The sequence below is a fragment of the Megalops cyprinoides genome, chromosome 10 (genome assembly GCF_013368585.1).
Source record: "Megalops cyprinoides isolate fMegCyp1 chromosome 10, fMegCyp1.pri, whole genome shotgun sequence".
Classification (NCBI taxonomy): domain Eukaryota; kingdom Metazoa; phylum Chordata; class Actinopteri; order Elopiformes; family Megalopidae; genus Megalops; species Megalops cyprinoides.
In genome coordinates, this window is record NC_050592.1 from 7,022,073 (window position 1) to 7,083,020 (window position 60,948).

At 41.1% G+C, this 60,948-nt stretch overlaps 5 protein-coding genes across 5 annotated transcripts; all 5 read left to right on the plus strand.

The window, feature by feature from the left end:
* Nucleotides 1-2,956: 2,956 nt before the first annotated feature.
* Nucleotides 2,957-6,365, plus strand: fpr1 (formyl peptide receptor 1). Its single transcript, XM_036538051.1, has 2 exons — nucleotides 2,957-3,025; nucleotides 4,917-6,365. Exon 2 carries the CDS (start codon nucleotides 4,928-4,930, stop codon nucleotides 6,083-6,085), a length of 1,158 nt encoding a protein of 385 aa, XP_036393944.1. The 5' UTR covers nucleotides 2,957-3,025; nucleotides 4,917-4,927; the 3' UTR covers nucleotides 6,086-6,365.
* A 3,536-nt stretch (nucleotides 6,366-9,901) lies between these two features.
* On the plus strand, nucleotides 9,902-18,414 carry si:dkeyp-84f3.5 (uncharacterized protein LOC334144 homolog). Its single transcript, XM_036538030.1, has 2 exons — nucleotides 9,902-10,182; nucleotides 15,138-18,414. The coding sequence occupies exon 2, from the start codon at nucleotides 16,075-16,077 to the stop codon at nucleotides 18,322-18,324; it is 2,250 nt and encodes a 749-aa protein (XP_036393923.1). The 5' UTR covers nucleotides 9,902-10,182; nucleotides 15,138-16,074; the 3' UTR covers nucleotides 18,325-18,414.
* A 6,037-nt stretch (nucleotides 18,415-24,451) lies between these two features.
* On the plus strand, nucleotides 24,452-41,813 carry LOC118784384. Its single transcript, XM_036538615.1, has 6 exons — nucleotides 24,452-24,633; nucleotides 26,218-26,278; nucleotides 37,224-37,301; nucleotides 39,991-40,050; nucleotides 40,273-41,693; nucleotides 41,806-41,813. The coding sequence occupies exons 3-6, from the start codon at nucleotides 37,249-37,251 to the stop codon at nucleotides 41,811-41,813; spliced, it is 1,542 nt and encodes a 513-aa protein (XP_036394508.1). The 5' UTR covers nucleotides 24,452-24,633; nucleotides 26,218-26,278; nucleotides 37,224-37,248.
* znf1035 (zinc finger protein 1035) lies at nucleotides 41,792-49,297 on the plus strand. The gene has a single exon (XM_036538026.1). It carries the CDS (start codon nucleotides 41,861-41,863, stop codon nucleotides 48,560-48,562), a length of 6,702 nt encoding a protein of 2,233 aa, XP_036393919.1. The 5' UTR covers nucleotides 41,792-41,860; the 3' UTR covers nucleotides 48,563-49,297.
* Nucleotides 49,298-54,894: 5,597 nt separating this feature from the next.
* On the plus strand, nucleotides 54,895-60,041 carry im:7147486 (zinc finger protein 814). The gene is made up of 2 exons (XM_036538028.1): nucleotides 54,895-55,145; nucleotides 56,603-60,041. The coding sequence occupies exon 2, from the start codon at nucleotides 56,702-56,704 to the stop codon at nucleotides 59,753-59,755; it is 3,054 nt and encodes a 1,017-aa protein (XP_036393921.1). The 5' UTR covers nucleotides 54,895-55,145; nucleotides 56,603-56,701; the 3' UTR covers nucleotides 59,756-60,041.
* The last annotated feature ends 907 nt before the right edge of the window (nucleotides 60,042-60,948 follow it).

Genomic DNA, 60,948 nt, shown 5'->3' on the forward strand with positions numbered 1-60,948 from the left:
CCACCGTTCACTTTGAAGAGCGAGTGGGAAAATTTGCTATGATGCATAAGGGGATTCACACCCAGCGACCGAAACCGAGTTTCCCCAACCCTCACCCCCAAACCCCTCCTCTGTGCAAAGGAATTTAAGCCTCATGTTCTTATGATAAAATCAAACCAGAAAGTGATCTCTGTGTTTGTTTTTACTGCACAGCGTGACAAAATTATGAGGGTTCCATTTGGCTCTTTTGCATTTTACCATTGAGATAAAGTAAAATCAACTTCAGTGAGTATAGAACAACATACTGAGCAGCACAGTACATTGTCTGTAGTATTCAATAGATAATTGATGGATGGTCAAGCATTGTTCATCCATGGCTCCTCCAGCCACTGCTCTCTTTCTGTATACCCTCTGGATGGTGTACGGACTTCATGGAAGCTATGTGCTGCACAAAACAGATAACACATAAATAGGACAAGTCACCGACACCAGTCGTGACAAAATCTAACTTGTATTTTATGCACAGAAGCCATTTGAAGGTAAAAAAAAAAATCAGATCTTGGTGCCACCGCTGAGTTGTAAGGTTATGGCAAACACAGCTTTGAAGGGTGAAACAAGTCAGAACAGTATGTATGAACACCTACTTAGCTCCTTATCGTGGAGCTACAAAGCATGACAGAGAAAATTCGGGAGTATTTCACTAGGAAAAGGTGACATCGCTTTCTTAATTAATACTTCATGTCTGCTTTGATACCATCAACTATGGACAGGTTAGTTTTTCAATGCATCAATCCAGTACAAAACACATTAGCATGATTACACTTGTGGTGATGATTAACATGAAGATATGCGCAGGACTCAGAAAAATGACATATTTTACCTGATAGAAGACCATTACTGTTATTTAGCACCTTGGAATGTTTACTGTGGTTTCATTTTTTAAATCCTGCTTGGCTGGGCTGTGCCTGAACAAGTCCAACGAAAATGTTGATTTAGAAGAAGAAAACACAGAGGGAATTCAGACAAAAACATTAATGTCTTGTATTCTCTCTGCTGCTAAACCCTGCAGCCTGACAATCATTTTATCAGAGAGACATCTTGGTTTTGCTAAAATTTTGCTAAAATTTTACAGCAGGGTGGATTAATACTGTGCATTGCCTCTATTACAGAGTAAATACAGGTTCCCATGCTGAAAACTAAGAACATGACGTGCCTTCATCTGTAACACTTCCACATAGATAACCACTGAGGTATGATGCAAAGACTTGTGTGTGACAGAGGGATACACATGCATGCAAACAGACTTACACAAACACACACACACACACACACACACACACAGATGTAGGGTGAAATCAACACAAAGTTATTGCACTAACTACAAGACTTCACCCCGCAAAAAAGCAAAAAAATCATCAACTGTATTGGTATTGCACAGCTACTACAGGAAGGCTGGAGGGTTTCTGCATTTCTTTCTGATAAAGCTCCTGACCACCTTGCCATTTGATTTGAAGTGCTTCATAAGCTTTTTCTTTTGTTAAACTAGGAAATATACAGTACATCACACACTTTCAAGATGTTTTACTGGGCAGTAGTCGCACAGAATTGCTTCCTTCGAAGCTGTGCTCCAAAAATCTGTTCTCTCTTGAATCCACAATAATTTTGCCATTTATTTTTGGACAGGATGGTACCAGAACCAGGCTGAAAGTGTTTCATGGAAATATACAGACTAAGACAAGTTATGTGTGCCGCAGAATGTTTCCCACTCTTTTGGAGGGAAATCACAGTGATGAATTCACACACTTCTGAATATTAGCTTCCAGTGAAAGTAAACTGACAGCTGTCTGTCTGTAACTGACAAAATATTTTGCAAAATGATATTCTTATTTAAATCTCAATATGGTTCAGCTTAATGATGTAATGGTAAAACATCGCCTCTAACTATTTTCAGACATATTTATTTCCTTCAGAGGAAATGGACAAACTTTCTTTGGCCGCAGCCTCGACCACATTCCTTGCCTCGCCTCCTCTCTTCTTAAAGGAAAAAGCTGACATTCCTCGGTTTAAAACACTGACAGTAAATAATGGCCATATGTCGCGCAGGTGCCGAATGTTTAATATAAGCTAACTTGTGTATGTGGGAGTCTGATTTACTGCTATCACACAAGGAGCAATTTATTCTTTTGATGCAATGTATTCTATTTTCCAAAGATTTTCCCACTTGCAACAACCCCTTTCAAAAAGCTGAAAATATTTGCAGAGCTAAGTTTGTCATTCCTCACATGTACAGTTTTTATAGGATGCTCTTGAGGCACCCTATCCAGCAGAGCAGATTAAATGAATCTAGTTGCAAGATTAGCTGGTAAACAGGTTTGTCAAATGCCTACCTGTATATTGTGTAACTGCAGGTTTACTTTTGAATTAAAACCGAGAAAGCCAACATTTTGATGAACATTTTGATGCCATGCTATTTTTCACCACACAGATTTGAGGAACTTGTGATTTCAGGAACTATTTGTATCCAAACAGTTAGACTAATATTCTTCTGTTTAGTTCGGGGATTTTCTCTGTTGCAAAATAAAAGATTCTGAGGGCAAAACTATTAAGACAAGCCTGTGTCTGCGCCTCGAGTCATGCAAAATAAACACAGGTTTGCTGTATGAGAATGCAAGATATGTAATTAAATGTCGAAGTCACCCATAATAACAGTCTGTGTTTTGTGGGATTCCAGCTATGGAGCTGTGCGACTTTTAACAGTGTTGTTGCCATTTCATACCACAAAATCGAAATTGATTAGCAAAAATTTTCTTATAGGCTACAGATTAACAGAACAGTTTGGAAAAAAACACATTGAAATTTCACTCACTTTTCGGCTGTAGAGTTACTGTCTCAGTAATCTAAAACCGAAAACGTGACGTCAACACTCTGAGAACCTAAAACTCCCTGCCGTTGCTTTGAACTGACAGTAGACGACGGGTCCAGGATCTGTGCAGAGCTACTGACTCATCTGCAGTTTGGATTATAAACGTTTTCTTCGTAACTGAACGTAAGTTGAAGTTTTGCCTGATTATCAAAAAGGATTGTTGTCTAGTGTGTGAAATGTCGTTGTAAATGAGTTTGTATTGCAAAAAGCGATAGTGGTAACCATTGTGTGCCGGTTAAAACGTAGTTCACAGAAATCAATTTCAATACTTACGCGTTTGCCCATGAGAAACGATGATATATATATAAAAAAAAAAAATATATATATATATATATATATATATATATATTATTATGTATGTATGTTATGTATGTATATTATGTATATGTATATTATATATATATATATATATATATATATATATATATATATATATATATATATATTTAATGTATATGTATATTATATATATTATTTATATATATATATATATATATATATATATATATATATATATATATATATATATATGATATATATACACACAGACACACACACACACACACACTGATGAGCCAAAACATTATGACCACTCACAGGTGAACCGAATAACGTTGATCATCTCCAAACAAGGGCACATGTCAAGGTCTGGGTAGATTAGATGGTAAGCGAACAACCAGTTCTCATAGTCAGCGTGTTGGATGCAGGAGAAATGGGCAGGCGTAAAGACCTAAGCGACAAGGGCCAAATTGTTATGGTCAGACGACTGGGTCAGAGCACCTCTGAAACGGCAAGGCTTGTGGGGTGCTCCCGGTCAGCAGTGGTGAGTACCTACCTACAGTGGTCCGGGGAGGGACAAACCACAACCCGGCTACAGGGTGTTGGGTGCCTAAGGCTCATTGATGCGCGAGGACAACGAAGGCTATCCCGTCTGGTCTGAACCAACAGAAGGTCTACTGTGGCACAAGTCACAGAAAATTTTAATGATGGTTACGGGAGGAATGTATCACAGCACACAGTGCATCACACTCTGCTGTGTATGGGGCTGCGTAGGCACAGACCGGTCAAAGTGCCCATGATGACCCCTGTCCACTGCCGAAAGCGGCTACAATAGGCATGTGAGCATCGGAACTGGACCTTGGAGCAGTGGAAGAAGGTCGCCTGGTCCGATGAGCCTCGTTTTCTTTTAGATCATGTGGATGGCCGTGTACGTGTGCGCCACTTACCTGGGGAACTGATGGCACCAGGATGCACTGTGGGAAGACGACAAGCCAGTGGAGGGAATGTGATGCTATGGGCAGTGTTCTGCTGGGAAACCCTGGGTCTGGCCATTCATGTGGACGTCAATTTGACACATGCCACCTAACTAAACATTGTTGCAGACCAGGTACACCCCTTCATGGCAATGGTATTCCCTGATGGCAGTGGCCTCTTTCAGCAGGATAATGCACCCTGCCACACTGCACACATTGTTCAGGAATGGTTTGAGAAACATGATGAAGTGTTCAAGGTGTTGCCCTCCAAATTTTCCAGATCTCAATCTGATTGAGCATCTGTGGGATGTGCTGGACCGACAAATCCGATCCAAAGGCGGCTCCACCTCGCAACTTACAGGACTTGAAGGATATGCTGCTAAAGTTTTGGTGTATGAATGCAAAAAAATGTGGATGCAGACAGAATTTACAGCACTCTTGAGTAATTTTAGAACTGGATCTATTGCAGAGCCGTATGTAGGACATTGGCTCCCTCTAGTGTAAAATAAAGGTCACTACAGATACAATAATGGAGTTGTAAGAAATCCTTTGTAATGCTTTTAAGTAGGGCTAAATTACTGCTCATATATTTGCATATAGGGAAGGTACTATTTGGCAGGAATACAGAAATTTTAAAAAGTAGGTCACATTTGACATTTGCAGCTGAATTGCAGAATGTTTAATAGCCTTGAGTCTAAATAACCTGCAGTTAAATAACATGCCTTCAACAAACCCTCAGATGTCTCCTGCTCTGCTTTTAGGTTTAACAGCAATGATGGCCTTTCTCCAGACCACCACTGCACCATATCTGGGCAGTAGTGTGGAGACAGCTCCCAGCAACCACACATTCCCTTACAACAGTACAGAGGAGGAGTACTACGAGGACTACTACGAGGACGAGCACGCGGAGCTGAGAAAGTCGCTCAACATCATGTCCCTCATAGTCTACTGCCTGGCCTTTGTGCTGGGGGTGCTGGGGAATGGTGTGGTGATCTGGGTGACGGGATTCAAGATGAAGAAAACAGTGAACACGGTGTGGTTCCTCAACCTGGCTGTCGCCGACTTCCTCTTCACCGCCTTCCTGCCCTTGAGTGTGGCCTACACAGCCATGGGCTTCCACTGGCCCTTTGGCAAGTTCATGTGCAAGCTCAACAGCACCCTGAGCTTCCTGAACATGTTTGCCAGCGTCTACATCCTGGTGGTGATCAGCATGGACCGCTGTGTGTCCGTGGTGCATCCGGTCTGGGCCCAGAATCACCGTAGCCCCCGCAAAGCATCTGCGGTAAGCCTGGTTGTCTGGCTGCTCGCCCTGATCCTCAGCGCCCCCTATTTTGCCTTCCGGGATACCGCACCCGCCTATCACGATGAGAACGTGATCAACTGCTTCAACAACTTCGCGTTCTCGGAGGACTATGAGACGCCTGCCGTGGTGGAGCTGAGGGCATTCCGCCACCGGGCCATGATCATCACCCGCTTTCTCTTGGGCTTTGTGGTCCCCTTCGCCATCATCGTCTGCTGTTACGCTGTTATCATCCACAGGCTTAAGAGGAACCGCTCTTTCTCTGGCCGCTCCGGGCGTCCCTTCAAGATCATCGCGGCCGTCATCACCGCCTTCTTCCTGTGCTGGGCCCCCTACCACATCCTGGTTCTGATCGAGATGGTCAGCCACATGGCTGAGTACAACAGCACTCTCAATCACATCACCACCATCGGCATCCCCATCGCCACCAGCCTGGCCTTTCTCAACAGCTGCCTCAACCCGCTGCTGTACGTTTTCATGGGCCAGGACTTCAAGGACAAGGTGCGCAAGTCCATCCTCACAGTGCTGGAGACGGCTTTCACCGAAGAGGTGTCCCGGTCCAACTCCCATTCAAACTCCGTCATCAACAGTCGCAGTAAGGAAAAGTCCTTTTCTGATGCAGAAGTATGAATACCAGTGTTGGAGCCTGGAATCCAGTAAAGGCAGTGGGATCATCACTCGACATGCGAGAAACCCATTACGTGGCTATATTTTATGCACTGGAATGGGGATCAGGATACGTTGGGCTATAAACCCAGGGACTACAGTACTTCCATACTCTCCAAGCAACAGGGTTGCAAAGGACTTCATTTTAAGTTCATCTCCAGAAAAGTGGAGTTTACTCGCTCTGAGAAAAGAGCAAAGTGAGTATCATCTCATAATTGTCAGGTGATAGAGAATTCTAACTGTGCAGCTCTGACAAACCAAAAAAGCTGGTAAAATTAGAAGCTTACCAATACAAATGTATAATACTATGCATTCAGACTTACAACAGAAATCTATGTACCTTACTAACATTTGTTTTGAAATATATTAATTGTTTTATATGCTATGACAAACATTTGTGCTGTAAATCCTTGTAAAAGCTTCTTAGTGAATGTTATTGAGCTGGTCAGTTTAATTGCTATATGTTATCTTTACTGCAAAAGTGTTGTTTGATATTGTGTTGTTGTTCTGACATTGAAGGAAGCTCGTTGTATTTGTTTTCAATTTTAGTATAATCTGTAATAAATGTATAAAAGATTAAAAAATGTATGTCTTATGAGTGAAAGACATCAAAGCAGCAAATTGACAGATACGTATGTTGAAGGATTTATAAGCTAGATCTGGAACATAAAACTACATCTGTTGCTAGCCTCAAAACAACAGGAAATTTATAAGCCTTTGTTACTATAGAAACATGTGAATTAATGGTTTTAATATGCATGACTTGAACTCTGTGAGTGAATATCAAGTTTTAAAGTTCATTTTCTACTCACAGCCCTAGCTAAAATTAGAGCTGAAATCATGGTTGGACGTGTTTGTTTTTTTTTTTTGTCAAAAATATAGTTTTAGAAATATTTTTTTATTTATTTTTTTTTCCCACATATAAGGTTTGGGGAGTAGTCATTGAAAGACTCATTGGAGAAACAGGAGTGAAATCACTTTAGTCTTCACTCAAGTGGAACATTACATGACGTCTGGAAGAGGATGAAGCTCATAATGCTTAATTGGAGGCCCTTTTGAACAAATGAAACATGGAAACAACACATTGTTTTGTGGCAGTAAAAGGCCTATTACTGTAAGGTTTCCATAATATGTTAGCTATTCCAGTGTGTAACGGAATTACTGTACTGTATGCCCTCCACACAAGCAAAAATGTCATTTTAAGTGGGCAATTTAAGCTTTAAAATATTTCATGCAAAATATTGTATTGTTCTTGTATAGCATGTAAGCATAGGAAGTTGACAGGAAATCTTTGCAAATGTATGTACACTTCACACCACACATAAACTATGTCCTCGTGATAGAACAATGGAACTGTCGGGAAGAAAATTAGAGAATGTTAGTCTCTTTAAGCAAGCATTTAAAAAAATTGGACCAACATAAATTAACATCTTAAACATATTGCAAATGCATTTGTAACTACAAAATCATCATCTGTTCCCATTTCGATTGTTAAAATCATTTCAGGCCACACGCAAAGTGACTTCTCTTCGCAGATAATGTAGGTGGGAGTTTATTAATACTTTACACACACTAAAAATTTCTGTGTCACTACAAAATTGCTGTTTGTGCCAAGCTAGCTTCTCTTTTAAATCATTTCAGGCCAGGCAAAAACAGCTTTCTCCTAATGTTTATTCTAGTATCTTCAAGTTAATTTAAAAAACGGCCTGACATAAATTAACCTCTTAAACATATTCAAAATGCTGGAATGGTAACAAAAGACCACAAAATTTGTGCCATTTCTGCATAGATCCTACCTGCATGTACAAACCTACAACTGCATATACTTGTATATCAACTTACATTTTATTATCAAATAATTTTTATGTTGCTAATTAAACCTTAGTTTAAGTCCAACTCTAAATGCAACAGCTAGTTTTTATTTGCACTTCACAGAGTAAAAAAAATCTGAAAAACAGCATGGCATTGCAGTAAGAAACCAACTTCCTTTCCAATGAGCCGAATGAGAAGCTGTGAATAAGAAGCCAACTTCAGCCTCATTCATATCATTCTTGACTCAGTGTGTGAAGTTGATATGTAACTGTAATGTAGATGTTTGTCAGTTAATAGGGAGCAAGGGAATGTACATATGCACATAACAATAGTACGCCAGCATTAAAGCAGTGGTGGAGAGGTAAGGGTAACTCTTTTTCAAAACAAGGTGTAGGAAGGGTTGAACATCATGCACCTCATGTATTAAGTACAATGTTTTCAAGTAAACTATTAGCCTTATTCTTTGTATATTATTATCTAACAAAGAAAATCCAAGGGTACAGGAGGGGTAAGAGAAGTTATAGGAGGTAAAAGAAAATTGCACAAACTGGAAAATAAGCTAGATGAAAACACCAACCTATACAACAAATACAGGACAAGCAGGATGTGTTTGCAGGGTAAACCCTGTGAACCCCATCTTAACCCTGAATGCCCAAGGTGAAAAGTCACAATCCTTTTGGAAGACTGCCCTGCATCCTCACCTATTAAGCAGATGCTGACATTCCATATTAGCCCTTTTCCGGGATTTAAAGTTTGGAGAAACCGAAAAGGACAGAGTCCACCAAGTATACACCTAACTTTTCAGAGGCAAATACAAGTACAAGTTACATAAGCACTGTCAGTGTAGCCGGGGCTTATCTTACAAATGCTGGGACAAAAATGACAAGGCCCCTTGGAATAAAAACAAACCAATCCTCCACTACAACCAATAGGAAAAAAACTTAACGTCTTTCTTTAGAGATGACATTAGCAGGAACTAGTAAAAAAGAAAAGAAAAAAAAATTATATATATATATGTGTGTGTGTGTGTGTGTATCAGTATATATATACTGACAGAAAAGTGATGTAGAAGTAAAGACATCTCTGTGACTCAATGCTAAACCTGTACAGGAAATTCCAAGCAGAGAGTGAAGAACAGATTTCATATGCTTTTAATGTCATCCATCTTGGGTCGTGGCTCCTACTAACTAGCTCCCACTAGCACATCCTCTAAATCCGCTGGCAGTATGAGGTGTACATTACATTAAATTACATTCATTTACCAGCTGATCTTAGCCAGAGAGACCTCCAGCACAAAAGAACTGAAGTATATCCATTTAGGTTGGGGATGGAGCTCTCTGTAACTGAAGCTTTACACCAAAATATCATGTCATCTGAGAAAGTGGGATGATTGTGAGTTGGAGGGATTGCTGAAAGAAAAAAAGTTACCGATAAATAAAATTGAAATATTCATGCAACCTGTACAGTTTTTTTTTTTTATTTAATGGGTGCACACTGGGTAAGGGAATACTGGTAAAGCCCAACCACAACATAAATGGCCAACATGCTATTTGCTCCAGACAAATGGAGTTTGTGTGCTTATTCAACAACACTTGTTAATAACCAGGTGCCAGTCTCACCATCTCATCCATAGTTAACAAAAGAAAACAGAGAATAGTTTAAAAAGAATTCTACCTCCAGCACTGTCAAATTCACATTATCTGAGGAATGACTGGGTTCATTCCCCCCGATTATTTGTCATTTTTAGAGCGGTTCCCTCAGATCAAATAAAATGCAAATACATAAAATATAAAATGCATCAAAGGCATGTTAGTTCAGGATATCAATAGCACCTTATTTTATGCATTTCGTATGCAAAATAAAACAGAAATATGCTGCCAACATTATGGAGCGATTCAGTGTCAACCTCCCGTGTGACAATTGCCCTGCGTGCCGTTTCTGCGCTAGCTAGCTATTGTATTTCTAACCACTGCGCTAACGTCACTATCACAACGACTTTTCGTTTTTCCTCCACCCCCCTAAAAACTGTCACCGCCCTCTTTCCCCTGGGTTGCTTTTTGTTAGATTGCTAGCTACCTACTAGGCGTAAACGAGTGTGTGGTTTGTTACGCTGTTTGCGTTAGCCGCGTAGCTAACATAAGATAACCATTTGTAAGTTAAAGCTTACTTTGAAAAGCACTGGGAAAAAGACTAAGTGTTTGTGGCCCTAACGTAGCGTAGCTCTATAGAAACCACTCCTCTTCGTCCTGGTAAGTGTAAACTGGTTGTCGCAGAAAAATTATTTTAAAATCGTAGCAAGCCAGCAGGCGTTAGCGACATTAAACGTAGCTATACGTGCTAGCTTCAGGCCTTTTCTTCGCAATAGCTAGCTAGACTAGTTACGCAGCGGTATCAAACAAAAGCAGCAACCACTAGCTAATCTGCTATGATGGCTCGCTAGACGGCTAGCTGGAAAGTCTACTTTGTTTTTGTGTGCATGTAATTTTTGTGGATAAAGTTACACGTTGTTTGTTTAGTTGATTTGGAAACCAAACTACCTAACAGCTAGAGCATTTCGCTGTTCTAAACATGGTATACTGCTTACAAAAAATAATGGTTACGTTAACGTTAGCTACTTCGTAAACCAGTTCTCGTTGATAGCAGAACATGGCCACTTCACTTGCGTTTTAAAAACTAACACCAGACCGCTAATTCGTTGATGTCTCGGGTTATAACCACTAACTTAAGCTAACTGCTGCAACGTTAGATAACGTTAGTTAGCTAGCGACCTGTCCCGGAAGCTCACAAGATGGTTTCGTTGTTAAATATGCACATGTCAGGTTTTGAAAAGTGACTACTAGTGCAATATAACGTTACATAGCAAGCGAACCGCCTATCAGTGTTACTAATAGGAGTATTCAGCAAACGCCCAGTTATTAAGCTGGCTGGAGTGGCCGCCAGCAGTGGTTTGCCAGGAAAGGCTATTTTAAGCATTGAGCTATGTATAATATACAACGTTAAAACGAATAATTAGCTGGCTAGCTCGTTATCAACTTGACTAGAAAACATGGCTGCGGGTAAATGTACAACCCCTCCCAAATGTTGACAGCTAGATGGATGCAACATGATAATTGAAGAAATTCAAAATGGCCGCCTTTTTCTTTATCTAGTTACCAAGATAGCGTTTGATAGTTACTTATACTATTTATAGGGAGGTAGCTAGCTAGATGGCTGTTAGCCAAAAACATTGGTTGCACATGTAGCCAGCCAGCTTCTTGTAATAACCTGAAGGTTGATGGATTGTGGTAGACATAACGTTGACAGCACTGAGTAACAGAAAAATTGTTAGTGTTCGCTGTAGTATTGTAACGTACTTGCCAAATAAAGACAATGTTGCATTTGTGCAGAGTGCAGTCTTTTGATTCTTTCAAAGTGTGAAAAACGTTTTGGAGAAGAAAGCTATTGTGTCCTAAATTGTACATTAATGCTATTTAATATGTTCTATTGTAGCATTCTGCTTTGTTTTGTAGACCTTTTAATGCTATTCATAATGAGTGTTATTACTGTTTTAAGAACCACTGTATGCCATTCTTAATTTTTTGTTTGTAGAGCATCTTCATGAATGCTGACAATGTCTGACAAACAGAACATTTTGGGTGTTTCATAGCAAGATCAGATATGCTCCAAGTTGATGTTTCAGTGGTGTTATTATTCAGTTGATGTGCTTTACAGAAATTCTGAGTGACTTCACATTTTTTTTCTATCTCCATGCATATAGTTAAACACAACTGGTTCCCCAGGTCAAAACAAAACTGAAAATGAAAAATTCATTTTCAATTGGTCTTAATGTATAAGTGTTAGGGATGCAACGATGTATCGGCCGTACATCGGTATCGGCCGATATTCGCCTTGTTGACTGCCATCGGCCTATCGGCAAATAAATGAGACATTCACTGATGGCAGTGATATTTATCTATTGTGTTGCATCAGTTTTGCCTGGCTAAATGTTGTGTTGGTTATTTGTAGTCTGACTTGGACAACAGTAGCCTACTCAGCTGCAGATTCAGAGAAGATCCAATAGGTGGTACTATAATTAGCCTTATTCACGTGGCGGCCATTTTGCTCTCACGTTACGCTTTGGGTGGGAGCAGGGTAACTTCAGTCAGCATCTATGGCAAAAGTTTGACCTGTGTCTCTACCTTCTGAAGAGATAAAACAAAAATGGCCAGATGGGTCAGCAAAGATCCCTAAAAGAATTCAAAAGAGATACAGTTGCTGGATTCAAAGTTGTATCCACTAATGAATGAATGAATGACCTGGTGCATTTCACACTAGCTAGTTAGCTAACTAACGTTAAGTTGCTAGCTAGCTAGCAAACGGTACTTAAGATTAGAAGTCAATACCTTGGCTTGCAGTACGAATATTAAAATGAACTATTTGTTCATAAGAGACATGATGAAGCTGTATTGGTTTGATAGCTAGCAAAGTGCGTGAAAGTCAAATTAGCTATCTAGTTAGCTACTTGCACATTCAGCTGAAAAGTACAAATACCACCTTACAAAGACAAATCTAGCTAGCTAGCTACAATACAAACAAAGCAATAAATGTAACTAGCTAGTTACTATCACATTCTGCTGACAAATACAAATTACACCTTGCAAACAAACACATAGCTTGCTAGCTACAATAATAAGTATAATGATAATAAGTGCATCCCAATATTTGGTTCTTGTCTTTTGGCTCCTGCCACCTTGTGACCTTGAGGTTTCTCTCTCTTAGTTCAGACTACTTCTTCACAATACAAATCAAGGTCACAAGGTGGCACTTGCCTTAAACATTAACAGTGGCATGCTGTGATTGAAGGTGAGTCAAGAGTAATACATAGCACAAAGGTGGTAGGATCACAGATGTTAACAGTTCTGATCACAGTGTTCATGTATTGATTGGTGGCAGTACTGTCAACTTCTAACTTGCTAGATTAAGCAGTTGCAACAAGAATTTCTCACATGGGACTCAAGTCGGAATAGCTTATATAGGTCTGTTGAATTTTAAGGATGGATAGATATTTTATTGGCAAGTAGAGAGGAAGTGGTTTTATTTTAAGAGGAAAGTTTGATCTTTTTAAAAGAATATTTTAATGTATTGTTTATTTTATATTTTAACTGGATTTTAATTGCGTTTTTAAAGAATATTTAGTCTAACATTTGGAGTGGATGCAGGGAGCAAGAGTAGCGCCAATTTTGTTTCATCCATAAATGAAAAGATTCTGAGTTGGACTGTGATGGAATTTTCAGTCCGTAAAAGGTGTCCTTCAGGATGACATATTTCAAGAAACCATGCAGTTAAAAATTCTGCAGTGTTGAGCTGCAGTCAGTACCTAGCTATTGACTTTGTGGTTGTGGTAGCTGTTTAAGTTGGTGTATATTCTCTGGTTTGGAAAGTATTCGTATGAAACTGACCTTATGCTGTGAGTACAGGAATTGTCAGAAATTTTATTTTAAATAGCAAAGATATTTTTAGGACATAGGATGTATCAATAACCAGTTGCACTTTTGTATTGGTATATTGTTGATGAACCTGTGGTTCACGCTATGGGCATGATATCAATCATTCAGGAAACAAAAGTCAAAAGCAATTTTTCATGCATGACGTTTCAGGAAACAACATAGTAATTGCTCACTGAGTTAAGGGGTTAAATTCACCAAGCAGTCTACACCGGTTATGCAAGTTAAGTTCATTTTTGCTTCTCATTCTTCCGTGGTACTGTAGATAAGGTTGCTAAATGGCTAAATTCATTAATGTCTAGATATATATTAGCCAACCTAAGAAAGATAGTAGATGTTTCTAAAACTAAGTAGGCCTATGGAAAGTTTTGCTATTTTTAGAGAATGTTGAAATCATATTTTTACATAAGAGTGTCAGTATCTGTTTATTTTTCAATGATGTCATTTGAACACTTTCTGAGCACTTTCTGCAACTTCGAATACTGTATGACCCGTTTTTTGATTGTTATTATTTCAACATTTCTAAGGTAGGTCATGATATGTATATGCAATGGAAAATTTACATTCTGGATGGATTTTTATACATTATTGAAATGTCAAAGATTAAACATTTGAGAATATGTATTGTATTTTTATCAGCACTTCATCTCGGGTGGGTGGGGGTTTACTGAATGAATCAGTAATTCACTCAATGAATGTTCATACTGAGCTGAATGAAATTATTCAGTTCGGTATAAAGAGTCAAAATGCCCAAAACTACTTTTTTTTCTCTACTGTTCATAAGGAAAGGGTGTGCTTCTAAAGTACATAAATATCTGGTACAAAACCACCTTCTGATCTTTGTGAAAACAGTACACTCTTCCATTTAGAAAGGAGAGAGAGATGGCAATGGAAAGGATCATAAGCAGAAGGCAGGCCAGACCATGGTATGGAAAGGGTTCAGACGATACTGAACTCCTATATGAAAAAGTTCATCCATTGTAATTCCATTCAGTACCATATTTTCAAACCATACTGTACCACCAGTGCACCACAGTGCTAGTGCCTTGACCCTCAGCCTGGGAATTGAAAATAAAGATTTATAATTTCACGTCAGACTAGAAGGACTTGTGACTTGCTTGGGACTTGGCCAAGTGTGACGTATATCCCTGTTAGCTTGACCCACTATCTCATGTTTCCCTCCTCACAAGAGAAGAAATAAGTTTATAAAACACTACAGTACATAGCGTATGTATAAAACCTTTTTTCCCATAATGTAGAGATTTTTACCACTTTAGCTGTTTGTCCAGTTTAGTGAGCTTCCAGGCTTTTGTCACATGAACATGTTTGCCAGTGCACCATGTTCATTTTAGTTACTGCAAAACCAAATATATTGCCTTGAGTGCCAACCACGAATTTCAAAACCTTCATTTGATTTTGCGCATTGCTGTATTACAGATAATAACTTTGTTAAATGCTTTGAATGAGCTTTTTTGTGATACAAATTCATTGTTACTAGCTAGCATTAGATAACTATATCAGTCAGAACCATGCTTTTGTCAAAACCTTTCTCACGTGCTCTAATTAAGAATCAAAGCATTAATACTTTGACCAGAATTACCTTCTCCATAGTCTCTGTTGCACTCTGCCAGCTCCCTATCTCAACACTGAGACCCATTTGTAATTTGTTCATGGGAACACTGACTTCTCATCTCTTTCTCCTTTGTGTCTCATTTCCTTAGACGCTGATCTAAAGACATGAAGTGGAGAGACAAATAAGGTTTTGGTATTTTGTGAACAGAACAACTGTTTCTTCAGTGAATCCTGCATCTGTATCCTCAAGACATATGGAGAGCTTTGTTTTTTGGAAACTGGAAGGCAAGGATAGCCTAGGAGCAACAGATGTTCCATTGTTGATTTGTGTACGTTTATTTACCTTGGTTTCTTTGGGTTAGTGAAGATGCCACAAATTGTGTGAAGTGATCAACAACCTTACAAGAACTAAAGGAATTCCAGCTTAACAGCAAGTCTGAAGAGGAAGTGGCTTGGAAACAACCTTGGCGTCATAAGGATGACTTCTGTACAATCTTGCACTTTAAATATCTGAGCAAAAGAGAGGACTTCTACAAACCCAAGGTGTCACAAACCAAGGCTAGGTACCTAATCTAACTGTGGAATGTGTTGGAACATTTTCAAGGAGTTCATACTGGAGCAACAGCTCTGGGTGTTCAGAATAAATTGCACAAAATGGTTAATCTTTACAGAAATAGACTGTTGGAACTCTTTAACGACCATGAAGTGATAAAATCAAGTTCTTTATCATGCATTTTTCCAAGAGTTAAATGTTGCACTAACTCTGTATAAGGGACTCTGCACTTTTAATGATTGTCACAGTGGCAAAAGGTTATTCAGTCCATCACTCATTACATTGTACCATTTCCCAAAGCCTTTCCGGTCAGTCTAATTAGTTCTGCACATTGCTGTCTTACATGTTTTATGTCAAAAAGGTGACTTGCAGAGGCTTAATGATACAGAAAGATGTTTCCCTTTCCAACAGTATCTTCAGAATGACCACAATTAAAAAAAACATATTTTTAATTGACTGAGTTCCCCACACCCATAAAAAGCTATTTTGGTATTACTGTCGCCGCTGCAATCAAAACCCTTTCTCCTCTTATCATGGAATACTCCCTGGTGGACTATACCAGTTGTGGTGAGCAGGTAGGTGGGGCAGCTGCCTTCATCTGTACTGAATGTGGGGAGGGTTTCAGCCACTACCCTGATCTTCTGACTCACATGGCTGTACATGGGCCTGTGGAACCCTTCCCGTATGACTGCCACACCAATGGCTTTGGGGCACCTCTTGAGTTTGCGCTCCATGAAAATGGAATGCTTACAGTGGTTAACCGGTCAGCGGCAGAGTTTAACTACACTTCACCTCCCATTGGTAAACCTTCCTCCCCAATTTTAGCATGGAGTCAAGCCTCCCCTCTTGCATCTCAGCCAACCCCAATGATACTAGCATCTACTCAATCCCCTCGTTTGGAGTCCCAGCCTACTCCTGTGATTCTCTCTACCCCTCATGCGCCCCTGATGGAGTCCCAACCAACCTCTGTCATTCAGGCCCCACCTCATGCACCCCCTCTTGAATCCCAACCTACACCTGTAATTCTGGCAGCTCCTCATGCCCCCCCAATGGAGTCCCAGCCTACCTCTGTCATTCAAGCCACTCCTCATGCCCCCTCTATGGATCCCCAGGCCTCCCCCGTGATCCTTGCAACACCTAAGGCAGCAGAGAGCGGTAATGGTGTTAACACCCTTGTTCCTCCACGACCTGCACGCTTCCGATGTGAGACATGTAGCCAGGTATTCAGCACGCGGCTAGCCTTACAAAGACATCAGCGCTACCGCACGTTGGAACGGAGCTATAAGTGCACCTTGTGCTGCAGAGTCTTTGGTGAACGAGAGGAGTTGCGGCAGCACCTTCAAGATCATGCCCATGAGCGATTTTATAGCTGCAAGCAATGTGGAAAGCGTTTCCTTAAACAGGAGGCCTTACGAGCTCACCAAGATGAAAGGCATGGCACTGCAGGGTCCAAGCCCTTCAGGAAGTTTGGAGAAGGCCAAGACAACGCCACTGACAAGTCATATCCCTGTAAGATGTGTGGACTACGTTTTTTCTGGCTTTCTGATTTGCAGAGCCATTTGCTTAGTCATGCTCATGGAAAAATCTCTCATGTCCCCTCTGTGTCCACATATTCTCCTTCAGCCACCCAGAGACCTCCCATGCAGAAGGAGACAGTACATGATACCCGTAGTAAACCCAATATAGATATGCCTGCCTATAAGAAAAATTCAAGTGAAACAAATGTCCCGAATCTCAATACCACTTTCAGACCTTACCGCTGTGGTTTATGTGGGAATCGTTTCCAGCAATTATCTGACTTAAAGCAGCACCACCTCTCTCATCAGGCGCAGGAAGATTTAGTAAACCTAGAATCAGCAAAGCAGCCAATTGAGAGTAGGGCAGCTAGCAAGGAGACAAAACCGCGGGGTAGGCCCCCACGTGGGAATCAAGCTAACCACAATGCCCGAGTGTATCCATGCAAACTCTGCCACCGTGTATTTGTGCATTCCAGCAGTCTTTCAAGGCATATGCGATACCACAAGGGGACTCTGCACACCTGTGTTTTCTGTGGGAGACACTTTCCACAGCGTTGTGATGTAAGGAGGCATATAGCAATGTATCATAATTCGGAAGTACCACCATCAAAGCCCGAGACAGAAGGAGGTGCGGTAGAAAGCAAAAGGGACCAGAAAGATCAAGGGACGCAAGTAAAGCTCACAGTGGAGAAAAGCACATCCGAAAACAAAAGGGAAAGCAATGCCTTTCCTTGCTCAAAATGTGGAAATACATTTTCAGACAAATCTGAATTGGACAGCCACAGCTGCAATAGTCAACATCCCCCAGATTCCAAAGAATCGTCCTCTTCACCAAAGCCTCGGGTGACCTTCCAGTGTAATGATTGTGGCAAGGGCTTTGGATTGCTATGTGTTTACCAGCGTCACCAGCGTTACCATAGAAGGGAGCTTGCTGGTGAGGTGCACAAATGCCCCCATTGTCCACGCCGATTCCAGCACGCATCATCCCTCAAGCGCCATCTTGACACTCACCAAAATCAATCTCCGGGGAAAGATGACAAGGATGTGCAAACATCCTCCACTACCACATCCAGCCAGGACCCTGCCTTAGCCTTGGAACATGATGATGAGGAAATGGAGGAGGAAGAAGATACAGAGGAGGAAGAGGGTAATGGAACAGCCCCGGCAGAAGTGCTGTATGAGTGCACAGAATGCACCCAGACCTTTTCTTGCCTGGCCACGTTCCTACAGCACCAGAGTGCTCATGGTTCAGATAGTATTGGGTGATATTATCACCTTCATAAACGCCGCTGTGTGGTCCTTGACTTTTCAAATATGTTGGGAGAATTTTGATTGCTAATTAATTAAATGTTGATTACACCGAATTTAACTGGTACTATAATGGTTTCAGCAGAAGATTAGAACTGTTCAGGATAGGCATTCTCAATAACAGTTTTGTGAAAGTGAATGAAAATTATGTGGCAATCTGGGATTTTATATGTTAAACTGAATTTCAAATGAGATTTTTTTAACTTCAATAAACTTTGAGGTTTTGACATAAAAATAGTACACAATTCTGAACCTAAATTCTTTCTGGCCAGTTTTCAGTTTGCCTTTCTTGGCAATTTTGCCTTTCTCCAGCATGTAATTCTTTCCCAGCTACAGAAGTATATACTGTTGAATTTCTAAATTTTCTGAGTTTGTCCAGGTTTAGAGCCAAGCAAAGCATTGAAACTGCCCTTGTTTGTGTAAGAAATTACCTGCTTATGTCTTATGTCTGCTGATGGTTGAGTATGTTATGTTCACCTTTATCTTGATAAAAAGTGCTGCTTGATATTGTAAATTGTGATCTTAGAATACATGGAAAAGATGCTGGTGCAGTTCTCTGATGGTTTCACCCTCAACCCCATGGTGTTCCCCAGGGTTCTGTCTGAGGGCCACTAGTTTTCTATTTCCAGATGTTATTAGTTGCAATGAGCTTGCTTCCATTCTGCTGATGACATGTAAATAATTATCGGTTGGGCTGTTGTAATGAGTGGAGTCACAGCTAGTCTTAGGAAAGTGGAGATATATACAGAATTCTGAAATGTATTCATATTTTATAAAATAAATAAGTCTCCTGTGCTCTTATTGGAGCTAGCTTTCACTCTTCTGCTCAACACACAAAAGGCTCAACAAGGCTGTGGCTCATGGCTACCTCGGTGACATGCTCAAAATTCTGCTCGTGATTTCCCCCTCCTTTACGTATTTATCTCTCCAGGATTAAACTGTTGTCAATGGGGCCTGAGCTTCAAATGTCTGGAATTAAGGTCAATCCATAGACCCAAAATGACTATTTTATTGTCATGGGCATCATGTTAAATTGCTTTTACATTTCTCCTCCTGATTATTTGTCCATATTTCTTTATAATTTGTACTGTACTGATTCTTGAATGGTAGCGGTAGTAGTTCACAGTGGTTCATTCCTAACCTACACTTTCCTTTCATCCTTGGTTCAAAGTGATGGCTTTGGAGATGTTCTCAATTGATTTTTACAGCTCAATGCTTGATACTCTTCGTGATGAAAGGATGAGTCCTTAAGAATGAAGCAGTATGGTTTGGCATTTGTTAATTGGGTTAAGTTTATTTAAGTTGTAGAGATGATTGTATGTCTTGAATGTGTCTTGAGGACTGGAGGATGCTAAAGAGATCTAATGGATCCATGGAACTATTTTCAAGATGCCATCTGGGGACATGGGATGGCTTGGTCATCTTAGTCTCAGAATTTTGAAAAGACAAGGACCATGTCATGTGTTCTCAGAACTCAAACTGCGAAAGCTTGTTTCAGATTTGGGAGTTATCACCAGAATTTAGCTCTTGTATCTTTTTTCCAGTGCCAAATATGATACACTCTTCCTGGGTAAGTGTTCTTTGTGCCATTACAATAAAAGGAAATGCTTTCTTTGTTTGGAATCAGTTACTGTTCTCTGCTTAGTATTGACTGGAATCACTTTTATCATATATATTTCTTATAATCTGTTAAATTACGTCTTCACATTCTATATATATATATAAAGAGTCTGACCTGTATTGCCAGACAAAGTGATTCTCTGTAAGAGTCTTATTTAATTAGAGAAAGGAAAGCGTATTTTTATGCATGCTTCTGCATCCAGTAGTACAACAGAATCCTTGTGGGAATGAAGGGGAAATGGGCATCTTGAGAATTATTCCGTGCAGCAAAAGCCACATACACAATTAAAAGACCCCAGAATCAAACATCCATGCATAGCAGGTGACCTTAGTTGACAAACTCAGCAGGGACAGTGAAACAGCAACATGTTAAATGGACATCTGCAATACAGGTGATCAGTTGTCTGGAGACGGATTGGTTTTGTTTTATTCTGAGATCATTAAACCATTTTAAAAATACAGGTGATACATACTTATGCCTGGTGTAGATACTGGCTGCAATTACACCCCCCCCCCCCTTCCCCAACTTGTCATTTCATTTCTACTTTGGTCTGATTAGTACTTAAGCAAAGAAAGTCTGAAGTTCACTGTGCTTTGCATATGGAGCACATTCTTTGGCTGCTATTGTGACATAAGCTACCCTAGTAAAGGTGGTTCCTGACCACTGACCTGTACACATTTTAGCTTATGAATTGTTTTGAAGTTGCTTTGACACTACACAACAATTATCAGAGGTATGTTGGGGCTAGCACATTGCCTCTGGTTGGTACTCTTGCCATTCCATGATACATAACCTTCATAGGCAAATGTCAATGCTACCAAGGCTGAAACAGGGTAAATTAATTTAGCAGGTTATTCATAGTTACATAACCTTGTCTTTAGTTTTACAAGCAAAGTTGGCTAACTAGCCAGCCATGTCCATGATTTCTTGGTGGCAAGGTAGCTATACTGCATGTTTTATTACTATTTTTAAATCATGGTAGTTGGTTACAATCATGCTAGTTGGTTTCAATCTATCAAGCCATGTCTGGGGAGTAAGTGAGCTAACTGGGGATGATTTATCTGCCATTTCTCCATTTTAGGTGGAGTTCAGTATTTTATGGTCTTTATAATAATGATTATGTGAAGCATAACATCTTTCAGCTCTTCGAGAATTATGGAACAATCTGTGTACATGTAATCTCATAGGAATTAGAGGCACCTCTGAGCCTTGGAAAATGCATTTATCAATCCAGTCAACAATCATCGGGCGTACTGCCTGTGGTTAGTCACTAGCAGTCTTATTTGGCCATGTTGCATTTGATGTTTACAGTAAAAGAAACTCATGTGGTCTATGCTAATTTAAGGTATGCTGCTGAAAGAATGATATAGATAATGATTTCAGCTCTGAAATGCTTAGGACTGTCTCATAGAATGGCAATTGGGCACATGATTAATACAATTTAAATGTATACAACAGACCAGCAGAGACCTTGAAAACCTGGAACTGTACACATGCTAAACTACAGTGAGTACAAGATATGTCATAGAATATGTCAGATTCTACTCAAGTAGGTTGTGTTCAACCAACACAACATGCGTGAATGAGGTACAGATAAACTGGAGCATCAATACCATGAAGAAATGTATGACACTCATTGAATTCTGCTGATAGCATACAAAAGTTTGCTTGTATTTTATGCAAGAACCTTTGGGTCATAGAATGGGTCTGGGAAGAACGTCAAGATTACCTGGAGGTGTACCATCTTGGCACAAAGCGCTGTGGAATACGCTTGAAAATTCCCTGGCCCTTGAGGATGAATTACCGTATTCCATATAGTTATTGGCTAAGTAGCACATTTTTAATTTGTGTTATGGTGCCAATAAAAAAAATTGCAATGAAATCCAATGAAAAAATCTTAAGCACATTGTATTCATTGAATTCAACCTGGTTTGTGGTATTCACTAACATACATTTATATTTATAGAGAATTGCACAGGTTTACAAATAGGATCATGGAATATTACTTTATAGAAACTTGTTCATGTTGGAAACTTCCAGGTATATTTGACATATAGCTTGCTTAACCCACTGATAACCTTGATCAATACATTCCATCCTACTCCATTGTAATCGTATTCCTTGCCCTGGTTCCAAAATTCTTCTGAAAGTACTACCATTTTCTCCAGTCGGTAACCCCAAACACAGACTCAGATGAAGCATTAATACCCAATGACAAGACATGAAGATTGGTACTATTGTATACAGAAGGTTAATTACAAAGTATCATCACTCTTTTTTCATCTAGTACACGCTGCCAGATTAAATGCATGCTAATTTAACATTTTCAGGTGGTCCCAATGGACCTCAACTGAGGTGCTGCCATTTGGAATCCAATTACAAAATGTGTCGAGTCATTTAAAGCAATAAGGTATAACGCCACACAAATTTCTTGGTTGAAAAGATGGGCAACCGGCAATGTGTAGTATGATTTTAAGGGACACTTCCAGTCAAGGTGAGTCAAACATGGAGCTTTTGTGGTCCATCCCAATGTGGTGTTCATGATTGTGCAAGTCAGTCAACAAAATATATTGGCAACAAACTTGTAATGTTTGCCTGATGCAATAGATTCAACAATGATGAGGATGGAAAGAGGGCATAGATGTTCAGTTTATCCTGAATTCTTATCCTAATAGCATAAAATGATTTCCTTTACAGCTGAAGAGATCTAGTAAGGTATACCTTAAGGGTGGTTGTAACAAATTCCTTAAAGACAAGGACTGACAAAACATGGAAGATTTCAGTTTCTGGCCTTGTATTAATGGAGAGCCAGAGTCACAAGGACTTTTAAGACGATTTACCAGTGTTATTCTGTGGATTGTCAAGAAATTTTAATCAATCAAGTTAAATGATGTGTTACAGTTATTCTATGTTTTACTTCTGTAATCCATAGGATCTTTAAGGGCTCCTAGATATAGACAAATGTTTCTGGTTCTGTGATGTTCCTTAAAAATCTTGATCGTTAAGATTATCCATGCAATGAAGAGCAGTAGTAAATCTTCACTGCATGGACACAATTTCCAAACTTTACAAAAATGACTTATGGCTGGACTCTTGTCTTGACTCATGTATACAGCTAGACTTGACCAATTACAGTAAGGATGTCTTTCTCCACTATAGTTGTTATAAGAGTATGGTAAGGCGATCCGGGCAGGAATCAGGAATGTCCAATGGCTGTCATTTGTTCATAATCTCCTTTGTAATGGGTGTAGTCCACTTTGTCATATTTAGTATTCTGACCATTTGAATCCTCGGTTTCTTGTAAAATTTGAATCTGGTCAAAAAAAGATACTTCATAAGAATTTGAGAATGGGAAGGATTATGTGGCATCCTGATTACGCATTCTTATTGACTACTTTCATTATTTTGCCTGCAAGGGAGTGGTCATGGATCCATGCAAGGACTTGCATGGAATTGTGATTAGTCTTCAACCTTAAAAATTGTGGCATATGGGAACATCAAACCTTGTTTCAATGGGGAAGGCAACTTGGATTCCAAAGGTGACTTTCCATTTGTATCATGGGTTCTGCCTATTGGGCAAGAAGTGTTCCCTTTGAATTGTTGGCATGAGATCAACAGCCCTGTCAACAGATGTATTAAGAGTTTCCTTTCCTGTTCAGAAACATAGGTTTAGAGTGTTGCTGTGTAAGTCCACTGGTCTATATTATACGGTCATATTAAACCAGTCATATACCCATTCTCAGAAAATACAAGTAGGGAATTAGCACGTGAAGAACAAACCTATGCAAGACTTGTGGTTACTCTTGCTCAACAATGATGAGTAATGAAATTCATATTGAGTTTGAATGCCTCAATACTCAACTGTACCAACTGACTGAGGTGTCCCTATCTTCAAAATCTGAAGAAGACCACAGATTTCCATGTGTGAACAAGACCTTAGACCCTGATTATAATCTCACTGGACAGTTGTGGTTTGTAACACAGTTTCTTTTTTAAATTTCAGTTGTGTCCCATTTCAGTGGTGCTAAAACAAGATCTTTCCATTAATAACCTACCTGGTGGCTATGTTGCTCTTTTAACAATGATGTACACTAACATTGCTCTAGTTTTACCATGAACCACAATGAATTGTTAGAATTTCTAGGAAAGTACTTGGTAAACACCATAGTAATTTGCCATGGCATACATATTGTTCAGTCGTTTTAGATGACTATCTTTCCAGACAATCACTGAAGTCCTGTGGTCTTCCCTAATGGCCGCACTCGCGCCATCAACGTCCTATTGCACCGTTGCACGCTAAGTACATGCGCAGAAATACCAATGCGCAGAAATTGAGCGTGTAAATTAGAGCCCCGTAACAGTGGGGGCGGGCTCAAAAAACGTTTACAATCCCTCTGATTGGCTCCTAGCAAGTGGTGTCATAAAAATGCCCCGGGTTTGGGCACATTGTGTGGTAAATGCGCCAAAGAGGGAGAGAAAGGGAGGAAAAGAAAAAACAGTAAAACGAGTTTCATAGTATCTGGAAATCGCCACTGATCCTAAGTCAAAAGAAAATGTAATAGATGCAGATGTAGCAAGCTCAGTGTAAGGTAGAGGATTGTGTTACTGATAAAGGAAGACAAACAAGGGACGTAAGGACGACCACGGTGAGTAAGGAAACGTTGAGAACTGCACCGAGTTTTTGAGGAGAAGCCATTTGTAGCTATCTTTGAGAACAGTAGAATATTACGGAATATTCATAACAATCACTTCCGTAAGGGTCAGGAATCACTGTAAAACAGCGGCATTGCTTGCGTAGAATATTAACTAGTTACTCTGGTTATTGTCAGTGCAGTGAAGTACGCTATACAGTTTGCTTAACGTTCTGTTCTGTTTGGAGATTTTAAATGGCGGAGGTTCGTTTCTCCTGGTCTGTACCTAGCTAGCTCGATAGCCAGCAAGCTACTCGGATAGCTACCTCACCCTTTCCCTCAGAATTTCTCCCTTCAAATCACGTCGTTTTGATCCCGTGCAGATGCGTTAAAAGTGTGCATGCACAGGCCATTAGGAATTTATTGAAGTTTGTCCATTGATGTCAGTCACCTTACAGATTACAGATAGTTCTACCTGAAGCATGTATTTTGTGTAATATTGAGTCATTATGAAATAAAAAATATTTGCACTTGCTATTTCGCCAGCTAACAAGAAGTAAAATGACATGGTACTTTGTTCGGTTTATCGCTTATCATTGACAAGCAACTTATGTTGGTCACCAAGCACAAATTTGCAAACAAACCGCATTCTTAATACTTTAGTCAAGCGAAGTAAGTTGACAGTCACCGTGGGTCTGTTGTTTTTACGAACAAGGTATTTTACCTATAGTTAGCTAAGTTTAATAAAGAGCAAGACGAACGGAGGATGACACATCAACAACACATGATTGTAAACCTCTTGTAAGTCTATTTAGTTTGTTTCGCAAAGGTATTTCCCTTCCAATTTAATATTTTCGTATTGCGAACTGAATTTATCAGGTGTGATTCCTTTATCAGAATATCTCTTTTCTTGGCGCCACGCAACAACGTGTACTCAACTCAAAAGTGTAGTTAAAGACAGTAGTGATATACTGTCAACGAACTTTTGACAGTAGTGTACTGGGCTGTCGAGTTGATGGACGTACGCCTAGCTACCACCCGTAAACAAATTAAGCAATACATGCAACCAAATACAACTTATTCGTTACATTTAATACGTTTTCTTGGAGGAATTCTGTTGCTTATGATGAATCATTGCCTCAATATCAGTCCGGGTTATAGGTCAGTCGCAGTATTTGAAAATGAAATCACATAAATCAAGACTCCAGTTAATCCAGTGTTTTCAACAAAAACATGCATAGTCATATTAAGGGAGAAGGGTTACATAGTAATGGACACGCATGTGCAAGTATAGCCAGTATTATAATGATATGATATTTGTGGGATAATGCATTTCTGGAAATCCTTTTTGTGATCCAGGCCATAAGGAATTGAATTGCAGTACTGTGGTGGTGGTTGTATTCAAGAGCACAGGCTGAAAGTCAAACTTTAGACAAGAATAGGACAGATAAATGTAGGATTTAATACATTTATATTTATATACTATTGGAGTACAGTATAAATATTTGTACATTAAAATATATTGCATAAAGCACAGTCTAAAATACAATTAATATTCTCTGTCATGACATGCACTGTGTGGCGGTTTGGGAATGACAGGACATGGAGAACAGCAAGATGCAAATCACAGCCCTTGGACGTGTGTTTATTTATGTACAGGGTAAGTGAGTTAATTTTGATTATGCAGGATTGTGCTAAATGTGATAATTCTGGAGTGGAGATTGACATAAAAGAAATGTTTATGCATATGAAAACCCTGACAGAAAATATTTGGTCTGAACCAATATTTGGCTTTCTTTTGTGTTTTTGTTTTTTCTTTTTTTTATTGAATAGACACCTTAAGAAAAGGTACTCCAGCATAGTCAGTCTCATTTCCAATGACTGGGGAAATTGTTGAGATGTCTGGCAACCAAGGCTTGACATGCTGAAGCCTTAAAATGAACTGGGGAAATGAATCATAGGTATGAAGAGAACATCTAGTGAACAATCTAGTGTTCTACTGTAGAACCAAAAGAAAAACCTCTAACAAGTGTGTGCCATTCTTAGATCCAAAGAAACAAACACCAAATGAAAAATTGGCTAGCTAGCTAAATTGAGGTGTGGCTTATCCATCTAGTGAGATGCAACCTGGATGTAACAACCTTGGCTAGGGTACTAACACTGTGCCCTCCATATTTATTAATATCCATGATGCATTTGAACAAATTCATGCTATAAAAGAAAATAATAAAACATTGTTTTTTTCTGGTTACAGAATTTTACAATATTAAAAAAGGTTACACTTGCATCTTAATAGCAGTACCCAGAGCACATTCAGACTCTCCACAAATAATTAAATCCTAAATTTGGAACTTCAGTCACCACAGCTAAACTGGGATTCTTGCATCAAAGATATGCAGCATAAGGGATACTATCTCAGCTACAAGCTAGTCAAGCCTTTTCTGAAATACAGTTGTAAAGTACAATATATACAGCAAGACAGTATGCACATCCCACACAAAATCAGACAGCCTTGTGCATTATTTTCTTAGTTTGAGATATCGTTGAGGCTGGCACTGAGTATCCTGGTCCTAATTTGGCTGGATTCCAAGAATATTGTAATAAACGTACCTCAAAGTCATGCATAGAACTGAACGTATGCAGAAAAATTAGTTGTTCTCTTTTTTCCTGCAGTTAAACTTGTAAAACAATTTTATGTTTCAGTCATGTTTTGTAAGGCCATGCAGACAGAAGAGTGAAAGTTTGACCTCAGTTTTGGTTAATCTGGCACCTCAGACTGCACAGTTTCTGCCTTGATATCCATTTTGGACGTTTTGTACAAAAAAGGTTCCCCTTGCCAAGAAGTTCAAACTTAGCTACAAATGAATGCTTCAGCATACTAACCCAAAGTATTCATCCAAATCTACGAAGAAATGGTTAACTAAGTATGAAATAAAGGCTTTCAACTAACCACGTTGGTCATCAGACCTTGCATCCAGTCAGGCATTTGTGGTTTGAAATTTGAAATCCAGAATGCAGTTTACAAAAGAAAATTAAAAGATCTGAAAGACCTAGAGCAATTCAGCAATTGGGAATGGTCAAAAAGTGCCAGAACATCAAACATTGCAGGAAAAATTTTGCCAGGACACCTCATGCCAAAAGAGGATTTACAAAATGCTAATTACAGGGATGTGAATAAACGTGGCCTTGTGTTCAGGATTAAAATTCATTAGTTGAGAACAGTCTGAATTGATTCTGTGCAGTACGATTAAGATTGTCTTTTTTTTTTTTACATATTAGCAGAAAAGATGGTCCAATATGTACATTTTCTTTTATCGCTTGTTTTGTTGTTTGTTATTTGTTCAGGGCTATAAATAAACGTGGAGGGAACTGTAACTTTATTTGTATTGAAAACACCAATATATGACTTGCTATAATATTCTGATTGTGAACAAATTGACCTGAACCAATCCCTGAATGTTTTTATTTGATTGTGGGACATGAGATTCTGTTTCTGGCATTTTGCTTGCTGAAGATCATGCACTTGTACATAAATGGTTCTCTGTTGTAATCTAGCTTCATTTGTGGAGGTCTATAGAGTGGAATTTCCAGCATGGCATCCTTTTTAGTGTTATGATCTTGCTGTCAATTTGTTAGTCTGTTTTTCTGTTCCATGGATGTAGAATTGTATGGCAAATAAATGCCAATTTAATGGGTTACACATATGTATACGAATAAATGGGTCTATGCATATACACTGTATGGACAAAAGTATTCGGACGCCTGACCATTACACCAACAGGGACTGTAATGTCATTATATTCAAATACATATACTTTAACATGGAGTTGGTCCCCCTTTTGCAGCTATAACAGCTTCCACTCTTCTTGGAAGGCTTTCCACAAGATTTTGGAGTGTTTCTGTGGGAATTTGTGCCCATTCATTCTGTAGAGCATTTATGAGGTCAGGCACTGATGTTGGACGAGAAGGCCTGGCTCGCAATCTCCATTCCAGTTCATCCCAAAGGTGCTCGATGGGGTTGAGGTCAGGGCTCTGTGCGGGCCAGTCAAGTTCTTCCACACCGAACTCATCAAACCATATCTGTATAGTCCTTGCTTTGTGCACTGGGGCACAGTCATGTTGGAATAGAAAAGGGCCTTCCCCAAACTGTTGCCACAAAATTGGAAGCATAGCATTGTCCAAAATGTCTTTGTATGCTGAAGCATTAATATTGCCCTTCACTGGAGGGACCTAGCCCAAACCCTGAAAAACAGGTGTGGCCAAATACTTTTGTCCATATAGTGTATATCGGATGGTGGTACTGTAAATTCCACCAATTAGCTAGCTATCTAGCTAGATATATAGTACATCGCTTCTGTATTAATGCACAATGGAGGGTATGATTTCTGTATTCCTGCTAATCCTGACATCAGACCAACCTGGTTAAAATGTATTTGAAGTTTCTCCATGTTTTCAGGGTTTTGTTAATGAATTTTAGTATTTTGCAATTATGATCAGGCACAAATTTGTCCTAACGTGAGCAGAGTATAAATAGTCATTGGCTGTATTGTGGAAAAGAAAGCAGTTGTGGAAGTACGAAAATGGTCCCTCCAATCTTATTTTACACATCAAAAAGTTGTGATTGCGTTGTTTGTTTTCTGCTGAGATTTCTAATTAATTTCACAGTGTGGCACTCAAGTTGAAAAAAGGAGTAACATAGTGTCTAGAAATGATGATCAGTTATTACAGCTGTCAGACCATCAAGGATGAGGGGGAAGAAGACACTGCTAACAACTTGGATGTGTGTAGCCATCTTGGAAATTTTGATTTAGGCTTTACCGTCATCCTACCATTGATACCACTAGATTATGGTTCTTCAGTGCTTTCTAGTTCACTCAGGGAAATGGGGCACCTGCACTAGCCATACTGAAGTGTAGTATACATAGTCAGTGTACTGGCATTCGCTGGGTGAATGGTAATGAGAATGGCAGGATACAAGCCAAGGTCTTGTGTCTTGCATTAAGATTTTTTGTCAGAAAACGATAAAGCAGAAGAGCAGTTTGTGGACACGTCTGAACTGTAACCAACCCAACTGAGCTTGTGGACCTTCTTAAACTCTTGCACCTTTCTTCTGGATGGAGGTAGTCATCTTTTTGGGGTTAGTCTCTTGTTAGTGATTGTATTCAGCACCGAAGGACACTGTGTGTTTTACCAGTTGGTAGTCTGACCTACTCATCTGTGTACTGTGCCACATTAGCAGGCTGGGGATATTGAGCACCCTGTCTGGGATACCAGTGTCTCTTACCCGATGGGCATTATGTGCAGAAGAGGTGAGAGAGATTTAGAATCTGTAGCACTTGTAGCATTAGGAATCGTGGAATTCTTGGAGAGATGCTTTCCAACCAGTATCGCCAAGGCTTTCAAACGTACTTGGGCTGTATGCAGTCCTTACCTGTATCACTTGCAGGTTTGACTTGTAATAGGCCTCTAACCATGGAGTCATGGATAAGCTCAGAGTTTGTCCTGTTTGGAATGCATTTTAGAGAGAACATCAAGTGTGGTATATTTAGTCAGTCCCTTTGGGCGATGGGGGACTGTGGTATATAGTCTCCAAGCCAAGGGCATGGTATGTCTGGTATTCTGCTATTGTGCCATGTCAGCCCTGGGGTTAAGAGTATCCATGAGCAAACAAGCACTGAGGGGCTATAATAATGCTCATGAAAGCTTCTTACAATGAACCACAATTTTGAGGTATACCATTTTACTAATATAGATAACTGTTGGCTAGATAACTGTAACTCGTTGCTTGTTAGCCATCATAGTATAGATGCAATATAATAACAATTTGGTTAATACTTATTATTTTATTTTCATTACTAACTCCCCAACAGGCATGGAACCACATAGGGGGAGATGTTTTTACTGAAGCATAATCATCTACATACAGGTAGCCTTTTTTGGTCAAGTAGGCAAACCAAGCTGTAATGCCTGGGATGACTATTGGAGTCACTAGCTAGATGACAAGAAGCTGGGGATCCTGTAGTTGGGGCGATACATATCCTCAACAGTGTACCCCACCACTACCTTCTGAGGTTTCTGTGTTTGCCATTGTTTTCACTGATAGGGTGTCTTTTGTCAAATTCCTTTTGCTTTGCAGAAGAGGTTTTGTTTCATTTTGTTTGTCAAAACCTAGGTAGTCCTGCAGCCAGATAATTCCTGCTTGAAGTCACCCATTTCAGAGTGGTTTTCCCCCTAAATCTCAACATTTTCTTCAAAGCCCTATGGATTGCGGTTCTGACAGTTGTCGGCTTGGTCATACTGGTAGCTGAGTTTGCAAAATTTGTTTTGCTCAAAATTACCATATAACCTTGTGAGCAGGACAGATGTTTTAATGTTTTAAGCTGGTGGGGGTTGTGTGCACAAACAGGGACTAAGGAATGTGGCCCTTTTCTACGCTTACACTATGCCTTGGCATAGAAATCTGCAGTCCACTCATTCTTGTGCTTAAGCCCTGCTGACAGACGATACTGATCATGAAGCTGATGTAGGAGCTGCGGCACGATATGTGATTTCATCAAGCTAGCCAACCAGCTAGTTGTCCTCTGTCAAAAGCACTGTTTATTGGATAAGGCTGCCACTTTCATATAGTGGAAATTTCATTTTCTGAAACATTCATATAAAATAGCTAATGGGTTGATAAATATTTACAACAAATAACAAATGTAACAAATTAATGTTAATTATAATAGCTAAAATGAACATAATATGGGAAATAACAGAGTAGAGGACAGAGGAAATATACTCACTAACTACTTATTTACCAATAAGAATAAGAATATTTACAACTCCTTAGCCTCAACAACTTTGGCTGCAAGAGATCTTGGTGCTAGTTATGGTAGATGCCTAGCTAGGTATATAATGACACCTACAACCTTTGTACAAATATGATATTTATGCGCAGAGTTGTCTACATAGATAATCTACCAATAAACCATGTTACAAGGCTAAGCACAAAGATCTAATAGGCTTGTGAGCTACCTAGCAAGCCTTTTATAAAAACGAACACATTCTTAAAGTACAACCACAAAACAATTTCTTAATCCAGTCACTGGTATATAGCTACAGTAACATTTATGTTAACTAGCTAGTTAATTGGCTACCAAATGACAAATGCAGGCGGTAACATTAAAATCATGCTGCAAATGGCACTGTCCTGTGTTTTTCCTGTCTCTGTATTACTAATATTAATTACCAGACATTTTAGTTCGTATTGTATCACGCTGGAGGGTACCCTTTAATCACTGTGTCTGGTAGGAGAATGGCCTTGTTTTGACCAGCTCATACCACAGTACCCATGTGATCGTTGCTTATGCCAGTAGACTTTATGACATGCCCAGGTTTTAAGCACATGCCAACCAACAGAGAACCATCAATATTCAGAGAGATGTTCAGAAAGGAACAGAGAGGTCCAGCAGGCTTTGATATTAATACTTGTGTGATTGTTCAGGACAAGTAAAATATGGGGTATGACAAGTGGGGTGTTATTTCAACTTATTTTCAAGTTATTTCAAGGTATTTTCAATTTAGAGGAGTGGAATTTTCAGTCAAACCTTCACTGTTTATATCTTGTCTTTCCCTAAAGTAAGCTGGAATTCAGTACTCTCCCAAATACACCACTAATCTGTATGTTACAGTGTGTCGGGGATGTAGGACTTACCAGTTAATCGGTAGCTGACCAGGTACTTTGTAATCACATGACACATCAAGGATTCTCACAGAAAGCCATTGAGCAAGTTATATGTTTTTTTAAGATGGTGATCCTACAACTGCCAAGCTTGTGTGGAAGAAAACGCTACTCTGCTTAGGAGGTTAATACAGCAAAAATATGTTGTTAAAGCACAAGTATGACACGTACATTATACAGGGTACAGAATTACAGGGAACTCATAATGGTTGTCTACAGGGATGAATGACAGAATTTATATTTTCAGTGAAAAGGGTGTGGTCATGTAGTTTTTATTTAAAAAATCTCATCAGTTAAAGCACTTCTACATTCTTGTAGGCTTAGTTGAGTTGTCAACTGCAAAAACTGAGAAAGAATAAAGGAGCGGTGCAGATGTTTCACAGAAGAGGAGCTTGTCTTTTCAACTCAGGGCTCACAGATTGTCAGGCTTCCTGCCTAGAGTGCACACCATATCAGGATTCAGGAACATGCAGAGTCTGCAGACCAGTTTCTGCAAGCGATGAGTTTATCTTGTGGTTTCTACCTCCACACTTCCCCCTTTTGTGTTTTCTCTCACCACAACACACAGACCATATTACAAAGACAGTAGTACCACCCTGTCTCCCACTCCTCTCTGATATGTTACTCATGTCTTTGCTCAGGAAGTGAAAGCTTCTTCAATACCTCACTCAGGCGGTTATCCGCTACCTTCAGGTTTAGAATCTGTGCACAATAATAGCAAATGCACTTTCACTGGGCCTGGGAGGTGAAGGGTGAAAAGAAAGCAGAGGCATTTGGTAGGACACAGAGGTATACAAACGAAAGCTTACCAGGTAAAGTAATAATGACTTTGACAATCGTAGTACTAAGATTTTCTAGTGTTCCTCCTATGCACCCGAAAGGAGACCAGGATTGAGGGGTCTCATGCAGCTTAGCAGTCTCCGTCTGGATGTGAGATGCAAGATCATCTATCTGTCGCGAGTTACTGGGGATGAAGGCGCAGGAGGCTTTGCCAGTTAGGGCACAAGTGTCTCTGCTGGCAGAAAGCAGAAAATTAAGTGCTGAACGGTTTTAGAGAATCATGGTACAGATAGCAGCAATTTCCATTGTCAGTTCTTTAAGGGCAGCATAGATGTAATTGCTGACTCTTCTCGAGCACATCAGCAACCAAGTAGATCTTCTTTATGGCCCAATCCCATGCATGTGGAAAAGAATGGCACAAAATCTGTCCCCTTCAGCAATCTTTCACTTGTGCCTAGTGTGGGAAGGAGGAGTGGATAGGTGTCTATAGGCACGGCAGGTATAACATAGCCTGGATCCTGATAAATTGGCTAACAGGCAGGGAGCCATGCGTAAGTTATTTTACAACATAAAGTAGGCCGCATTAAATGTGTTAATTCCTTCATTAGGGTCGTAATTGTGAGGCCAGTATACGAAAGCAGGGAAAGTACAAGGGTTGCTTGTGTTCTGAGTTGCGGTTGTAACATTTTGGTTAATTGATAATGTGTAGTTGCAAGTGCTCCAGCCCACTTTGCTAGAATAATATAGTTGACCATTCCTCTTCAAAGCCAGGTATGGGGTTTTTTAACATACTGGGTATTCTGCGGTTTGTACCATCTGTGGTATAGTCACATCCCCTAAATCATATTTTAGGTCTTAACTCTTTTCCTCACAGAATAGTTAAAATAAAATTTCCATTCATCACAAATATCATCCCACCCCAACGATACAAGTTCCTGAAGAGGCAGTGAGAGGTGCATGGTGATGGACCCTCCATTAGCTTTGATTTACAGCAGCGGCAAAATGTTTAAACAACATCTAGAAAGTGTTCTCTTCTCATTCTCTCTTCTGTGCTTATGTAGGTCAGTCCATGTGTCAGCAGGAGAGCTTGCTAGCACACCACTTCTTGAAGTGTGATTGTTTCAGAGTCAGAGAGATTTTATTGTCAGCCCATCCATATGCAGTATACAGTAGGGTTGAAATAACGTTTCCCTGGGACCCATGGTGCTACATCCAGTACAACTGAATAAATACACAAGACAATAAATAAACAGACAATATCAGATTGTAAAGTGTCAGACAAAAGAGTGCAAATAAGTAAATATGTAAACAGATTACACTTTTTTAAAGTGGCTATGTGCATTTTGACTTTGGGATGCTCAGTCCAGGGGAGTGGGCAGGGGCATGCTGTGCTCCGGGGGTGTGGGTCTTGTGCAGGCGCAGGAGGGGGGGGGGGGGGCAGGGGCAGGGAGGAGTTGAGGAGCCTGACCTCCAGAGGGAAAAAGCTGTTGCAGTGTCTGGCAGTGATGGTACGGATGCTCCGGTACCTTCTGCCAGAGCAGGGGGGTGAACAGTCCATGGGAGGGCTGGGAGGGGTCTGTGGCGATGCAGGTTGCATGCCAGATGCAGTGGTTCTGGAAGAGCTCTTCCATGGTTAGAAGAGGGACCCCAATAATCCTCTCAGCTATCCTCACTATCCGCTGTAGGGACTTGCGGTCAGCGACATTGCAATTCCCAAACCAGACAGTGATGCAGCTGCAGAGGATGCTCTCTACGGTTCCTTGGTAGAAAGTGGTGAGGATGGAAGGGGGGAGGCTGGCCACCTTCTGCCTCCGCAGGAATTGGAGACGTTGCTGGGTCTTTTTGGTTATGGTGGTGGTGTTGACTGTCCAGGTGAGGTCCTTTGCTATGTGCACTCCCAGGAACTTGACATTGTTGACTGTCTCCACGGCAGAGCCGTTGAAGTTCAAAGGAGTGTAAACAGAGGGCTCATCTCTTTAGTTTTCTCAATGCTAAGAGACAGATTGTTGTCTCGACACCAGTCCACCAGCCGACCTCTGTTCTGTATGTTGTTACTGATGAGCCCCACCACTGTCGTGTCATCTGCAAACTTGATGTGGTTAGAGCTGTGCTGGGCAGCACAGTCATGTGTCAGTAGAGTGAACAACAGTGGGCTCGGCACACAGCCCTGGGGGGCGCCGGTGCTCAGCTTGACGACCCTGGAGGAGTTCTTTCCTATACTGACAGACTGAAGCCTGTCAGTCAGGGAGTCCAGGATCCAGTTACAGAGAGAAGTGTTCATGCGCAGTAGGCTCAGCTTCCTATCAGCCTCTGTGGAATGATTGTGTTGAATGCTGAACTAAAGTCTATGAACAGCATTCTGGCATAATTGTCCTTTCTGTCCAAGTGGGAGAGGGTGAGGTGGCATCATGAGTTGTCCGGTTGGAGCAGTAGTCAAACTGCAATAGGTCCAGATGGTCTGGGAGGTGGGCCTTCATGTGCCTCAGTACAAGCCTCTCAAAGCACTTTGTAACGATGTGCTACAAGCCGTTAGTCATTGAGGCAGGACACGGTTGACTTCCTGGGCACTGGTATAATCCTGATTGTTTTGAGGCAAGCAGGCGCTGTCAATGTGCCCAGGGAGATGTTGAAGATGTCCGTGAGAATGCCTGTCAGCTGCTCAGCACATTGTCTGAGCACCCTACCAAGTATGTTGTCTGGTCCAGCAGCTTTTTGTGGGTTTACTCTGCATAGAGTATTCCTTACATCAGCTGTAGATGGGCAAAGGACCTGTTCGTTGGGGGAAGGGGTGGTCTTCCTTGTGAGTTCCTTGTTCTATGCCTCAAAATGTGTGTAAAAGTCATTCAGCGCATCTGGCAGGGAGATGTCACTGCTACAAGCCTGAGGTGTTGGTTTGTAGTCTGTGTTGCGGTCCGGTGTCCGGAGCATGCCGAAGCGGCGCAGTTGGTCCAACCAGACCCCATCTGGTTGAGTTTGGCATTGAATGCCGATATTGGTTAAAGTTTGATGGTTATACACATGTCTACCAGAGCTTCTGGTACTCATGTAGAGTGATGGGTAGTTATGAAAAAAACCAATTAATGCTTGCATAAAGCACCATGTTTGGGACCCGGAGTGGCCGCTGCGACCTAGTGCGCCGCCATTTTTTCGTACCTATGTGAGTATGCAGGCTTTGTGTGCCTTTTTTCTGCTTCTGGGCCACTGCTCCCAGGTAGCATTGGTTCTGTTGATGACAAAGAGTACCAGGAATGGACCTTTCCACAGTGGTTCTAAGGATGCCTTTTGCTGGTGGACCTTGATGTTCACCTAGAACCCTAGTTGGATGGGGTGACATGGTGAATCAGGCTTTTTGGGCAAGGCCCCTCACTTCTGAATGATACGTTCTGATTCTTTTACCAAGAGCATGACAAAACCATCACATGTATTTTCATCATGTATTATCCATAGCTATATTCAAGGGAGGAGATACAGGTATTCTCATGGGGGGTTCTGTTACAATCTTATGAGGGCTCAGTCCAGTTTTCCTATGTGGCATGGCTCTCATGCTTAGAGCCAACGGAGGGGTGTCGGGCCATGTAAAGTGAATTTCTTCACACAGCTTTGCCAGTTTGTTCTTCAGAACCCCATTCTGCCATTCACCCAGTCCAGGGGGGTGATGGGGCAATGAAAATTTTGCTTTATCTGTAAAGCAGTGCAAAGTTCTTTAATTACTTGTCTTGTGAAATGAGTTCCTCTATCACTGTTATTGCTATTGCTTTAGGGAATGCCAGATTTGTAGATGAAGTCCTTTAGCAATACTTATGCTACAGGGTTAGCATCTGCTTTTCTGCATGGGTAAGCTTCAGTCCATTTTGAAAAGCATCCACTATTACTAAGGTATATTCATGACCACATTTGTCCATTTGTATGAAATCGACCTGTATATTCACAAATGATCACCACAGGGGAGACTGCTTGTACTGGGTTCGGTGTTTTCCGAGCATTCTGTTGGTGGCATATGACACACCATCATACACAGCTTGTTTTGTGCCAGACCTCTGACTAATGCCAACCATGGGTAGCTTTGTGTTGTTAACTGTGCGACCACATTGTTTTGTTGTAGGTGCAATGTGCAAGGCAAGGACGACATGAAGCTTGGATGGCTTTTGGGGAGAGAGAAGGAGAGAGGCGTGAGAGAATGGTAAAAAGATAGAAGAGCTGATCAAAAAGCAGAGCTAGGCAATTAAGTACATGAGGCGCTTGTGTCGGGTTGCTTGAATCCAGATCAATTCCAAATTACAGATGTTGAACCCTTTTTGGAACCATTTTCTTCCTTGAGTCCACAGTAGTCCTCTCACTTCCCTCACTCACCGTATGTTGGTGGAAATAAAAAAATCGATATAGGACAAAACCTTTGGTATATCATGAATATTGGCATGGCTAGGGGTTTGGCATTATGTCAAGGTTTTTAGTGCCATATCCTTTTTATAAAATGCATACATAGTTTCCGTAACTTAAGGTTAGCTACTTTGGGCTCTCTTCGTACTTAAATACCTATTTTATAAGCTCTGTTGATTACATGTAACATCATTCCATCAAGTGAAGTAGATACCTAGTTTGTTGTGATCCTGTCACCATAGAAATAATGGACTGTGTGGCTGGATTTGCTAGCTAGCTAGCCAGGGAATCAGCTAGCTAGCAACCTAGCTTTAGAGAGAGCTTTGGTTTTCAACTTAATATTACAGCATCAATTGCTGGCTTACTACAAGAAAGTCCTCTTTGTTGTAAACATTCATGTGTACGTTTCCATTAACAATACAATAAGCTATGAAGATAAAGAGTTGATGTTATTTTGGAGGACATGGAGGTTTTGGAGGTGCACTAGATGTTCCACTCATTCAGTTTCAGCCAGACAAGGTGGTACTCTATGTTAATTATTTCTCTGGCTTGCAACCTTGCAACCTGATTTAGATTCGCTAGGTAGCTAGTAGTGTTATAACTATCGGTGATGATTCAGACAGCTTTGTTTTTTTTGTGTATATGTCTTACTTGTATGTTTTTGGGGGGATTCAGACTCAACTTAGACAACTGCATATCTCTTAAAATGGGCAGTACAAAACTGCACACCACAAATAAATGTAAATTGCCCTGGAAACCCACCGTTCCCTGGCCAAAGCAAGGTGGTTGATAGATTTTCTTGCAGTTATTAGTCCTCATTGCAGAAAGCAGTTCCAGGACACTTTAAGCGTGAAAGCTGAGCACATGGAGCTGAAGTTCTGGAGTTCTGGAACTGAAGCTCCATTATTGAATTCTTTATATGAAACGGTCAATTAAGTGTGAGGGGAAACACATGGACACTCGATAGATTGTCCATGATGTGAACAATTTAGTTAGTTGTTCAATCCGCTAGCAAGCTAACTAGTTAGGCCAGCTCTCTCATGGCATCATGTGCTTTTCCATTTGCAGCTGTATTTATACAATGGTCCTGTTATGATTGTTGGTACAAATAGGCTACAATGAATACAGACCTTTCTAGCTAGCTACAGTTTCAGCTATAGTGAATATTACTGCAACTGAATTGACATTTTAACACTGTCATGTTTGAATGGGGCAAGAAACATGTAATGTAGTGTAATGAGTACAAATTGTATTTGCTTGCTACCTCGCTAGTTACTGCATTTTCGGATAAAACAAGCTGACTGTATTCACAGAAGAGTAAATCCTCCTTTCCCAGCTAAAAAAGTGGAATAAATGGTAAATGTGTGCGGGACATGCGGGACATAAGACAACTGACACATTTAGGAAAGTGCTATCAAACACTGGGCATTTACTAGCTAGCTGCACCAAAAACTTCCTTTTGTGACTATAGCTTTGGAGATACTGTACATCACAATGTTCCATGACAAAGCTATAACTACATGGCAAGGACCAGGAGCATAGTTTTTCAGCATAACTGGGATGGCACAGTCTCCACACCTCTGCCTAGCTAAAGAGGTAACTTGCAAAGTGGTCAGAGATACTTTCTGACTGTTCCAACTGTGTCAGCTATTTCAGAGTCCTGTGCAATATCTGGTGCTAGCTACCATTTAAACTATAGCCTTGGGAATGTCTTTGGTGAGACAAGTCAGATATTTATTTGACAATCTGCCATTTCAGATGATAGTGTTATAGTACAACATGTTGCACCAGACACCTGAGATTTTATCACTGATTTACTCCAAGACTCGTTGTACCGAAGCTAACTTACAGGGCATATGCCAATTTGTCTGTATAGAACAACCTTTGTCCTTTACTTGTGCAGGAGAGCTGCAGAAAAAAAGACACTGAATTGTCAAGGGGTTGTGGAAGGGAGAAGATCAAAGGAGATTAAATGATAATCAGAAAAATGGAGTGGATTAGCTATTAGACTGGAAGTAGTGTAGCTCTTGAGAAAAACAAGATAAAGTTGTTTTATGCATGCCAGATCATAACAGATGGTTTAGGTCAAATGTGTACAGAGGAGAAAGAAAAATTGTGGCCTGGGGATTCTCAGTTTGGACATTGAAGTCACCTTGAAGAATAAGTCAGGTTTCCTCTTTATCTTAAATGTATTAGTCTTTTTTCCCAAAATCATCAGGTCAGTAACTTTTAAAAGTCATTATGATAGCAGAACAAGCAGTATTACAGCGCAAAACTGCTGTTCCATTCTTTGGGGAGAACCATGATATGTTATGAGTTTTTGAACTTTGGTTAATTCATAATAAACTCTAATATACATTGCATGTGTTCATTGATTTATCAAAAATATAATCAATGTGTGGTATTTATTAACTGATACTTTGTAGTGAATTTACAGATTGTGTAGTATCTGCATTCAAGTGGTATTCAGTCCTTTCTTTCTTATTCCATAGTTCTCTGGGCAGACGCTGTCCTGTTCTGGTATACTTGTACAGGACAAAAGCTGCTGTAAGGTGAGTGTAATATACCATTTGTCAAATGCTTGCAGTTTACAGTTATCATTTAGTACTATCAACAACCACCAAGTGTTTTGTGCAGGCAGTGATAGTATAGCCCAAGAGATGGAAACAAATCATTTATCTTGTGTCTCAGTCAAGCTCACTGCAGATGCTATCTTTAGAAGAGATACATAGGATAAAGCTGACAGTTTTCTGTTTTTCTTCCTATATTTTCAGAGATTGGGAAGAAAGGAATAATCATCCTCGATCAAACAACATGGCCCATGAATGCAACTTACCTTGTCAAGCAGAGTTACGTGGAGTTATTTCAAACCTGGAGCAGAAATTAGGACACCACATTGACAATCTTATCGAGCAGGACAACCTCTCCAGCAGTGTAGTCTCCAGAGAAATACCATTGTCTTGCACTAATTTTAACTCTGATTCAATCCTCGATGTTTTGCGTCAAAACAATTTCCAGGGGAATGATGAGGTCCCTTCAAGCCCACTGATGGGAGGCAAAAGTAGTGGTATCACAGGTACTGGAGCAGACATAAACTCCCATGATACAAAGTCAGACACTGTGTTTTTAAACTCAGCTGCTCTTGAGCAATACTCTGATGTAAGCAGCTGTTCTGACTTGGATATGGACAGGACGATGTCTTATGTGGAGTTGAAACCTGACTGTAACCAACACATTGAAATCCACAGAGATGAGAGCACTTTGGAAGGTAGCACTTTTGAAATTCCCTGTTCTTCTCTTCACCACAAAGATGTATCTCAGAATTCACTGGAACATTCAGATTCAAATGGAGACGATGAAAGCGATGACCCTAAACAGAATGCATGTGACCTTCACACTTTAGAAGCCACCTCATGTGGTCATGTGTCATTCCTCTCATCAGTTTGCGGCACAGCTGAGGATTTGAGAGAACATTTTGAAGGTGAGGATACAGAATGCAGAGAAGGCATGGTTGTGGACCAGGATGATCAGTACTCAAATATGAAAGCTGCCACAGAGGTCGAAGGGGGGCAGTCTCCTGTAAGAGTAGATGGAGGGATGGATGGGGACCATTCCACAATACAGGGCTCTGATGGTGCACGAGCTTTCGTCAGTGCCCCAGATTGTCAAGATGTGACTGGTGAACCCCACATTTGTATAAGTACCTTTGAAATGAATGCTGTAGAAGCAAATTCTGTCACTCCAGTTTGTGACTGTAATTGTATGGACCACTCTGACATGTCAACAAAGGATAGTGTTCCCGGTGATGCGGTCACTGAGGGCAGTGATCTAGACCTTCAGTCTTGCAGTAAATCTTCACAAAATCTTCATTCAGAAATGTGTGGTCAAAAGCAACTTGGCATGGACTCTATTAACAAGAATTATATCCTTGAGAAGAGAGAGGGTGATTCTTTTGACCCCATTAACAGTGAAGGGGAGCGTAGCAGCTTTGAATTCTTGAAGCGCTGTTTAGGCCTCAGAAACTTTTCCACAGGTAGCAGCCTGGGAAAGGAAGGGGAAGCACTAACTGAGGAGGAGACCATTATTTCCCCTGTTGGAGAAGAGGTAGACCAGGTTTTACATGAATACTCAATGCCCCGAACTTTCCCACCCACCCTGGAGCCAGTGGATTTGGAACATTCCTACAGGGAACAAGGTCAAGAATCATTGTGCTTGGCAGGGAGTGTAGAGGAAGAGCCTCCTGTACTCAGTATCTGCTTTAGAAATGCTGAAGCTAACATAAGTCATGAGAATTTCTTGAATTCAAGAGAAGTGAAAGAGGATGGTGATACTGAGGCCAGGGATCCAAACTTGGTTTGTGTAATGTCTCCACAGCATTTGAAGCAAATCCTGCATCCTGTTGTGCTTCTGAAGGATTCTACCAAGATAAAAGGGTACCACTGTGCAGCTTGCCAGGAGACAGCCCAGAGTATATCCTCAATTATTGAGCACCATCATTGTATGCACTTCCAGCAAAATGTCCATTTGTGTCAGACCTGTGGATGCTACTTCACTAATGCACAGCATCAATGTGTCCAAGTAGTTGGCAGCTATCAATTACCACTTGGAAACTCCAGTGACCCATATCGACCCCAAAAGGAGAGAAAAGGGAGTGGGTGTGCATTGCACAAATGTCAGTACTGTGGTCAGGTCTTTCACAGATTATATGAATTTCATCAGCACGAACGGAAGCATACAGGCATTACACCATTCAGGTGTAGTAAATGTGGCTTGTACTTCGCTCAGTCTTCCAGTTTGAGCCGTCATAAGCGCTTTAACAGATGCCGACGACATCCTCTGCAAAATGCTGCTCCAAAACATACGGAACAGAAGCCAAACTCCAGCGGCCTGGAACAGCAATGTGAGAAATTGTTTGAGGTACCCCCTGGAAGCCCACAAGTTAAACTGCGTAATTGCTATGTGAGATTAGTGGACTTTCGCAAGAATGGCCAACCGCCTAAGCAAAACAGTTGTGAGATATGTGGGAAGGATTTTCACCTTAGGGCGCAACTTATTGTTCACCTCAGTTCACACACAGATGATAGACCATATAAGTGTCACAGTTGCCTGAAGACGTTCAAACATTCCTGCAATTTATACAGGCACAGGAAGCAGCATTGCTCTGGCATCAACATAAACAGTCTGGGTACTTTTGCAGGTCCATTAAAAGCTGTAGTGGGGCAATACAAGTGCCCCCTTTGTCCAAGTTTTTTCAAGTATTCCCACAACCGTTTTCGGCACCTGCGGGAACTGTGCCTCAAAGAATATTCAAGGCTAGGGAAAGGTAAGGTGGGCAATGTGTACAAATGTGCACTGTGCAACAGCACTTTTGCTAATCCATCCAATCGAACCAGACACATAAGGATGAGTTGCATGAAGGAGTATGTTCGCCGGGAGAGTCAGAAGATAAAAAGGAATTATCAGGAATGGAAGAAATTGTCTCTTGCAAGACACCAGCAGCGAGACAATCCTCAGCAGCAAGAAAGGCAACAGCTTGTAACACGACCTCAGCAGAATCAGGGAAAACGTCACAAGTGCAATCTGTGCCCTGCCACTTTTGCTCACGCGTCTGGAAAGTACAAACACATGCGGAAACATAAGTTGTATGAGAAGACCGGACAACAGTTGAAGTACCGAACTTCAGTCCTTCTAAAACCAAACAGAGGGGGTACCAGTAAGATGTCTAATGGCAGTGAAACTGACAAAAATGCAGGGTGCCTTCCTTTCTCTTGCCGTTTTTGTGGAAAGTCTTTCCAGGTGTCATGCTCCCTGAAGAAGCACATGCAGATGCACAGGGGTGAGCGGCCATATCGCTGCCAGGAATGTGGTAAGCGGTTTTTGAAGAAATCGCACCTAGTCACTCACAAAAATGTCCATCAGCGAAGGATACAGTGTACTGTCTGCAAGAAGATACTTCCCACCATTGGTGAGTTAATAAAGCACAGACAAGACCACATTAAAAAAGGGATGCTGAAGTGTCCTGACTGCCCATTGAAGTTCAAGTACCCTTCCTACCTGCTCCGGCACTTACCCACACATACTCGCATGCAGCAACGGCCACAACAGTCGCAGAATTATCCACAACAGCACGAGAAGAAGCAACAAGACAGTGAAGAGCAGTTTCAGTGCTCCCTTTGCCATGGGGTCTTTGACAGTGCCACGGAGCTAAATAAACACTGTTTAACCCATATGCCAAAGTGTTCCACATGTCGTTGCCCTTTGTGCAAACGCCAATTCAGCAGTCGCGCTGCTTTGGTCCGCCACATGCGTTTACATACTGGAGAAAAACCATATTGCTGTCAGGCATGTGGAAAACGCTTTGCACGGAATGAGGCCCTTAAAACTCACAGAGAGAAGTGTTCTGAAGCACAGAGAGAGCTAGCTGTTAGTGAGCAAGAAGAGAATGTGAGTGAAGCACTGACAATGAAGTTGTATAAGTGCAAATACTGTCCAAAAACATTTGTCTGGCCCTGCAGCTTATCGAAACATCACAAAGGCCATGAATTTAGGATTCTCTTTCCATGCTCCAAATGTGGTAAGTGCTATAAAAAACTGAAGTTAGGGTCTCATGAGAGAGTCTGTGACCTCCAAACCAAAAAGCATAAGGAGGCCTCACACCTTCAGATATCTAAATGCAAGAAGTGTGGAAAGGCATTCTGTAGAAAGTACAACTGGAGCATTCATGAGCAAAGATGCAAGGGCTCCAGTTCTGTTTTGAAAGCAAGTTTAATGAAAACAGGTGCCAAAGATGTAAGCACCCTGAGTACAGACAAACTGAAGCACAGATGTCCTCAATGTCCTAAAGCTTTCAGGTACCGCAGTTACCTCTTGAAACACCTTGTGGTGCACACAGGGGAGAAACAGTATGAATGTATGCATTGTGGCCATAAATACGTAAGTCACCGCCGATATCTTGAACACGAAGCCTTCTGCGACGGTGTTTATAGATACAGGAGATCAAGAGCTGAGATGGATGTTCTAAAAAGTAAGCAACTGTCAGCATCCAAACAAAAAGTTGGGCAGGTAATTAAAGGAGAAGGTGAGGGTGAGTACAAGTGTAAATTCTGCACCAAAAGCTTCATGAGGTCAAAGAACCTAAGGCTTCACATCTTGTCCCACACTGAAGTCAAGCCATACCGCTGCAAGACCTGTGAGAGCTGCTTCTCCCGATATGATCATCTCAGGTTGCACCAAAATCGTTGCAAAGGAAAGAGGCAACGTCTTGAAGTGCGCGTCTTCAGACTCAATCTAGAGGATCTGAGAAAGGGTTGGCAAAATAACCAAGAGAAACCAGAAGAAAAAGATGGGAAAATGGTTAAATGCAGTTCCTGTGGCAAATGTTTTACTAGTAAAATCAATTTGTCTCGCCATGTAGCCTTGCAGCACACCACAGTAAAACCCTTCTGCTGCAAACACTGTGGCACTTCGTTCTCCCAACAGTGTACATTAAAGAAGCATAGTTTAAAGTGTAAGGACAGGACTTTTTCTTCCCCTAGAGCGTGGAACTTTCGTCACGAAGTTAACAGTCATTCTGCAAAGGAAAATGATAGTGACAAGCCGTGCAGGGAGACGTCTAAGCTGCTCATGAGGATTCAGAAGCACTACTCAGACAAAAGGAAGTATGAATGTGCTTACTGTCCCCGCCGCTTCAAAAACCAAGACCAACTAACAGTGCACACCCGCCTCCACACAGGGGAGAAACCCTTTGGCTGTGCTAACTGTGGTGAACGCTTTATCCGTCGAGATTATTTACAAAGGCATCTGATAAAGTGCAAGCTTGGCAGGGAAAGTACAGAGAGAGTGCTGTGTGATCAGTGTGGTGCATTGCTCTTTCCAGACCAATTACGAAGCCACCAGAGGAGCTGTGTTAGCAATCCAAAAACACCTGACCGCTATGACAAAGACACTGCAAGTAAGAGTGCATCTCCAAAGACAAGGGGCTTCTCTTGTGCAAACTGTGATGCACGCTTTTTATTGTTCTCACAACTCCAGCAGCACTTTCTTAGCACACATAGAGAGGACATTTATCAGCAGCCCCAAAAGTCACCAGCACCACTCCAGCTGCAGTTGTCAAGTATTGGAAAAGTCAAGGAAGAACCAGTGGATCAAGGCTATGAAACAAACTATCCAATAAATTGCAACATTTTGGCTGAAAAGACCCCTCCACGCACAGAATATGAAATGAAGAAACCATTTGTGTGCAAATATTGCAACTTGCGTTTCTGTAATAACAGTGGGCTTGGTATGCACGTGCGAACTCATTTGCGCAATTTTCCTTTCTTTTGCTCAAATTGCAAAAGGGGCTTCTGGAATAAGCATGTGTTTCAGAAACACCATAAACAGTGCCGTAGGACACAGATGATAAAAGAGGAGGAAAATGCAGAGAGTACAATTCCTACTGACATGAATGCTAGTGTTGAAAATACTGTTCTGGTATTCAACAGTGGGTCAAAAACCACAGGGACAGGAGTGCTCCAAACTAAGTTCTCTTGTAAGGACGGCAACAAAGAGAAGGAGGATTCAGCTCAGAATCGACCTAAACGGAAATCCCTCACAACAGTAGATGATACTGGACACAAGTATCAATGCTCTGAATGTGATCAAAGCTTCACTGATGGGCTTCTACTCATTAGTCATTTGGAAGACCATGGGCGTAATGAGCAACAACAAAAACAAGGTCATGCCTGCAACCACTGTGGCAGGGTTTTTAGTCAGCCAGGGATGCTTTCACAGCATTTGAAACTGCAGCATAGTGTAAGGATGCCCTATACATGTCCTGAATGCCCAAAGACCTTCCGCTGTCCTTCAGATCTGAATGTCCATAGGTGCTGTCATGACCCCAGTCGGCCTTTTGTCTGTAGTTTGTGCCACTTAAGGTTTTGGTCAAGTTCATCTTTAAACAAACACTCTTCTCTAGTACACCCTGTGCAAAAATCCAATAGTCTATTTGTCTGTAAACCCTGTGGTAAGTCATATTCGTTGAAATCCTCATACCGAAAACACTGCAGGGTTAAGCATCGCAAAGTGTTGAAGGAGGCAAGAATGGATGACCAGATAAAAGGTCTGGTTCGCTCTGAGCAAGAGTTACGTATAGAGGTGAATGTTGAAGGGGAACGCCAAGCTGACAGTGATGAAGGTGAGGATGATGATGACTCTGACTCTGCACCCTACTTTCCTTGTCATGTCTGTGGAAAAACCTTCACCACTTCAGAAAGTTTGGAGGATCATCAGCGCTGTCACCTTGGTGAGAAGCCTCATGAGTGTGAAGAATGCGGCAAGTGTTTTTTCCAGCTTAGCAACCTGCAGCAGCACCAGCGCAGCCACAAATCGGAGTTCCAGTGCCAAACGTGCGGTCGTGGTTTTGTGTCGTTGTTTGCCTTGCGCAAACATAAGCACACTCATGGCAAGAGCCGTCCTCACCGTTGCTCCAAGTGCCAGCTGAGCTTCACAGGACCTTCCCAACTGGCAGAGCATATGGCCACCCATCGTGATGAAAACTTTCCCTGCGATCTCTGTGACCGCACTTTTACCTGTAAGCTCAGTCGTGCTGAGCACCGTAAGAGCCACACTGAATCAGAGGACTGCCTTCCACCTTTGCTCTCGCCACAAACAGCTTCTCCCTCACTGTCTTCATCTATTCCCCTTAATGTGGATCAGCAGAAATATCGCTGCGGGATTTGCTGCAAGCGATTCCAGGACCCAGAACAACTGTCAGAACATGGATGCCTTGCAGCCAGAGAACGTCCTTACTCCTGCCCAGATTGCGACCAACACTTCTTGCATGGATCTCACTTGAAGAAGCACCAACTCAGCCATCAGCTTTCGCAACCATTCCTATACCAGTGTAATCGATGCCACGTGTGTTTCAGCTACCGTCATCACTTCCTCAATCATTTAAAGAGGCATGGAATCGAAGAGTGTGGAGATGCACCGGAGGTTCTGAGCAAAAAGCATGCCTCAAATGCAAGTGGGACCATGTTGGAGAACAAATACCAATGCCCAATTTGCCCACACCGTTTTTCCCATGCAATGCAATTAGCGGAACACCTTTCTATACATGATGAGAATACTTACGAATGTAAACTTTGTGGTGAGGCTTTCGTAGGCAAAAGCAATCTTGTGGAACATGAGAAATGTCATCTGACTGCCTCTACTCAGTATGAATGTACTGAGTGTGGTGATAGCTTCTTTGGTTGTGATGCCTTCCGCCAGCACCACTGTGCCCGTAAACAACATATAGTGAGAGAAGATGTTCAAACTGTACCATCTTCCCCCTCCTACAAAAAAACAATGACATTGTCAACTTCAGGAACTGCAAAAACCTTTGAAGAGGAAGAGGAGGTAGATGTTGGGGAGGATTTCTACAGCTGCCCTGTCTGTAGCAAGCGGTTCTCTTCTAAACACCATCTCAAGGAACATCAAAGACAGCATGCTGATTATTGCCCCTTCAAGTGCCTGGTGTGTGGCAAGTACTTTGCTCAAAAGAGATACCTCAAAAAGCACCAGCTAATCCATCAGCGAGGCTACCGCTGCAACATGTGCCCTCAGTCTTTCAGCAATGAGAAAGACTATAAGATACACAAGAGTCTGCATCACCAAAAGAGGAAACATCAATGCTCAGTGTGTCAGAAATGTTTTGAAACTGTCCAAGGTCTCTGTCGGCACAGGTTGATGCATGCAGAACAACCTGGCATGGAGGACCTCGGGGGTGACCATCGTTGCGACATGTGCTACAAATCTTTCAGCCAGTTGTCGTCCCTACGGAGGCACCAGGAAACGCATGTTGGGCAGGTTGTGTATGAGTGTACAGAGTGTGATAAGGCCTTTGCTTTCTTCCACCTCCTGGAGCAGCATCAAAGTAGTCACGCTTCTTCAGCGTCAACTCCACTGTCACCATCCCCTCAGGATGATCTCCTGTCCATTCCAGCCAGTGAACAACCTTCTCCACCAAAACTGCAAGATGTTAATGCCTCTTTCTCAACGCCACCAGTTGTGGATTATGTAGTAAATGAAAACCATTTGTAGTGCCCATGGGACTATTTCTTGAATGTACTGTGCTGTAGGGGCCCCTCACTGGTTCTAACTCTCCCATTCCTGTCATGTCCTCAAACTGCAGAAATGGCATGTTCTGAACATTTCTTTGTTTTTTAGTATACTTTGTGTATGCGGATGCTTACTACAGGTTGGGATCTACTTCTGCTGTGGGACAAACAAATATTAATACGGTAAAAACTGAATGTTTGATTTGTATATATGTACAGTACAATTTAGGTTAGTTATAGGATTTGTAATTGGCTTTCGTTCCGTTTAACCATAATTCTGAAAGTACAGGTTAAAGAAAGTGTTTCCCTTTCTGAACAAAACAGTATCTGTTGTTACTTACTGTAAATTGTCACCCAGTAGTTAGTAAAGGTCCACCTCCTTGATGAATGATTTCTACTTCATTCAAATATGAACACATGGAAGGCTTCAAGTGTCACATTTTTTATTTGTATTGCACGAAGGAAGATTCATGAAATGAAATCAGTTCATTTCATACACAAAACTCTAAGTGTACCTACCAGTATTATATCAGTGGACCTAGGAATATATTTAACTGTCGTGAGATAACTCTATGAATGGTCTTAACACTTTGTCCTTCAATACTCATATTCATTTCAGTTGTGTTTTTTTTAAACACCATGATGTATTATGCATATTGTAAATGAAATTGTTAGAATTCCTTCCTGCATATACCATCAGACTGATGATATGTATATTTTTTCCCCACTATTACTGTTCATATTTAACATACTTATTTCAGGTATCTATACCGATTACAATTCGTACCGCTTCTGATGGGAAATTTTTTTTTTGAAATTATTCAATAGTTGTTGTAGTGAGTTCAATAGGTTATGACATTTGTATTTACTATTTCTGTATCATTTCTATGTCAATTTCTTTATCAGTTTTACTTATATATAGTGTATGGGTGTTATGTCAAAGGCGTTTCATAATTGAAAAATAAACCAATTACTTAATTTTCCTGTTCATGCTGACTTGCTTATTTTGTAGAACATTATAAATGATAAAGCAGCAGGATATTGTGCAATGTTTTTCCTCCTTTTCTGCCCAGCCACTTGTGAACACCAATTGAACATCTGTGTATCCTCTGTAGCCCTGTGGGAGCACAGGGGAAGGTGCATGCAAACCTCTGACACAGATGCAAACCGACTACTCTGCAGACTATTAGTCCCACAGGGCACCAGAATGCTGAAAGCGAATGGAGGACAAGCATATCCCCAGACACAGGGTGCAAATCTGGCCAACCTACCTACCACTACCTGGCAGAACAAAGCCAGTTTATTCCATGGCTGCGAGTGCTCTGTCTTCACGAGCAGATGAAACCAAACCCCAGTTGTAAGGCTCAGCCATTGCCTTTACTGTCTGAGCCACTCAGGAGCCATTTGAGGGTACTTCAATATGAGCAGTGTATTGCAAGCATGCCATTTCCTACAGTTATTATCAGAAAATATTTTGAGTTAGAGTAACCACAGCTGAATTTTCTCTAAAGAATATGTTGTTCACAATAGTGTTAACAGCCTACAGTTGGTATTTTTTTTGTTTTGGTGAGTTAATTCATTTGACAGTTTCATTAAAATGTCTCTAAATTGTAAAAAATAAATGCCATTGTTGTGCAAACAGATTTAAAACTCGCCAAGAGCAAAATTGTCTTCTGACATCATAATTAAAGTTTCTGTGCAGCACTTTCAACCATGCAATAATTTGGTCAATCTAATTTCATTTTATGTACTGCAAATTCTTTCCCATATGTCTTTTTTGTGAACAACAGTTGTGTTTGCTGGGAATATACAGACATTTTTAGAAAGGGATGTGGCAGAAACCAATCCCAGCCTGGGCCAGATGAGCTGAGAGCTCCCTCCACACTGTTCTGCAACTCCCCATAAGAATCCAATATGAGTTATGTAATTTGTATCTGTAGTTGTTTGTATCTGTATTTGAATCCACAGGGCCTGATGTAATAAGGTTTATTGCATGTTTCAAATCGCATACAGTAAATAAGCACTGAGCAACTCCCTCTCTCACACATTCATTCGCTCTGAAACACCCTCTGAATGCACTTCTCTTTTATATTTTCTCTTAGCTCCTCTTGTTGTGGAGCTTAGACTCAAAACCCCTCCTTCGGTTTCATAACACATTTTCTGTACACCATTGTTTTCCCTTCTGGCATCGTTTTCACTTCATATTTTGCCTTTTCTGTACCTGTTGTTGCCACGATCACATCTGTCTGATACACACAAAAAACTGTCCTGCCATGGCTGTACTCCATTATCCCCAAGACTGCACATATCTAATATATAAAAAATAGTTGATTACTTGCTCTGGCCTGTCTGACATCTACTCAGCAATGCTTAACAAGGTCGCACATGTGCCTGTCTGATATCTACTTGGCAAATGCCTGCTCAGGTCGCACATGTCTAAAAATAACTAATTACTTGCTTTGGCTTAACTAACATTTACTGGCATTATTTCCACAAGCCACACTCCTTCAGTAAAAAAACACTCGGCAGCATCAGGGAGATGAGACTGCTTAGTGTCATTTGTATAACACTGAAAGAAGAACCCCAATATTTGCAACCCCCTCCTCACAGAGTCCAATTATTTTTATCTTAAACTCAAGGACCATCTTCTGGGCAATGTCCGGACAGTGTCTAACTCCCATAATCAGCCCCAACAACAGGCCGTACTTTGTAACTTATGGCATACAGGTATCTCACAGCTGCATACCCCTCCCACAGTCTCCTCTACACTTCTGACCCTTCTTTTTAGTTTCTGCTCAAATGCATACAAAGTATATTAGGATATATATTGTTTGTTTAAGGCTAACATATTGGATTGTCTGGTTTCCTTATATACTTCCAGACCTCTGCATGTATAGTAGAGATAGAGTACATTTTGTTCGTAGCCCCTCTCGGTACCACAGATTAACATTATAGTTCAATAAAGTGGTCATGTTTAGTACCTAGTCACATACTGTTTACAAGCAGTGACTGCCTGAACTCTGCGACCCATAGAAATCGTCAGACGTTGGGTACCTGGTGATCCTCTGCCAGGCCTTTCCTGTTGCTGTCTTCAGTTCCTGTTTGTGTCAGGGGCTTTTTGCCCTCAAGCTTGCTTTAGCATGTGAAATATATGCTCAAAGTGATTCAAAGCAGGTGCTTGCCTTGGCCAGTCAAGAATTTTGCACTTTTTGGCCCTGAAAGACTCCTTGGTTGATGAAGTACCTTCCTTTGATTATGGACGCATTTGGGTATATTTGACAGTATGTTTTGGTACACTTTCAGAATTAACCGTGCTGCTGCCGTTGGCAGTAACATCATCAAAGGCGGCAAATGAGCCTGTTCCAGTGGTGGCTATACATTGCCCAAGCCATAATATTACCTCCACCATGTCTCACAGATTAGGTGGTATTTTTAGGATTATGGGAAGTTCCCTTTTTATTCCACACTTACCTCTTTCTATCATTTTGGTACAGGTTTTTCTTAATCTCATCTAATAGTAATAAGTAGTCAGAAGTAAGTTTCTGGTAATTCTTTTTTCCTCCACAGCTTTTCAAATATGTGCCATCCTCTGACTGGAATCTGATGGCAGGGGATTTTAATTTTAAAGATTACAATGGAATAGCCTATAACCACGATCAAAATACTAAGGAAGCCTCAATATGTGTGAAAGCTGAGCTGTCTTCTGCCTGTTCATTCTGTACTCTTTCTCTACCTGTATTTATAAAAGTCATACACGAATGTGTTATTCTTCAAGGCACTCTCTGCTGTGTTCTCTGCTGAAATATCAAGGATGATGTGTCTTTCCTGAGCAGACCTGACTATCTGCTGAAGTGGCCTTGAGTGGTTCCTGCTCTGTGTGGGTCTAGGGAGTACACAGGCTGTGCTTGGTCAGCAACAGATATACTTTCATCTAGCTAAAGTCTAAAATAATGTTTTAGGGAGTAGGGGAGTAGTTTTTTAACTGCTAACCACAGAATGTTTCAAAGCACAATTATAATTGTTCTGCCTGAACGCTGCTGAGAAATGGCGTAAGAGTCTATTCTGAGAGTTGCACACACTGTCACTGTATAAAAAGTGTGATGTACTCTGCAGGTTGGAATTGCTCTGACTTATCTATGTGAGTTCTTGGATGAATTTCCCCCTGGGAGCTTTCAGAATAAATGCAGTATTGTCTCATTGCACTCTGACTCAGTCTCATCACTGAAGTTTCTTTCTATAAGGTGAAATTCCACAACAATGTACAGCGTACTAATCAATCTAATAAATACAGGGCTAAAACCAAATCTCTAAATGATTTCCCATATGCCTAATTAATTCACTGAATTATGGTGGGAGTCAAATTAAAAAACAAATCACATGACCAAGCTTGACTCTAGTAAATTGTCAGCCGCAAATCTAACTCTCAAAAAACCTGTGTGGTCGTAATTAATGAGGGCATCAATGTAACGTCAAAGTGGAACTGATTAAGCTGACAGGTCTAAAACTGGCGGGGTCTTTAGGGTACTTTTATTTTTCCAGCAACGGGGAGGTTAAGGACACTTTCTGATCTTTTTGAAAGGAGTAATTCTCTATGACAAAACTGAGGTCAATATCAATGAGCTGCCAGTAATTCAAGGGGTATGCCATCCATTCTGGTGACTTCTATGAATTCTATGAAAGATACTGGATACTGTTTCCTTTTGTTCTGTAGCTCAAATTAAGCCATTGACTATATTTAGTAGTCAGTTTTGTCTGCGTTTGGAGAGCATCCTACAGTATAGAGATTGCCCTGAGATAAAATGCATTTCTTTTTGCTGACAGAACCCTGGTCTTTACTGTTTTTAATTGCATTTATAGATTCCAGCCATTCACTATCCCCCAGTCTGCGAGGAGCTTTCTCGGTCACTCAAGAGTTTTCATCATACACTTCAGTTTTAAAGATGAGAAATTAAGCTCTCACAGTGAGTAAGTTATTAAATTTACTTAGTAGCTAGCCTTAGTAGCTACGAATTTACTCAGTAGTTGTCTATTCCTTTCATTGGAATATAATTTTTTTCTGCTCTTTTTCTGTTTCGGCTGTGTGCTCAGGCAGAGTTTGGTTGTTGGTTTTCTAAAAAATAAATTACTTTTATTATTACTTTTTTTTTTGAACATGTGCTCTTCTTGTTTATTTTTATTTTTTTTTTTGTGAGAAGTTTGGCCAGCATCTCCACATATGGTGTTAGAGTTGCATACTCCCTGTACAGAGGAGTGACCCATTATTTTGATATGAGTGAGAGAACAGGGCAACAAACTAAGCCAAAGGAAACCAGAGAGGTGAAGCTAAAGCAATCGTCGAGGTTCGGAGAAGGACCAGAAAGAGACTGTTTCAGGTGTATGTTGACCTGTGGTGCTTGCGAAATGGAGCAGTTTGGGGAGCCCTCGAGAAACTGGTGAGGCCAGGGGGATCAGCTTCATACAGGTGCAGTAGAAGGGGGAACATTTTGTGGGGTATATATAATTTAAATTGCTTTCTTTGTTTCATTTTTGTGAGAAGTTACGGCAACCTTCTCCACACCCACCAACAATAAACACACTATGATTCTTTATAGTCAGGCTGTTCTTACTCAAAAATATACGGTCATATAGCCCATGAGGTGCACATGTTGATGCAAAACAAAGCTTGAACTGTGAATTTCCACACTCTCCCCGTGTAACGTCATCCTCCTCAAAATGATCAACAATCAACAAATCTTAATGTTAGTGTGGTTTAGCATAGTACATGTATTGGAATGGTAAACCACTTGAGTGGTTACAGCCAGCCCAGTTAGGTTCTGTCCGGCGCCCTATGCTACATGCAGGGAATAACGAGCTAACGAACTAATAGGAAGGTTGATTTGTGTTAGCTCCTCATAGCCAGTGGAACAACGATTTGGTAGGAAACATTTCACATCGCCATTGTCATTATTATCGAGAGCACGATCAAATAAAATATTCAAAGATATGACGGTGAATTATCCATTTTTAAGATAGCAAGCAACCTGACTACGTAACGTTACCTATGCGAATGTTCTTCAGGTAGCTGAAATGTAACCAATCTGTTGTGCCGACAATTTCAGACCAAAACCAAGGTCTCCGAGACACTAGGGGGCAGCGACATAATTCATTAGCAGAAAAATAAACCGCTACAAGTACTCTTTTCATGACATGAAATGTACTAGACAGCGTGGTGTAAGTAGCTAATACTACTAGCCTTATAACTTGCTACCTGGCGTTGTGTCTATTTATTAATTTATTTATGTATTATAGCTCCCTTTTGGCTCCCTATTCAAACAATATGGGCATAGACAACAACAAAGCAGAAGGCATGAATGGAACGAAAGGATCAAATGTAAAATAAAAATAGACAAGTAGCTATCTAGCTTAGTTAGTCATCCAGATGTGTTCGGAAGCTACTCGTTTTCGGTTATTAAGCTTTCACTCCCTAATATCTAAAAATCTAAAATTAGCCTAGCCAGCGAATTAGTTAGCTGCTTAGCTTGCATAACTAGCAATTCTGAACCCTTACACATATGAGTGATGCAGAGGTAAGCAGCTATAATCCCACCCTTTATTTAATTATATACATTTTTTTTACAAGAATCGCCGGTTTATTCTGTGTGTTTATTCAATTCAGATTTTAGTTAGCTTGTTACCCAGCTTGATGGTTAACTCGTAATTTTGGAGTAAGTGTTGGTTACCTCTCTCGCTAGCTATGTTTGGGCATTGCTTTGCTTAATATTTTCCACATAGATCAGTGACAACAAGCAATCCGTCAGGTACATATGAGCAATCCGTTAGGTACATATGCTTTAAAGCAGGATTGCGCGTTTTAAACACTAGGCAGCTACATAGCTAATACAAGTAAAAGAAACCCTATCCTGGATTAGGCCGTTGTTTGGGTATAAAAATTGTTGGAATATTAGTTAGCTCGCGTGCAAGATACAGGAGTCCTGCATAGGAAGGCGTGTAGGCGTCATTACGCTGATCATTGTTACAGCCACCGGTCTGGCGCATACTTGTGTGTGCACGTTGAGATTTTTAAAATAATATTTACGATCTAGTGTAAATTGGGTACAATTAATTTTGACAATTATTTAAAATAGTTTTTCCGATTTTATGAATTAGGCCGTAATGTGCGTGTATTAACCTATCGGACAAAAACGTCTTTAATTGTGCTGCTAGCACAGTAAGGAGTAAAGACTAATACACTAAGCTGAGTGACTTAAACATTTTGAAAATAGGGGCCATGCACAGAACCTTTATGGAGGAGAGAGGCTCAAGGCGAAAGAAAGAATTTTATCGCGAGCATCTTGCAGGCAGTACAAGAGTTGATAGAAGTTCATTGTTTAGCACGAGGAATTTGCATATTTTAATGTCTAGACGTATTACATCAGGTGTCATTCTTCCTTGCATTTACATCCATAAGATGTCATTCTCATTTGACATTAAAATGAAAAGAACATTTTTTCATTACCATTTTCATGCTTATTTTCTTAAATACATTCGGATAAAATTATGTTGTGGTAAATGGAGGAAATGTATATTTTGTGGTCCCCTGTTTTAATTGCCACAGTTGTTTTGGGGAAAAAAATAGAGAAAACAAATATCTATCAAGAGTTTAATTCTCTGTTTACAGGTAATATATTCTGTGGTGTCTCCCTTGAGCAAAAAAATTGCCCGTCTTTAATAGGAAAGCTTGCACTGGCAAATAGGAAAATGGTCATCTCTAAATAAGTAAATGACCTTCAATGGTTACCCCAAGAGCATATGTACAGGTGAAACATACACGCTGCTTTCAAGAAAAGATGAGTGTCATTCCAAAGCTGATTTCACATGAAATCACCCTTCTTGTTTCTTTCATTTATCTTGTCTTGTACCAGTCTTGTTCCTGAAAAGTTTATATTGATATAATTTGTACTGTCAGGTCACAAATTTGAATTGTGTTGATAAAAATAAACACTGATTTTTTTTTTCCCTCTCCCTGTGTTTCTCTAATATATAGGGAACTCTCATTTGGCTTTTTCAGCCTAATTCAGCATACTGGCTGAAGTAGAAGAAGAAACACGTTGAAAGCAGAGACTCCGGTATCTCCACGCTCCCTATGCTTGGACTCCAGGACAGCAGTACTGGCGGCGCTCTGCCGACCAAAACCTACAGGTGTGTGGCATGTTCAGCTACATTCCCGGGGCTATCTTCTTTATTGGTGCACCAGGCATCCCATGCAAATGATGGTAATTCACTGGATAGGCTTCAGCCACCTCCCGCCTCTTCTACGCAGCCATGCTGCTCCCACTGTGGGGTGATATTTTCCAGTCAAGAGTTCTTGAAGAAGCACCACTGCAGTGCCTCTTCCTTCCCTTCCTCTTCGTCCGAAGAGTTCCAGCATCTCGGCTCCATGCCGGAGCAGAAAGGATCGCACACCGAACGCCCTCAGCCTCATAACCCGGCTGTGGATGAGGCAAACGCGTTGGAAACGAACGGGTCCGCTTCCAGCCCACCTGGCCAAACGAATCCAACCCCCAGTCAGGGTTTCAGCCCCGCCTGCAGCTCCCATCCAGTACCATCTGATCTCCACATCGCTTCACAGCCGCCCAGCACAGTAACTACCAGCAACGGTCCTGTCATGCAGGAGCATCTTACTTCAAGCCCTGGGTCTCAGCCTGTGGGATTCACACCATTGCCAACCTTCACAACACCGCAGGATCAGTCCTCGTTCGCAGGAGCTCCGCCTGTCCCGTCTTTTCTCCCTCCGTCTGATCCCACCTCCAGTGGCAGAGTCCTCCAACCGAAAGAGCTCAAACCGGCGAAGAAGAAAACCTTGAAGAAGATGCTGTTTTCGGAGTTCATGAAGCGCTTGCCACCATCGCAGTTAACTTGGAGGCCTAACAAGGGGGTTGTATCCTCCAAAAACGCGGTAAGCATCAGAGCCTCAGCAGCAGAAGGAGCAGCACCCTCACCAGGAACGTCTGTTACTCAGTTACGGCGACTGCTGACTAAATCTGGCACGAAAACAAAAGCAGCCTCCCGAGCGTCAGCTATTCTAAATGTTATCAATTCAAATAAACAGTCCACCAACATTGTAAGCAGAGTTGTGAGTTTAACCAGGACTTTCCTTCCTGTGGTGGCTCTTGAGACGAGGCAAACGTTGAGGGGCATTAGCATGGATGGTTCAGAGGGGCAACACCAATGTGGCTGCTGCCGGAGGATTTTCCAAGATGTAGACAGTCTGATACTGCATCATGTTGTGCACAAGAAAGAAAGGGTATATGGTTGCCGGCAGTGTGGACAGCTTCTTATAAGTAGAGTGCCCATTTCGGAGAACCATATTTGTCAGATGGCCTCCATGCAGAGTAGCCAGGAAATATTCTCAGTGGGAACTGTACTCCACTCACCGTCAAGCACCCAGGCACGCCTCAGTCAAGAGGGCACCGTGGCAGGTTTCAAAACCTTGCAGGGAAGGCGCTCCACGTCTGTTACCAAGAAGCTTTTTCACTGTTCCCTGTGTAATCACAAATACACTCGTTTATACAGCCTAAAAACGCACAAGTGTCAATGGCTGTTGTCCCTGCAGCAAGCTAACAGCACCCACAAGATGGATGGATTCTATTCAATAGAAAGGGAGACAACAGTTGGTGGGGGGCTGAAAATAAATGAGATACAGAATGAGGCGGTAGAAGATGTAGCTTCACAGGTTCAAAAAAGTGTGGCAGTAGGCACTGAAACCCCTCACCATATCAAGTTTGAGACTTTTGAAGCACAGTCTGTGTCAGGAGAATTATTCCCTCACACTCAGCAGGTTGACGCTGCACATTCAGAATTGGGTTTGTGGTCTGGTTCAGCAAAAAGCTTCATGCCCTTTCTTTCCAAATCAGCCAAACACACGCCATTCCGAAACGTAGATTCGGGGACCAAGGGAGAGTGTGGTGTTTCTGTGCAGCACCATGCAGGTGTACTACAACAGACTGTGGGAGAGGGCAAAGGAGAATGCAAGACAGAAAATGAGCGCACACTGCAAGAACAACAGGGACAGTGGACCATGCCAATAGATTATTCAGAAGTTGATTTGCTGATAGATGCAGAGGAAGGTGGTGGTGATGACCACATTGAATCCGCAGTTGGGGATTCTGTGGATTCCACAAACGAACAGACCCACTCTCAGGAAGTTGCCTTTCTAAGAGGAGGGAAGTGCTTCATCTGCAGTCAATGTGGTAGAGGCTATACTCGACGCTTCACCTTGCACCAGCATCAAAAGAAGTGTCACCTAGGGATAAGGGCACCAATGCAGCACACTGTTAGGAAGGCAATTAAAATCAATAAACACTCGGGGGGAAAACAGCACTTTGATTGTCCCCAGTGTAGGAGGAGCTTCAGCCACAGAGATGCACTTGTCCTTCATAAAAAGAACTGTCAGCCAAGGAACAGAAGAGGGGATGGGAACAGTAGCCACATTGGCACAGAGGATAGAAGCAGGATGCACGTGGAACATGCACAAAACCAGGGAAGGATGTTTGTGTTGCCACCACCTCCAGGGGAAAAATCCAACCGGGCAGGAAACCAGAATCAGTCAGCTGGTGGAGATTGGGGCATAATGTCATTGCCCTCTGTACTGCCTAGGAGGGTGACTTGTGAGTGTGGAGCAGGGTTCACCTGTCCTCGGTTGCTGTTTGAGCACCTGCAGATGCACACCCAAGAGACCTACATCTGTCCCGATTGTGGTGAAAGCTTGCAGTCCTGGCCAGCCTTCGAGTCTCACCTTCGCTCACATCAGCTCTCCATGTGTCCAAAGTGTAACAGGAGTTTCACTCTACACAGTTCACTGGTCAGGCACCTACGCGAAAACCTCTGCATTCCTGATTCCAGGAAGGAGAAGAAACACTGTTGTTCACGCTGCAACCTGGTGCTGCCTAATGCCCTTAGTCTCAAGCTCCACATGCAGAGCCCCCCTTGTAAACCTTCCCGCAGTCTCCTACGCTGCCCTGTGTGCATACGGGCATTTAGGAGTATACCAGGGCTCCAGAGACACCTGTCATTCCACAGCAAGCCTAATGGCTTCCTTTGTCACATCTGCGAGCGTGGCTACCGAAGCATGAGTGCACTAATGGACCACCGAAGGAAAGTCCATTGTGTAGTAAGGGAGGAGAAGCAGTCCAGTTAGGAGAGGGTTCATGAGGTGCCATTTTGAACATTCCAAAGGAAAATGGATTGAGACACATCAATGGGACACTTGAAACTTGGGGGTTCAAAGGCAGAGTTTTTCGCCACACAATAGAAGGTTAATATATGAATTTCTTGTATAAAATTGGTGAAATGAGCATATTAAAAGGTGAATATGGAATATCAGGATGGACAATGGGTCAGAAACATTTTTACCAGCAATTTCACAAAAAAAATGGAGGAAACAACATGCTCATAGGTTTGTTCTGACTAGCAAAATATTCTGTGCCCCAGTGAATATTTTAAAGTTAATTCCAGTTGGCATTTAATTGTACAATTGTGATAGTTTCACTTCTTTACTTCATGGTTGTAATTGTAAGCTGTAGTATTTCTCTGTTTGCAATGTGAAGTGTAAGTACATTCTACTGTTGAAGAAAAAAAAAAAGTGTAAACAAGACAGACAGTATAAAGGAATGTGTTGAGCTAATCAAGGCTAATGTTAAAACAAATTCTCTCTTAGCTAAGTATGTGTATTTCATATTTTCAGTTTTACAGTTTTCGTATTTTAGTTCTAGGCCTACATTTTTTCATTTCTTGAGAAAATGTCTTGAGAACATTTCTGTATAATTGATGGGATTGACAAATAAATACAGCAAAACACATTTATGTTTCTGAAGTTACACTATCAATTGTTTTTTTTTTTTTTTTGCAACAAATCTGTTTCCACATGCTTTGTCTAGTCATAAGTGACAAACCTAATAACCCAATTCAGACTATCCAAATCCACATTTTAGAAAGGATTTTCACAGTTACATTTTCGTTTAATCCAGTTTTGAACTAGAATACAACTAGAATAGTTTACAGCAGAACTGTTTCCATGAAAAGAGATTGTGGACAAGAAAGGAAGTGGAAAGAATGTTCATATCATTGTTTTAGGACAAAATTCAGACTGTATCCTGTCAGTAAGAGTTTGATATGGTTGGATTTACTCAGAGGTGATAGTAGTCCTGCATTTAGTTGCTGTGGTGCGGTGATAATTTACTATGCTTACAGGGAAGGAGAAAATAGGAATGTTTCTAGGCTGTTTTCAGTATCATTAATGTGGTTGTTCTAGATTTGACAAGTCAGACAAGGCCAGGTCCCTTGAGTTAGTCAAAGCCTGGGAACTCTAGTCTTGTGTAGTTAATTAATCAG

Excerpts from the sequence above, each read along its gene's own strand:
- znf1035 (XM_036538026.1), top strand. The coding sequence starts at position 41,861 with ATGTCTCCACAGCATTTGAAGCAAATCCTGCATCCTGTTGTGCTTCTG.
- fpr1 (XM_036538051.1), top strand. The coding sequence starts at position 4,928 with ATGATGGCCTTTCTCCAGACCACCACTGCACCATATCTGGGCAGTAGT.
- si:dkeyp-84f3.5 (XM_036538030.1), top strand. The coding sequence starts at position 16,075 with ATGGAATACTCCCTGGTGGACTATACCAGTTGTGGTGAGCAGGTAGGT.
- im:7147486 (XM_036538028.1), top strand. The coding sequence starts at position 56,702 with ATGCTTGGACTCCAGGACAGCAGTACTGGCGGCGCTCTGCCGACCAAA.
- LOC118784384 (XM_036538615.1), top strand. The coding sequence starts at position 37,249 with ATGAAGCTTGGATGGCTTTTGGGGAGAGAGAAGGAGAGAGGCGTGAGA. Across the intron at positions 37,302-39,990 it reads GAGAGAGGCGTGAGAGAATG|TTCTCTGGGCAGACGCTGTC; the intron begins GTAAAAAGATAG and ends CTTATTCCATAG. Across the intron at positions 40,051-40,272 it reads AGGACAAAAGCTGCTGTAAG|AGATTGGGAAGAAAGGAATA; the intron begins GTGAGTGTAATA and ends CTATATTTTCAG.